Source organism: Hibiscus syriacus, unplaced genomic scaffold, assembly GCF_006381635.1.
Source record: "Hibiscus syriacus cultivar Baekdansim isolate YM2019G1 unplaced genomic scaffold, ASM638163v2 tig00110548_pilon, whole genome shotgun sequence".
Classification (NCBI taxonomy): Eukaryota; Viridiplantae; Streptophyta; class Magnoliopsida; order Malvales; family Malvaceae; genus Hibiscus; species Hibiscus syriacus.
In genome coordinates this window covers 4,357,825-4,426,126 of record NW_024062775.1, presented here as the reverse complement: position 1 = coordinate 4,426,126, position 68,302 = coordinate 4,357,825, and the positions used below count along the sequence as shown (strand labels likewise).

Genomic DNA, 68,302 nt, shown 5'->3' with positions numbered 1-68,302 from the left:
ACAATTGTTGAAATTTTCTAAATGGTCTAATCACAATTTAGTCATTGTAATTTAGGATATTTACAAATTAGTCCTTAAGCTTCAACTATAAAAACCCTGGCTCATTTAGCTTCAAAACCATCCCAAATCATTCTAGCTTTCTCCCAATACTAGAGAATTTAGAGAGTTCCTTGAGAGTTGTTTTCCTCTTTTTATCAAGAGAGAATTATCATTGTTTTCTCCTTGGTAGATCGAGAGAAGTTGTAATTCCTATTTTCTCATAGTGAAATTCTTCTATCGTTGCCCGTGGTTTTTACCCTATTTTATTTAGGGGGTTTCCACGTAAATTTTATGCCTTTTTTATCATCATTTTTATTTTCTCAAATTATTAGTTGTAATTTTTCTCTATCAGATAGCCGTCTTCCGCAACAATTGACATCAGAGCCAGATTAGAGTGTGTAATATCTACTTATTGTCTTTGTGGTTGCCACCAAAAGGTGGATCCTCCAATATAAGAAAGTAAAAAGTTATTACCCATTCTTTGAAGGTTCTAGAGAACTATTCACGATAGTGAAATAGTGGGAGCTATCCGTAATAGAAGTTATGGTAACGAAATTTGATATTGAAAAATTTAATGGGACAAATTTCTCATTGTGGAAATTGAAGATGAAGGTCATCCTGAGGAAAGACGGTTGTCTAGAAACTATCAGTGAAAGGCCAATAGATTTCACAAATGACAACAAATGGATCGAAATGGACTGGAATGCTATGGCAAACTTTCATCTGGCATTAGCAGATGAAGTATTATCAAGCATTGAGGAGAAGAAGACAACTAAGGAGATATGGGATCATCTCACCAAATTGTACAAGGCCACATCGTTGCACAATAAAATTTTCCTTAAGAGGAAATTATACACTCTCCATATGCCAGAATCTACTTCAGTGACGGAGCACTTAAACACGATGAACACTTTATTTTCTCAGCTTACATCCTTAAGATGTAAAATAGGAGAACAAGAACGTGTTGAACTTCTGCTTCAAAGTCTACCGAATTCGTATGATCAACTTATCATCAACTTGACAAACAATAATGTCACCAATATAGTCTTCGATGACGTTGCAACTGATGTTTTACAAGAAGAAAATCGACGCAAGAACAAGGAAGACAGACAAGTAAATCTGTAACAAGCAGAAGTGTTGACAACGATGAGATGAAGATCAACAGAACGTGGCCAAAGTAGTATTCACAAACATGGTAAATCGAAGTCGAAAAGCAAAAAGAATTTAAAGTGCTATAACTGTGGAAAGAAGGTTCACTTGAAGAAGGATTATTGGAGTCTAAATAAAAACTTCAATCCACAAGGCAATACCGCAAACACTTCAGATGATGAAGATGCTCTATGATGTGAAGCGTCAACCACCGTGGAAGGTAGAAAGAGATATGCAGATATATGGATCATTGATTCGGGAGCAACATATCACATGACCTCAAGAAGAGAATGGTTCCATCATTATGAACCTGTCTCAGGAGGATCTGTGTATAGTTGCAATGATCATGCCTTAAAGATCATTGGTGTGAGAACCATCAAATTGAAGATGTATGATGAAACAATTAAAGTTGTTCGAGATGTGCGGCACGTAAAAGGCCTGAAGAAAAATTTATTATCCTACGAATTGTTGGATAATAATGCAAACAAGATTAAAACACGGAAAGGAATCATGAAGGTGTTCCATTGAGCGCTTGTGGTGATGAAAGGCGAAAAGATAACAGCAAACTTGTACATACTGAAGGGAGAGACTTTGCTAGAAGCAGAAGCCTCTATTGCCTCATGTAGTTCAGATTCTGCAATGCTATGGCATCAGAAACTCGGACACATGTCAGAACAAGGAATGAAAGTCCTTGTGGAGTAAAAGCTACTTCCAGGCTTAACAAATGTATCACTTACTTTGTGTGAGCATTGCATAACAAGTAAGCAACACCGGTTGAAATTCAACACGTCAAATTCTAGAGGCAAAAATGTTCTATAATTGGTTCATTCTGACGTATGGCAAGCACCAGTTACATCCCTAGGTGGAGCAAAATACTTTGTCTCATTTATTGATGACTACTCCAGGAGATGTTGGATGTATCATATTAAGAAGAAGTCAGACGTGTTTTCAACTTTCAAAAACTTCAAAGCGCGGGTGAAACTTGATTATGAAAATAAGATCAAGTGTTTCAGAACAAATAATGGAGGAGAATACACAAGTGAAGAATTTGATAACTTTTGCAGGAAAGAAGGCATCAAAAGATAGTTCACAGTGATGAACACTCCTCAACAAAATGGAGTGGCAGAGCGGATGAACAAAACCTTGTTAGAAAGAACAAGAGCAATGTTGTGGAATGTAGGCCTAGAAAAATCATTCTTGGCAGAAGCAGTCAATACCGCCTGTTATTTGGTGAATCGAGCTCCATCAATTGCAAGAGAGCTGAAGACACCAATGGAGATGTGGACTGGTAAACCAGTTGATTATTTAAACCTCCATGTATTTGGAAGTATTGTGTACGTGATGTAAAACTCCCAAGAAATTTCAAAGCTGGATCAAAAATCCAGGAAATGCAAATTCTTGGGGTATGCTGATGGTATAAAGGGGTATCGCTTGTGGGATTCCACTGCCCGTAAAGTGATTATCAGCAGAGATGTTATCTTTGTAGAAGATAAACTATAAAGAAAAGAAGACGATGATAACGCTAAAAAGTCAGAGACTACACAGATATATGTGGAAAATGAGGTTGAACAAGGAGATTCTTCTGAAACAGAACCAGCACATGATGAACAAGAACAAAGAGTTCTGAAGCTCCAACAACTCGTCAATCAGATCGAGTGAGAAGACGTCCCAATTGGCACTCAGATTATGTTATAGAAGGAAATATTGCATACTGCCTTTTAACAAAGGATGGTGAGCCATCAACATACCAGGAGCCAATAAACAGCTCAGATGCTTCACTGTGGATGATGGCGATGCAAGAAGAAATCGAAACCCTTCATAAAAATAATACATGGGACCTTGTGCCACTACTACAAGGAAGGAAGCCAATTGGTAACAAATGGGTCTTCAAAATCAAGCGAAATGGTGACGATCAAGTAGAGAGGTATCATGCAAGACTGGTGGTCAAAGGATATGCTAAAAAAGAAGGTATTGATTTCAATGAAATTTTTTCTCCTGTGGTTGGACTAACAACAATTTGAGTAGTCTTGACAATATGTGCTACATTGAACTTACATCTAGAGCAGCTAGTATTAAAACAACTTTTCTTCATGAAAATCTTGAAGAAGAGATTTACATGCTCCAGCCTGAAGGTTTTGAAGAAAAAGAAAAGAAGAACTTGGTTTCCAGGTTGAACAAATCTCTGTACGGTCTAAAGCAGACGCCGAGGTGTTGGTATAAGAGATTTGATTCCTTCATTATGTGCCTTGGATACAACAGACTTAATGCATACCTTTGTGCTTATTTCAAGAGGTTTGATGATAACGATTTTGTTATATTGTTGTTTTATGTGGATGACATGTTGGTTGTAGACCCAACAAAGATCATATTAAAGAATTGAATGCACAACTGGCTAGGGAATTTGAAATGAAGGACTTGAAATCAACAAACAAGATTCTAGGGATGCAAATTCACCGAGATAGAAGTAATAGGAAGATTTGGCTTTCACAAAAGAATTACTTGAAGAAGCTCTTGTCACGATTCAACATGCAAGATTGCAAGTCAATTTCTACCCCTATTCCTATTAACTTCAAATTATCCTCTAGTATGAGTCCTAGAAGTGAAGAAGAGAGGATGGAGATGTCTCGAGTACTCTATGCATCGGCAGTGAGAAGTTTAATGTTCACTATGATATGCACAAGACCAGACATTGCACAAGCAGTGTGAGTGGTTAGTTGGTACATGACAAATTTAGACAAAGAGCATTGGAATACAGTAAAGAGGATCCTGAGATACATCAAAGGGACCTCAAATGTTGCATTATGTTACGAAGGATCAAACTTACTTATCAATGGGTATGTCGATTCTGACTATGCAGAGGATTTGAATAAAAACAAATCTACTACAAGATATATGTTCAAAGTTGCTGGTGGAGCTGTAAGCTGGGTTTCAAAATTGCAGTCAGTTGTGGCTACATCCACAACAGAAGCAAAATATGTAGCAGCTACACAAGCCAGTAAAGAAGCAATTTGGTTCAAGATGCTATTGGAGAAACTTGGGCACAATCAAGAGCATGTCTCTTTGTTTTGTGACAGTCAAAGTTCCTTGCATTTAGCAAGGAATCCATCATTTCATTCAAGGACAAAGCACATACGAGTTCAGTACTATTTCATTCGTGAAAAGGTGGAAGAATGGACGGTAGATATGCAGAAGATCCATAACAAAGACAACATAGCAGATTTCATGACGAAGACGATCAATGTTGATAAATTTACTTGGTGTCGATCCTCTTGTGGTCTGTCAGAAACGTAAGCAACATGATGGTACAAGGTAGAAAGAATGGTGTGAAGATATGATTGTTCCAATCAAATATTCAAGTGGGAGATTGTTAAAAGTCAGCACCGAAAATAGTGCATTAATGCACAAATCGGTGCAATGGTCAAAAGGAGCACACAATTGTTGAAATTTGCTAAATGGTATAATCATAATTTAGTCATTGTAATTTAGGGTATTTACAAATTAGTCCTTAAACTATAAATACCCTAGCTCATTTAGCTTCAAAATCATCTTAAATCATTCTAGTTTTCTCCTAATACTAGAAAATTTAGAGAGTTTTTTTAGAGTTGTTTTCGCCTTTTTATCAAGAGAGAATTATTATTGTTTTCTCATTGGTAGATCGAGAGAAGTTGTAATTCCTATTTTTCTCATAGTGAAATTCTTCTACCGTTGCCCGTGATTTTTACCCTATATTATTTAGGGGTTTCCACGTAAATTTTGTTATTTTTTTATCTTCATTTTTATTTTCTCAAATTATTAGTTGTAATTTTACTCTATCCGATAACCGTCTTCTGCAACATGTAAGGCATTTGAGAACATCTACATGACATCAGGGAAGAAGAGCAGTTAAAAAACATAGAAGTAGGAAAATTTACAGTCATGCTGGATGAGCTAAGCGATTGTTCTGTGATAGAAACAGAAGCACTTGCAATTCCTTCAGTTTGGGGAGGATGCATTGATTCATTTAACATGAATTTTATAGATTCTTTTTGCAATGGATTCAACGGAAAGCAGGGCAAACAGGCCATTTCTGGCAACTTAGCAGCTGCTGGAAAATTGGCGACATAAGCAGGAAACTTCATTGCATGATTATTTAAGCACAAGTCAGTCATAAAAGAAGCCACTTTAATGCACAGAGAGAGAGGACAATTCAAAAGCTTGGTTTCTTACCTCTTTCAAAGGTAAATTTTCAACACCGAGTTCAACACTTGAATTTAAAGCAGCAATTTTCATAGACAAGAACTACAAGTACATTAAATTACAACGCTGATAAGTTTAACAGAGAGATGTACAAAAATATTCAAGGTTAACAAAATCGACATGCATATCTATCGTACCTCGACTTGTCTTTGGAGAGATTGAACATAGTTGATTATTTCATCAAGCATTCCGGCTTTGCCTGTGATTTTATTGCAACCAGGGACTCAATCTTGCAAGCATTTCATCTTGTTACTAATTTCCCCCCTTCTGGCCTGTAAATTACAAACACAGATAAAAGGCCACACCAGTTAAACTACTAGTAATTTTCCTCCGCAATTACAACTCGAATTTCGAAGAAGTTTTCTTACCCTTTCTGCCAACCTGTGACTGTCTGTAGCCTGGCCACGACGTGCCCTTACATGAATGTAATCCGGCTTCTGAACCTCAGATGCCTTGGAGTTTTCCTTTGAAGAATTCCTGGAAATTTCAGTACTGCATTTTGTTTTCACCTCAGATTCCCCTTCCTCTTTACCTCTAATCTTCTTATCTTTGCTTTTATGGTCTGCAACAGCCTGTACATATAGAGTCAAATGCATTAATGACACCATATATTGAACTGCTTTGATCTAGTAATTCATAGCACTTACTAAATCTCTACCACAATTCATTCATTAATCAAAAGAAAATCTTGGCATCACAAAGAAACAATCCTCAGCTTTTCTCTTGTTAAAGCTAACTCTTCCACTGCCAGTGGTGGATGCCATTTTCTCCAAAATCACATCCTCTCTTTCATTTCATAACTTCAGTTTTGAGCGTTGTCATCTGACAGCTAGAAGTCCGAGAAATACAGTAATATGCAGCAGCCTCAGGCGGCACCAAATCCAGTTTTTCACTGTTACCAAACTCCGGTCCAGATACTGGCAAGTTCACAAATTCCTGAAAATCACAGTACCCAGAAAAACTACTGGCCTTTCAGTTCAACCATTTGTCCACTACCCAAATTGCTTCCAATCAGACCCTGCAACTGAGGCACTGCACTTGCACACAGTTCAACAGGATTGTTCTTTTGGACCACATAGTATTGCTGTTGCCATTTCAACCTTGCTGCATCTCTCGCGAGCACTGTCATGTTCATCCCGTCATAACTACAGCTTTCCAGGGACTCCAACCTATGTAACATCTCTGGTCAATCGCCAAGGAGGAGAAATGGGATTCTTTTTGCTTAGTTTCGAAACAAGAAGCTACTATGGTGAAGACGAATTTGCAAGGATATATATAAATATATTTATAAAGGAAAAGCATTTGGATAGAAGTAAGGCAAAGAATCGCAAAAGAATGTAAGCCATTAACGAGAGCTTGTGGCTAATGGGACCCAGTGACATAAACTCCATGTGTGAATGTCAGTTTATAACAGAAAACGAGAGGCTTCAAAACATGGTCGGGAGTTTCGGGTTCGAGTTATGGTTGCATTTTCAAGGTCTGGTGAAGGTGATTCAAATGAATTTGTGGTTTTTGGAGGCTTCCACTTGCAGATTAAAATTTTAATTTTGGTGAGTTTTCATCGTCGAAAATACTTTAGTTCTAAACAAACAATCAAATCAAGTTGTTTGATGAAACTTCGAGTTTGCTATTTTTTTTAAAAAATGAATAAATTATACCAATTTTATAAAATATGCTTAATTTTTAATTTCCTTAAATGGTATTTTAGCTGTGAAAGTTTCATTATCTTTTGATATCAAGATAAATTTATTTTTGTTTAACTTAATTGTAAATTTTACAATAGTAATGTATATTATCTTAATTTATTTTTCTATCATAAAAATTATATGACCCCAAATTGTGTTTCTAAAGATAGATTCCAAGAGGAAAGCATCTATTCCCCCAAGTGCCACCAGTTCTAGTAGATATGAAATCAGTACTTGTGGAAGAGGACTACCCAAAACAATGTTAAGGTATTAATATTAATATAATTTAAAATGTTTTAAAATTTATTAGTTTAATGATCCATTTAAAACTTAGGGTAAATTATACTAGTAACCATCAAACTATAGTTGATTTTCATTTTGACCACTATTTTTGAATTTTTGTTAATCAGGTTATCCAACTATTTAAACACATTCAATCAGACCACTTATTTATAACATTTAACGGAAGTGTTGACAGTTAATAAAATTGATATAATTTTATCCTCAATATTTATAAATTTAATTCAATTTAATAAATTTAATTTCTAATTAGGTAGTGACACATGTCACTACGTGGTAGGAGGATATTTTCTAATTTCAGTTTATTTAATTTAATATTTTACCCTCTAATTAGGTAAAGGGAAATGAGAGTTGATGAAGGAAATGTTGCTGGAGATATTCGAAGTTGAGACAAATGGGTTGGTCTCCCTGCGCCTGAACCGCTGGGCCTGGAGTAACAATTGGTGATATTTTACAACAAATTTTATATATTCATAGCTACTGATGATAGAAAAAAAGAAAGTCAAATTACTATTATGGAGTCTCGAACAAAGAGATTAGGCAAAGGTGTAAGCAATTTGATGCATGAATGAGGTTTATGCCACCTCATGTGGTTGGCGTATGCATGCATGTTAACGTGTAGGGAGTCCTGCGTTTGGTGTGAGTGGGTTGTTAGGCTGTTATAGCATATGTCAGCATTGTATAGCTTTACTCTAGAAGAGTCTAGAGGTGTGAGTGCAATCCTATATTGTAGCTTTCTTTCTAATAAAAGTACCCTTTGAAGTATAATTTTAGAGAAAAGTCAACATGGTATCATTGGGTTTTTAAGGGTCCTGAGTTTCTTTATTTTTCCTTCTTCGTATGTGCTCTCTCTCTCTGGTAATGCCGGTTTCTGGTGGCTCTCGGTCGTCCGGTCTCACTGGTGATAATATGTTTACCAATAAGAGAGTGAGTGTGACTCTCGATGAATCTAATTATCTTCTGTGGAAGCAGCAGATCCTTCTCAATGTTCGGAGTCATTAGTTGGAAAAACTTCTTAATGGCGATGTCCAACCTCCTCCAGTGATGGTGGCTCTTGATGATGGCTTGGTTGTGGAGAGTGATGTGTATTAAGTTTTTTGTACCCAAGACAGTGCCCTTACTTCATGGCTCTTGTCTACCGCCAGTGATGGTGGCTCTTGTTTTATGAATTGTAAGTTTAAATAAGTCCTTATATTTTTTTTTAAAAAAATTAATATTTCAATCATTGTTTATATCTAATTTTGGCTCTGCCCTGTGCTAAGATATAAGCATTTTAGTTGAAGCACTGAATGTTCAGATTAGAGTTTAAATAGCGTTCGCGGTCACGTTTTCGGTCGCGTCGCGTTTATCGCGATTGCGAAAATAACGGATGTCATCGCGTTCACTGCAGGTGTCGCGGTCGTGAATTTTTTTAAATTTTGCACAACTTATCTTAAAACATAATAAAAATAATTATAATTATAAATAATCATTTTTAAAATATTTTCTAAGCAAAATTAACATATATATATAATATAATTTAACCAAATAGAAGACTTTAAAAATCCGATGATAGGATAAGATAATTAATTAACGATGACATTATGAATACATTATTATTTAAAACAAATAATACTATCAACATATGAAAAATCTAATAAATTAAAATGGATAAAAAATAAGCTTTGCTATAACTATGAGATAAGAAATTATTTACCATTTTATCAAAGAGTTATCATTCATTGAAAAACTTAAGAATAATGTATATATATATATATATATATATATATATATATCTCAAATGTAAGCAAAAAGAACAACACATATCTTATGCGATAATTAAAGTAAGAAAACAATCTTCATTAAAGCAAAAGCATAAAAGTACGATGTATAACAATTAAAACAACACATACCTCATGTAACATAACTATGTTAAGATGTACAATACTTAAAACAACACAAACCTCGTGCAAGCAACCTAACTATGTCAAGATGTTTAACAATCTTCATTATGGATGTCTCTCTTCTAATCTAAAACCAATCAAACAACGTAAATTAAAATCCAAAAAATGCTAACTAATTAAATGTCATAGAAACATAGATTCTTTTGGTAGGTCAAACATACCTTAGAAATGGGGTGGTAGCAGTTTCACCAATTAGTGGAATAACGAGGAAGATCAGATCCTTCACCTTCACTTTGAGAGTGATCTCCACTTGATCTATGTGGTCTTTGTCCAAAAATATATCCAAAAAATGTAACAATTTCACCTTGATTTTCAAATAATTGAGATGGAGGATATACTTGAGGAGGAGGATACATGTGAGGTGGAGGTGGGTGATACATTAGTGGCGGAGGGTACATTTGAGGTTGATATGGCACACCATAATTAGGAAATTGTGGATAAAAACCATGTGGAGGTTGAAAATATGAAGATTGTCTCTGTGGATAAAAACCATGAGTGCTAGTAGATGAATTACTATACCAGGTTACTAGGAGTCGATCTTCTACCGGAAGAAGAACCTTCAGAAGTATGTTTTCTGGTGTCTTTCCCTTTCCCTTTTGATCGAGCTCTTGGTTCATTTCTTTCTCTACTAGATGAAGCACAGAAATGTCCACGACCTGTATAAACATATTCTTCTCCATACCAATCAGAAGATCTAAATTCAACTCCATCACCGCTCTGTCTATCATCGTCATCAATTGGACTTAAACCACCCCCATCGGGCCCATCACCACTTTGACTTGGTGTTGCACTAGAGCTTGAATGAGATAAATTTTGTTGTTGAGATTGATCATCAACATTCATTTCATCATCTGAGGTATCCACAGGCAACACACCAGCATTTTCACCATCTAATAATGGATTCTCTTTCTCTTGAAGCCATTCTGATAGTGAATCAACATCTTCAAAGATATTATCAATGCTGATAGGATTGTAACTAGCGTTTATATCATCAATTCTCATTCTTTTTTGATGCCTCATTTTAAGTCTCATATTATAATAGGTAAATACTAGTTTCTCAAGTTTTTTGTACTTCAACCTGTTTCTTGCTTTGGTGTGAATATAGCTGAATGTGATCCAATTTCGTTCACAATTTGATGCAGAAGTTGTTTGACTAAGCACTTTAATTGCTAATCGTTGTAATTCAGGAGTACATGTGCCATATATCATCCACCACTCAGCTGCAAAATATTATTTAAATTTCAATCTAACATCAAAATGTACAAATATAATTAAATAATATAAAATAAATAATATAATTAACTATTTACATGGATTCATTTGATTCCAAGCTCTTTGTGCCTGTGGAGTACCAAATGTCTCGTGTTTACTTCGAAATAGTAACAACTGCATAAATAAAAGTTTAAGTTAAAATGAGAAAAATATTTCAATTTCAAATTATTTAACTAAGTTACAAATAAGAGTACTTGAATGAATCTAACCTGATTAACCATTCTGATTTGATTATCAATAGAAGGTTCTAATCTTTCAATCACTGATCTTGTTCATTCTAATGTTTCTGCTAATACATTCTCATAATGCTCCACCCCAAATTAAAATTGAGGATTGAGAAAATAACCTAATCATAATTTATGCTCAAATGATAATAATGTAAATTATAAAACTTAAAATAAAAAATAAAAATAACTCTTAATTATATGATATAGTTTATCTTACCAGCTGAATGCAAGTCGGAATACATAAAATTCCATCTATTATCAATAATTTTTTCATACTCGATGGAATATCGACAATTTTCCTTAATTGCTCGTTTAGCTCTATCAATGGCCTCATAAATAAAACCAATTGTTGGTTTTTCATCACCGTCAACAAGTCTTAGCACTTTGACTAGGGGTTTGTAAACTTTTATGATATCAACGGCTTTTTTCCAAAAATCTTTTCCCAAAACAATTTTTTTGGCTTCATAAGCAGGCCCTGATTTCTGTTGTCCCCATTTTGATTCTCTGAATTCCTAAATTTTAATAAGAAAAAAATCAGTAACATAATTTAACTTATTTAAAAATTAGAACTAATAAAATCATTAAATATTGTTATATTTGAGTAATCAGTAACTGCATTAACTAATTATAAAATACTAACCTTTGACTTAAACATCTCTCTCAAACCTTGTTTTTGCATTGTTATCTCCTCAAGCTGTATGAAATAAGTAGCGAATCGAGTAAGAGCAGGGCAAAGAATTTGCTTACCGTGTGTATACTTCTTCATCAAATCAACGGTTCAAATGCGATTATATATGAAGCATGTCACTTTCTTCGCTTCCTCTAACACTTTTGCTACATTAGACTTTTTTCCAATATCCTCAAGACATAAATCTAAGCAGTGAGTTGCACATGAGGTCCAATAAAGATGGTTTCTTTTCAACATTAATCTTTTCCCAGCGGCTTTCATTGCTGCCTCATTGTCGGTCACTATTTGGATAATATATTCTTCCCCAATTTCTTCAACAACTTTGTCTAACAAATTATAGTAGAATTCAACATATCTACTACGAACGCTCGAGACATCCACAGATTTCCAAAATATAGTTCCTTTACTACAATAAACAAGGAAGTTGATGATGTGCATTTGATTTAAACTATTGGTCCAACCATCACACATCAGAGTTGCACCCAGTTGTTTCCAATGCGTCTTCAGTTCATTTACCCATTCACGAACTTGTTCATACTCCGATGTCAAATACACATATGAAATCTCATAAGGTGTTGGGAGCTTTACACCTTTTCCAACTTCTATTGCTACTTGAATTAAGTTATACAACCAAGGCGAGCTTGCTAATCGAAAAGGAAGGCGATCGTATATTATAAATTTTGAGACCGCTTCACCCATCTTTTTTATGCAATGTCTTTAAAATAGACTCGCTAACCTTTGGTTGTCTTGAGATTTTGCTCTTAACCAATTTAGGTATAGTTCCCCTTAAACTAAATTCAGATCTTTCTTTACGATATCTTCCACGTGATCCAAGAGAAAAAGATCGCCCTTCTTCATAAATGTTATCCCAACCACCTGTACTTCGTCTGAATTCTTCTCTTCTATGCCATTCGTGTTGTGATTGGATACTTTCTTGAGTGGCTTGTCTCATAGCAGAAACATCATCTTCGAATTCATCCTATTTTCCCTTAATTGTGATAAGAATTCATTTGTTCTCATTTTTTTGTCCATTTTCTTTTCCTTGGCTTCTTTAAGTAATTTCATCATGCTTTCTCTAATGATACTTGTAATCAAATAAATATAATTCACACTATTAATAATGTATAATATTTATTATTAATATTTAAAAAATAATTATAAAGTATCTTTTTTCTAAAGAAATTATAAAGTATAACTATCACATATTCACAAACCAGTGACATTAGGACATGGTGTGACTTCACCAGTTTTATGAGCATTATGCTCTTTAAACCGTGCTATTCCTCCTTTCATAACTTTGCCACAAAGTTTACATACAACATTTCCTTTCGTATTTGGAACTGGATCTCCAAAGTGCCAACCTATATCTCTACTCGGTGCACCTTCTAATCCTTCAGTCAGAAACTTTTCAATACGTGGTGGCATGCTTCACTTTCAATAAAAACTGAAATTAATATATACGTAAAGTTAAACAAAAATATAATTTTCCTAGCTTGTAAACAAAAATATAAGTTAAACTGAAATTAAATAAAATATATGACAATATTAGAAATTTAGAAGGTTTAGAACCTAGCTTGTAAAACAAATTTTCATAAGTGGTGCATGAAATAATTTTACCTATTTTCCTTTTTTTAATATAACTCACACTCATTGAATGTAGTTAGCTGTTTCATTTAATTTCAAAACTATATAATAAAATTAGAAATAAAATATTTGAAGTGTGACAGAGAATTTTTGCTTACAAAAGTAAAGTAGTAATTACTGTGACATCTAATTTGTCAGATAATCAATGAGAAAATAAGAAATAAGAAATTATTTACTGTGGCTCCAGTTCACAGGTAGTAGTAACACGTAGGGATGGACATGGTCAGGTTAGGTTGGGTCGGGTTATTGGTCCACCTGACCCGATCCGAGAAGAAGGAGATCTCTACCCGTGACCCGACCCGACGAAATTTGATTTTTCACCCGACCCGACCTGACTCGATTTATTTTTTTATTTATTAAAACCCACAAATTTTTTAATTTAAAATATAAAAAACACTTAAAATAATAGTTAGAAGCAACACCCTAATATCACTTGGTCGGCCCCGATGACTCTGCCATAAAAAAGTTGTCACTTGCCCTCTACACTTTGAAAACCAGACCCAACAACAGCCCCAAAGACCCCGTTTGCTCGCATGCGTTCCACGTGGATTGCATTGACGTTTGGTAAATAAAAAGGAGTTAAAAGCTTGAAAAACATTAAAATGAGTTAAACAAATTGCTAAAATAATCGTTGGAACTGAAAAAGTATTTAGTGACAGTTAAGAAATCACACTAGCCTCATTAAATAAACAATTTAAAATGCAGATCAAGTATAAATAAGATAACCCTATCTCATTTATTAAACAAACAAAAAAGTGAAGACAATCCACTAGTTTCAGGCCACACCCTAATATCATGCTTGCCTATTATATTCACCTCCCTCGGGAACCATGAAAGTTGCCGACAAGCTTAGTTTTGTTTTGATGGTTCCTTCATCTTTTTCTTTTATATTTTGAATTGATAGAAAATGCTACGCATTACGGGGAAAGCAAAAAAGTAAAAATAATAATAATTATGCATTAACTATTCAGGTCGAATCGGGTAGGATTATTATAATCCTAAACCCGACTCTGAATATTTTAATATAAAACTCAACCCGACCCTGATTTTTTTTAAAAAAATCCAAACCGATCGGGTCGTGTCAGGTTCGGGTTTCATGTTCATCTCTAGTAACACGGTGGTAGAGTGCACGTATGATCCAGTGAACATATAAAAATTCTGATGAATTTTTTAATATATGTGGATTTTTATAATATAGTTCTCAAATTTGGATTATTAAAACCGTTATTTGTATTCAATATGAAAAAATCGAATATTCAAATTTTTGGATCGTATATCTAAATCTAAATATAAACTTTAATTTAACAAAAAATAATTTTAAATTTAAGAATTTGTGATTTTAAACAATTTATTATATATCTATATTATATATATATTTATCAAAATATGCTTGAACAAAATAAAAAAAATCTTAATATGTCATTTCAAAGCTTAAAAAAATAAATAATTTAAAAGGTTAAAGAGAAGAAGAAATAACTCACTAGATTCAATTAATCAATCTGCAAGCATTAAGATATTCCAATTTTAAGGCCGATTGGGTAGTGGTTAGGCGTTGACCATTTCAATTTATAGGTTGACTGGCTAGTGACTGGGGCATTGGGTATTTTAATTTTTTAGTTGGGGACGGGCTTTTTGGCTCTTTGTAAATTTTTTTAAGGGTCTATTTTTATTAGATATTTGGATGATTCCTGTCTAATCAAATGTGTAAAAAAAATTACATATTATCATTATTATCAAGAAAAACAAATCAAATATCCAAGTATCCAACTTCCAAGAGATGTCCCGAGAAGTTTCTCAGCTATTCCCACTCCCAGTTCCCAGTTCCCACTTCTCTCAAAACCATCTTCTTCGTTTCTTCTCATTCCCATTGCCCAGTTAATTTTTTTTCAGTTTTTACCCCACCTATTTTAGTCTTGCATGTTCGAAATCGAAACCTCAAATCCTCTAGTAAAGATTTCATCTTCAATCTTCTTAAACTAAGCAGCAAAAATATACCTTCTTAAATGGAAGCGAGATGCTTGATGCATTGATCTACTCCTTCACCGACGGCGAAGCTCAACGGACACAAGACTTCCTACTGACTGGCCTTTGTTTTTCCGGCTCTTCCCCTTCTCTATTGGTTTTTGGTAAGATGTGTATTGTGTGGGTATTTGAGTTCACGGTTGATTAAATAACCTATTTTGTTTTGTCCCACTCTCTGGTTGTAACTTGTAAGTAATTTTTCTTTCTTTTCAGTTTTCAGTTCACTTTTCACTATACTTGTGGGCTCACAAGTTGCAGGGAATATATTCCCTTCATTTTCTTTTTTGTTTTCTATACGATGAGTTGATGATTGCAGTGCATTTTGATTTTTGTATTTTGCTTGAAATCACAGTTGAATATCAATGATTGCGTCCCTTTATCAGCGTAATCGTCTGTTTCCCGTTAAATTTCGGATGCAATCCATCGCGATCGGTGTGAATCCATGACCCACTGCAAAAACCATAAATAGCGATTTCGGACAGTGGCGCGACCGCAATATCGCGGCCACTATAGCGTTTTCGGAACGCTATTTGATACCCTGGTTCATATTGTGGATCCAGGAGTATGTAATACTTCTAATCCATTGGTTTAAGTGCCAAGTTTCCAAGCCGTAGACCCAGGTGTTTGTGGTGTTCCAAACACTTTGGTTGAGGAAGCGGGTGTGCATGACCAGCAAAATAGTGCTCCTAATGCACTAAGTGCTACGTCAGGTGGTCCTAGCATTGACATTTCCTCTTGACATGATCGTGGTGAAATTGTTTTTGATCTGGGACCTAGTGCTCGGTTTGATGGTTCTCTTGATGATGATACAAGAATGATGCTTAACACTCACAATATGATGACTTGCAGTAAACATGAAATTTTCAAACCGAAAATTTTTCATGCGAAGAAAGCAACTCCTGATGAGTGTGAACCAGTGACGATTGGACAGGCCCTAGCATCACCCAAATGGAAGGAAGTTGTTTTTTTTGTTGAATATGAGGCATTTCTTAAGAATAAAACCTAGACTTTGGAACCTCTACCTAGTGAAAAGAAAACAATTGGATGTAAATGGTTGTTTCAAGTGAAAAAGAATCCTCATGGCCCGGTAACTCGATACAAGGCGAGGCTTGTTGTTAAGGGTTTTTCTCATGTTCTAGGGTAAGATTTCAGGATACTTTTAGCCCTGTTGTAAAATCTACCACAGTGAACATTGTGTTATCTTTGGTCTTTCAAAACAATTGGAAGCTTCGACAAGTTGAATGCTTTTTTGAATGGTGAACTTGTTGAGGAAGTGTTTATGGAGTGATGAGTGTTCATAATCGTTAATCTTTGCTCGTTAATTCTTCGGTTTTGAGGAATTATTACTGCTAAATTGGTTGTGTTATGTTTGTTTTCGTGCAAGTCCTTAATTTCCAGAATTTGTGACAAAACGGGCGCATTCTGCATTTTTTTATTATTTGGTCACGGTTGGAGACATGGGCACGACTCTAGGCATGACGCGGTCTGACGTGGTAGTTTCTAGAAGGTCAAATCAGCGACGGTTTCTAGAATACTTCCTTTGCACGTCTTCTGGAAGATTGACGACTAGAGTTGTATTAGGAGACTAGTTTAGGTTTGAATTTAAATTTAAAACAATTATCTTTTAGGATTATTTTATTTATTTTCTTTGTTTATCTCTTAGGCTTTGGGAGGCTATAAAACAATTATCTTTACATTGTTCTTTTCTCTCTAGTTTTATTAAAGTTTTCTCTTTTTACTTTTCAAGTTTTTCCCTTTTTTCTTTTATTTTCAAGCTTTGTTTTCAAAATGCTAAGTATGACTTTTGTCATGCTTAGCTAAACTTTTTAAAAGCCGAGAGCTGTCGCGATGATTCAATTCTAACGGGAGAATCCCTTAATATCTTCGGAATATCTCTCTTAATCTCTACGCTTATTTTTCAAAATCAAAACAGTTTTCAAAATCAAAGATTGACTTTTGTCAAGAGGTTGTTGCGATTAAATGTGTGGGAGGAAGATTCGGCTTATAGAAAGCAATTCGACTTCCTGGGAACACACTTGGCGAGATAGTTTCGCCAAGAGGGAATTGACATCGGAATTGACGGTTATAGAAGCAACAATCCTAGTCGGACGCTACAAACTTAAACGATAATTTATCTACGGCAATTGATAGAGTCACGGGGATAACCCTTGTAGACAAAGTAACCGACGTGAATCTCGAAGAGAAAATCTTATTCGATGATCTAAAGGAAATTGAATCAAAGCGAAGCTTGAGGCGATTTTTACCATATTTATTCACTATCTTCATCATCCTATTTTTACTTTAATTGCTTTAATTTATTTACTCGTTTTTACTATTTAAATCTCATATTGCAAACCCCCCCATTTTACTATTTTCCGCCTGGTTAAAAACCATTCAAACATAAATTTGTGATTTTCTAAGTCCTTGAGGATTCAACCCTTATTTCTCTATACTACGTATTTCCTTATTTATTAATTGAGAAAAAGGAATTTATTTTGACACCGAAACGACAGTTATCAAATTGGCACCGTTGTTGGGAACTTCACCAAAGTTACAAATGTTTGTTTGCTTTTGATTTATGACCAGGACTAATCCAGGCACATTAGTGGAGTACGACCCGGAGATCGAAACTAAAGCTAGGATACTCCACGCACAGACACTTTGGGAAAGAAAGAGACAACAAACAAATCCAGAAGAAGAATCAAATTCAGGTAATACAAATCCTATGGCCGAACTTACTATTCGGGAGTTTGCCGCGGCACCTACTGAACAAGTGCCTTTGAGCATTGATTTTTCCCAAGGCGAAACTCCGTACCAATTGAAAACTGGCTTTATTCATCTCCTCCCTACATTCTGCGGATTGCCGAACGAGGATCCACACAAACATCTCATGGAATTTCATATGGTCTGTAGCAACATGAGACCACAGGGAGTAACCGAGGACCAAATAAAACTTAGAGCTTTTCCTTTTTCCGTAGCCGATTCGGCTAAAGAGTGGTTATTTTATCTTCCTCCTAATTCTATTACTACATGGGCTAATATGACTCATCTTTTTCTTGACAGGTTTTTCCCTGCGACAAAAGTAAGTGAACTACGAAGAAGAATACTTGGAATCAAGCAGCTTGATGGAAAGTCACTTTACGACTACTGAGAGCGGTTTAAGAAGTTATGTTCTAGTTGCCCACAACACGGGTTAACTGAACAAACACTCCTTCAACACTTTTATGAAGGATTATCTCCCCTGGAAATGAAGATGATCGACGCTGCCAGCGGTGGAGCCTTAGTGAATATGACTCCACTGAGGCAAGGCACTTAATATCGACGATGGCTGTAAACTCCCAACAGTTTTGCACAAATAATGAACATTCTCGAAGGGTTCATGAGATAAGTTCATATTCCTTAGAAAATAAAATAGACAAGTTAACTGAAGTCGTAAACTCTCTTGTTGCAGGAAAGATAGGAAAAAACCAATTATGTGGAATATGTGCATTACCTGATCATCCGACAGACGGTTATCCACTGATTCAAGATGACGCAGCATCTCAAGTCAATGCAATCGGAGATTTTTCGGGACCTCCCTAAAGAGCTTATAATCCCTACAACAATACATACAACCCAGGATGGACGGATCATCCGAATTTCAGCTATGTTTAGAACTCAAGACCAAATCAAGGCTGTCAAGCGAGACCACCTCCACCACAACAACAGCCGTAAAAGAAATCACTAGAATCGATTGCCGAGAGGTTAGCACTATCCTAGGAAAAATTCCAGAATCATACTGAAGCCCACTTACAAGAGATATACAAGCAGATGAGCCAACTGGCTCAAACCGTAGGTCACTTGGAATCACGAGGTAAACTTCAATCTTAAACTGAAGTAAACCAGAGGGGGAACGTCAGCGCCATCACTCTTCAGAGCGGTACAATAGTGGCACCACCTGTTCCATCAAACGAAGCAACCCAAAAGGAGAAAAAGAATGATGATTCAGGGTCCCAAAAAGAGAATAACGAAGAACAAATAGACAACCCGACGCCATCCCCCTACGACATGCCACCGCCTTTTCCATCAAGGTTAGTTAAAAAGGACAAAAAAGCTGAGAAAAAGGAAATATTAGACGTACTATAGAAGGTGGAAGTTAACATACCTCTCCTTGAGGTTATTCAGAAGGTTCCAAGGTATGCCCGATTTTTAAAGGATCTCTGCACAACTAAAAGAAAGCTTGCCGGAGTCAAGAAAGTGAACTTAGGAGCGAACGTCTCAGCCGTTTTCCAACGAAAGTTACCACCTAAATTAAAGGACCAAGGTATGTTCGCAATCCCTTGTAAAATTGGTAAGGTTAAGATAAAATGAGCAATGTGTGATCTTGGTGCATCAATTAATGTAATGCCTTCTGTTTATAAAATGGTTACTAATGATCCTTTGAAGGATACAAAGATTTTGATACAACTTGCCGACAGGTCGGTAATCTATCCAGAAGGACTTTTAGAGAATGTATCGGTGGAGGTAAGCGACTTGATATTTCCCGTTGATTTTTATATAATCGACATGGAGAATGATCGCACGAGCACATCATCCGATATCCTTTTGGGGTGCCCTTTCCTAAGCACTACACGTGAGAAGCGGAATTTTAACTATGGAATTCGACGGTGAGGTCGTTAAATTTGACGTATATAAGACAATGCGATATCCTAATAAAGTGGAAAGTTTAAATTCTGTCGATTTAATTGATCCTTTGGCTGATGAATTTTAAGGACTAATTTTTCCTTTGATATATGCAGGGAGCTGGAGGATCATGATGAAAATATGAGTTCCGATCATACCGAGTTGAATTTGATTTCTTCTAAGCCCAAAGTCTTGCCTTCTGTTTTGCAGGCACCCGAAGTTGAACTGAAACCATTGCCTGATCATTTGAAATACGCCTTCCTCGGAGAAAATAACACTCTACCAGTAATCATATCAAAAATGTTATCCGATGAGGAGGAAAAGAACTTAATCACTGTTTGACGCCAATACAAGGAGGCCATAGGATGGATCATCGCTGATATAAAAGGGTTGAGTCCATCCAATTGCATGCATAAAATTAAAACCGAAGAAGACACAAAACCAACATGTGAAGGTCAACGCCGACTAAATCCACCAATGATGGAAGTGGTAAAAAAGGAGATACAAAAACTCCTAGATGCATATATTATTTATCCAATTTCGGATAGCAAATGGGTAAGTCTGATACACGTAGTTCCTAAAAAATAGGAGTTACTGTGGTCGAAAATTATGACGGAGAACTTGTACCAACACGAGTTCAGAATGGATGGAGAGTCTGCATCGATTATAGGAAGTTGAATTCTTTAACTCGAAAAGATCATTTTCCTCTTCCATACACAGATCAGATGATAGAACGATTAGCCGGTAAATCTCACTATTGTTGTCTTGATAGATTTTCAGGTTTCTTCCAGATTCCAGTAGCACCAGAAGATCAAGAAAAGATGACGTTTACATGTCCCTTCGGCACCTTCGCTTACCAACGCATGCCTTTCGGACTCTGCAATGCACTTGCCATATTCCAAAGATGTATGATTAGTATTTTTTATGATTTGTTTGAGAAAGGTATTGAAGTATTCATGGATGACTTCACTGTTTACTGTAATTCATTTGATGAGTGTCTATTAAACTTGAAAAATGTGTTGCATCGATGCCTAGAATTTAACCTTGTTTTGAATTATGAAAAATGTCACTTTATGGTTGATAAAGGTTTAATTCTATGACATAATGTTTCATCTAAAGGAATTGCGGTAGATAAGGCAAAAACTGATATAATATGTTCACTTCCTTACCCCACTTACCCTATTATGGTGAGGGAAATTCGTTCTTTCCTTGGTCATGCAGGTTTTACCGTAGATTCATTAAAGACTTCTCTAAGGTGGTGCAACCATTGTGTGAGCTCTTACAGAAGGATAAAATCTTCAATTTCGACCAACAATGCCAAGATCATTCGACATATTAAACGAAAAGTTGGTTTCGGCACCCATAGTCCAACCACCAAATTGGGACTTTCCCTTTGAAGTTATGTGTGATGCTTCGGATGGAATTGTTGGAGTTGTGCTTGAACAAAAGATCGGGAAAGAGCATCACGTTATCACTTATGCGTCCCGTACCTTAGATTCCGCACAACGGAATTATTCCACTACCGAAAAAGAATTATTCACTATTATTTTTGCATTAGATAAATTTAGATCATATTTTCTTGGCACTAAAGTTATTGTTTTCTCTGATCATGCAGTATTAAAGTACTTGCTCAGCAAAAAAAAGGCGAAACCACGACTAATTTATTGGATCTTACTCCTCCAAGAATTCGATTTGGAAATCAAGGACAAGAAAAGATGTGAGAACTTAGTGGCTGATCACTTAAGTCGTCTTCCAATCACTACAGTTGATCCTCCCATTCGTGAAGAATTCCCAGAGGAAAGCTTGATGATGGCCCAGAAGTTAATACCTTGGTTTGCAGATATAATTAATTACTTAGCTACAGGTAAATTGTCATCTGATTTAACGAGAGTCGAAGTAAACTGCATCAAGAGAGAATCTCGCTTCTTCATTTGGGATGACCCATATCTCTGGAAACATTGTTCAGGCCAGGTAATTCGACGGTGTGTTCCGAAAAGCGAGGTAAGCTTAATTTTGAATTTTTGTCATTCATATTCGTGTGGTGGACACTTTGGACCGAAGTGAACCGCTCATAAAATTTTGGAATGCGGATTCTTTTGGCCTCATATTTTCCGTGATGCTTACTTGTTTTGCAAATCTTGTGATAATTTTCAACGTGCAGGTAATTTGAGTTGAAGAAATGAAATGCCCCTTAATCCTATACATATATGCAAAATATTTGATGTTTGGGGACTTGATTATATGGGTCCATTTGTTTCTTCTTTTGAAAACTGTTATATAATCCTTGTGGTTGATTATATTTCGAAGTGGGTAGAAGCTAAAGCCACTCGAAACAACGATGCTAAAACTACTGTTCAATTTCTAAAGAATTGTATTTTTTCCAGGTTTGGCATACCGAGAGTGATAATAAGCGACCGCGGCACACACTTCATCAACCGGGTGATTGATGTTCTTATGAAAAAGCATGGAGTGAATCATAGAATTGCCACGACATATCATCCGCAAACGAACGGACAAGCGGAAGTTTCAAACCGAGAAATAAAGATGATTCTTGAGAAAATAGTTAAGCCAAATCGCAAGGATTGGAGCTTGAAATTAATTGACGCTTTATGGGCTTATCGGACCGCATATAAAGAACCTATCGGCATTGTCGAAACGATTTTTAAAACGTGTGAGATTTTGGAAACCACACCAATTTTTAATTATTCTCTTTACGATTGAATTTTAATTAAAAACAATGTGATTTTAGAAAACCTCTCGTTTCGAAAATTTGGGAATTCATTCACGATAAAAATACGGGTTCGAAGAGTCGCCACCAATCTTTGATTAGGGTGTGATTGGGCACCCAAAAATGTTTTGCCATTTTAAATAAAAATAATAATTTTAATTAAAACAACAAATTTAGGTCTGCGTTACCAGAAAATGAGTTCGGGAGTCGGTTACGCGTGGGGAAGGATTAGCACCCCCACAACGCCCTAAATCGGTACCTCATCGATTAATTAATGTCTTTGCAATGAAATTTACAAATTCGAGTTTAATTTAGTTTATGATCCTCAACAAAATAACAACACATGTATTTTACAATATTTAAAATCACCAAAATAGATTAAATTAAAATTACCTAACCTTTAGAAAGATAAAGAATATTCGATTATTTAAAAATATCGAGACCAGATCTTAAATAGTTATAACAACCTTTTCTCGATAAATTTAAATAGCCGAACATTTCTTTATCTTCCGTTCCCAAATTTTAAAGTGATAAATCAATTTATTAGATGTTATTGATGGGATACACTTTTAATTTAAAATCGTTAGAAGCGGACCTCTAATAGTTAAGACAACCCACTTAAAATGAATTTAAATTAAAGGGGTATTACCCTTAATCCAATTATGTCAATAGGATCAAGTTATGCACATGAGGATGTTATACGTAACAGGAACGATGTATATACATTTGTGTCATATGAAAAACAATGATGATAAATGGCAAGGAACACTTGTACACTATAAGGCACATGCATTTGGCATGAAGTAATTATACATAGATACATTTACTTGCAGTGCACTACACGTAATTTGGAAAGTAAAGAACATAAAAATGCACATGAAGTTAACACATATCATACAAAATTTAATTAATAAAATTATGCACCATCCTACTCATTAAATAAATGATATAAAGAATATAAAAGTAAATGCAAGTATACATATAATATAATAAAGATATGTTAAAATTGATCATGTTTGTGGTTGATTAAATATAATATGTACTCCAATAATTTTAAAAGAAGTAGATACTAATCCCTACTGCTAGCATATTTAATAATTCATATAAAATAAGACATGAACCACACTTACAAAGCACTAGGGTAGAACCAACTCCCAAACATGATAAACACGTGCCAGACCCAAAACCAAGAATTCAAAGTTAATGGAATTTCAAAGGTAATTATTACATTCACCACACTTGTATTCACCTAAGGCTAAACACTGCCGTTTTATAACTAAAATTAACCTAAAAACTAAACATCATATATACTAAAAAAATGAACCTATTCCAGCATTGTTTTCTCCCTTTCTCTCCATCTATTTTCTTCTTCATTCGCTGTAAACACCAGATAAGGAATCAGCCGCCGCTCCATCGCTACTCAACCTCGGTGACCACCTCTCAAGACTAAGGTAACACTCTCTTCCCTCTTTAATTCTAACCTCTGTCAAAAACCGAGAATTCTCTTGAATCTTGTCGTTTCACTTCTTAAAGCCCAATAAATTACCCCGAAACTAACATGCAAATCTCGAAAAACAGACCAAGGGTTTTGGTTTTCTTATACTACCCTCATCGATGAAGAAACTAACGTCTTACACTATGTCTGGATCTCTTCCCCTAACAACGAGACCTTCAACGGCATGGATGTAAGCCGTGAAGCCCTCGACCTCGATAACCACCCAATGACCAGGTAAACTCACCTCTTATTCTCTCCTTAAACTTTGAGTTTCATATTTATTTCACAAATTATTTAAACAAATAAAAACATGACTGTAAATAATAATGAAGAAAACAAAACCTTGTCTGAATTGGGTTTTCTTTGCACTGATTTAATTCTTTGAAAAGGATAGGCCCTGTGTTTTTATTGATCTTCGAGTGGGAGGAAAAACCTCATTACACACTGTATTTGTTTTGAATAAGGTAGCCCTCGTTCCTCTTTTACAAACTGTTTCACTCTTTTAAAAAAAACGAGAGCCCTCTTCGAATCGTTTCCCCCTCCGTTGTTAGATGGATTTTTCCGATCGAGAGCCCCCTGAGATTTTTTTTTTTTTCGATAATAGTTGCCTCCCCCCTTTCTGCTCATATAATTGCCCCCATATTTATGGTTGCTTTGAATTCACCATTTTCCTTTGTCGTTGCATGTTGATTTTCTTCATTTTGGTGAGACTTTGATTGGAGCAGGTTAAGTGAAATCCCGAAATTTTCGGGATTAAATTGCTTTCTTTTCTTTTGACTTTGGTTGCTGCTTGAACGTTCAGTGGATGATTACAGGTTCCACGTGAGATGAATATGGCATGATTGGCGGTAGCTCATACGTATGGATAAGAGCAGCAATGAAGCACACATGCATCTCTGGTGGCTAGCGGGTCGATTCTGGATTCGGGTCTTGTAATTTGAGTTTGTAAATTGGGTCTGCAAATGTAAAATAATAAATATTAATAATAATAATAACAATATAATTAATATTTATAATATTTTTAAGCCCGGTCAAAAACGGGTGTCTACAGCTGCCCCTCTTTGCGCATTCTTGTGTTAACAAGAATAGGACAAAGACGAAAAAAGACAATGAGTTTTTGACCAGTTCCATCTTCGTGCTTTAAAACTTGATGAGGGATTTGCTCCCTCTTCTTTGAACAATCTTCGACCACTGGGTTTGCTCCCTTTTGCTTCAGGGAGTATAAAACTCAAACAATCTTCATAAAACAAGTCTGTTCTCTATTCCTTCAGAGAGTATAGGACTAAATCTTCAACAAATGTGTCCGCTCCCCATTCCTTCAGAGAGTATAGGACTCAATCTTCAATCAAACGTGTCCGCTCCCTATTTTTTCAGAGAGTATATGACTTGAACAACCTTCAACAAACGTGTCTGCTCCCTATTCCTTCAGAGAGTATAAGACTCAAATAATTTTCAACATTCGTGTCTGCTCCCTATTTCTTCAGAGAGTATTAGACTCGAACAATTTTCAATATTCATGTCTGCTCCCTATTGCTTAAGAGAGTATGAGACTTGAACAATCTTCAACAATCGTGTCTGCTCTCTATTTGTTCAGAGAGTATAAGACTCGAACAATCTTCATTTGCTTCACTACTTCCTTGTGAAGACTTAAGTTTGATTTGCTTTGAAGGTCAATCCTGAAAATCAAACATTAGCAGTCATTAATGTATGCTTCAGAACATTATACTCACAAATTCAAAGTTCAAGAAAATTTCTAAAATTCGTCTTCATCGTGAAAACTTGTCCGAGAGCCCTTAGATATGTGAATCCACTTTGGCTAATCACTGTCATCATTCTTTCGAGATCACAAAACTAGTCATGCTTCAATGTCTTCAATTTTCCACTATCATTAGGAAACCTGTAGACATTTTAAATCATCATGTAATGTTATGATCCTATTCATGCCTAAAATGTATGCAATTATGAAATTCAACGTATTTTCTTCTTCGAATGAACCACATCTCCTTTGATTTCAATGAAACTCGGTTTCGTTTAGGGCATAGAGCACTTGACCAGTTCACCCCAGTTGACACTCTCAATATCATAACTTTCGTCTTGACAGGACTTTGACTTCTTTCTTTCTTGAAACCTGCCAGTACCCCTGACCACCCTTCTTGATAAATGACAATCTTTGGGTCCTCCATTAATGGCAGTAATTCTCTATGAACCCCAAGGTTTCTGCTTCTCATAATCATATAAACATACATGTTAAAACCAATGTCAACTTCAGAAGACCTGCATTTTCCAAAACCTTTTGCATAATGATACAAAATAATCTCATGTACCACAAGTTAAGCTATATGTTTTAACTTTTTCAAAATTAGATGTTTGTAAAATAGGAGTTGAAAAGGAAAAATATCTCTTTATTTATGTAAATGCAGAGAATTTTTAGGCAACTACATGGCAAACTCTGAATCGGAAAAAGAACAAAAGGATAGGCGTCTTCACATATCAATAACACAAATGCTTTTGAATTGGCACGCCGTTAGAGTGACTCGAGTGTAGCTTCTGTCAAAAGGATCTCCAAAATTGTGATGACACCTAAGAGTGCCAGCTCTTTCTGAGCCCCCAAATCTCCTATTACTGGAGACCATAAACCAGTATTGAATCTCATGTGCATTCAATTTCTCCCTGATTGTTTTCATTGAGACTCATTAATCTTCAGTCTCACTCCTGATCTTCAACTGTCATTGTCGTTACCCATGTCAGAAGCTCTTTCTACTTCCAAAATAATTCAGATCCTCCTCCATGCACGAACTCTGAATTTAAAACTCAAGCCGCCCTTTACGGGTTTTCAACTTGAGATCTCTTTTGGCTTCAAGATGCTTTTCTCGAGTTTTCATCTTGAACCCTCCCTTTTTTTTTCTTTTTCCATTTTTTTTAAGCAAAATACTTCTTAACCGCGTCAGAGTTCACTGGATAAGGTAATTCAGACCCATCCATCTCAGTTAAGACTATAGCTCCTCCGGAAAAGGCTTTCTTGACAACATAGGGTCCTTCCCACTTGGGCATCCATTTCCCTCGAAAATCTTTTTGAGTGGGCAATATCCTCCTGAGCACCAGATCTCCTTCGTGTATTTCTCGAGGGCAAACTTTCTTATCATGTGCTCGTATCATCCGCTTTTGGTACATCTGACCGTGACAAATAGCTTTCAATCTCTTTTCTTCAATCAAATTCAATTGGTCATATCTGGCCTGCACCCATTCTGCCTCACTTAGCTTCAACTCTGATAAAACCCGGAGCGAGGGAATCTCTACTTCAATAGGGAGGACAGCTTCCATCCCATAAACTAGAGAAAACGGAGTTGCCCCAGTTGACGTCCGTACAGATGTCCGATAGGCAAACAGAGCAAATGGCAACTTCTCATGCCAATCTTTATAAGTTTCAGTCATCTTCTCTATAAGTCTCTTAATGTTCTTATTAGCCGCCTCCACTGCCCCATTCATCTTTGGGCGATAAACCGTGGAATTATGATGCTTTATTTTGAATTGCTCACATACAGATTTCATCATCTTGTTGTTTAAGTTCAATGCATTGTCGGAGATAATCCTTTCCGGTGAGCCATATCTACAGATGATTTCCTTCTTCAAGAACTTACATATCGTTGACTGGGTAACACTGGCATAGGAAGCTGCTTCTACCCATTTGGTGAAGTAATCTATCGCTACCAGAATGAAGCGATGGCCATTTGATGCTCTCGGAAAAATTTGCCCAATAACATCCATGCCCCACATAGAAAATGGCCACGGAGCTGTCATCACATGCAACGGATGAGGAGGGGTGTGCATTCTATCCCCATAAATCTGGCATTTGTGACACTTTCGGGCATAATTGATGCAATCAGTCTCCATAGTCGACCAATAATACCCAAATCTCATAATCTGTTTGGCCATTACATGCCCATTAGCATGGGTGCCACATATCCCTTCATGTACTTCTTCAAGGATCATTTTAGCTTCTTTAGTATCCACACACCTTAATAAGACCCGGTCCATGCTTTTCTTATATAGGGTCTCACCATTAAGCACATACCCTGCTGCCATTCTTCTAATGGTCCTTTTGTCATTCTCAGTTGCTTGTTCAGGGTAACTTTGATATCGTATATATTGGGAGATATCATAGTACCAAGGTCTTCCATCCTCTTCTTCTTCAATGTTTAAACAGTGGGCGGGATACTCATAAGCCTTCATCTCAATAGGCATCATATTGGAATGCTCGTTCCTCTTAAAGGTCGCTGCCAAAGTAGCCAAGGCGTCCGCCATTTGATTTTCTTCTCTGGGGAGATAATTAAAAGTCACTTCTTCGAATTCTTCAATAAGTCTTAGAACTAATTTACGATATTCCACCAATTTTGAATCTTTCGTTTCCCATTCTCCTCGGAGCTGGTAAATTACCAAAGCTGAATCCCCATATACCTTCAACATTTTTGCTTTGAGTTCAATAGCTGCTCTAAGACCCATAACACAAGCCTCATATTCAGCCATATTGTTTGTACAATCAAAATTGAGTCGACTGGTAAAAGGATAATGTTCTTCATTTGGTGAGACCAAGACTGCCCCAATCCCATGCCCCAAGGCGTTTGAAGCACCATCAAAGTTCATCTTCCAGTATTTACTGGTGAGCGCAACTGTTTCTTCCTCCGAGATAGCCATTAAATCCTCATCTGGAAAATCGAAGTTCAATGGTTCATATTCCTCTGAAGCCCTACTTGCAATAAATTCTGCTATGGCGCTCCCTTTAACTGCTTTCTGGCTTACATACTGGATGTCAAATTCGGACAACAAGATTTGCCAACGAGCTAATCTCCCAGACAATGCAGGCACACCCATTAGATATTTCAAGGGGTCCAGCTTGGATATGAGCCAAGTAGTATGATACAACATATACTGTCTAAGTCTTCTGGTAGCCCACACTAAAGCGCAACACAACTTTTCAATTGGTGGGTATATGGCCTCACACTCAGTGAACTTCTTATTGAGATAATAGATAGCCCTCTCCCTCTTCTCAGTTTGATCATGTTGCCCCAACACACAACCCATTGAATTGTCATAAACTGACAAATAAAGAATTAAAGGCTTGCCTGAGATAGGTGGCACTAGGATTGGAGTATTCGAAAGATATCTCTTTACCGCCTCAAAAGCCTCTTGACAATCCTCACTCCATTCTCCTGAATCATTCTTACGAAGAAGGCGGAATATAGGATCACATTTTTCGGTCAGCTGTGAGATAAACCGAGCGATGTAATTTAATCTCCCTAAAAATCCTCGAACCTCTTTCTGTGTTCTTGGGGCTGGCAAATCTTGAATGGCTTTTACTTTATCGGGATCTATTTCAATTCCCTTTCGGCTCACTACGAATCCCAATAGCTTTCCCGATGTCACCCCAAAAGTACACTTATTTGGGTTAAGTTTGAGTTGGCACTTCTTTAACCTTTGGAAGAGCTTCCTCAAATTCTCGATATGTTCCTCCTCTGTCTTGGCTTTGACAATCATATCATCGACATATACTTCAATTTCTTTATGCATCATGTCATGAAACAATGTCACCATAGCCCTCTGATAGGTTGCCCCTGCATTCTTCAATCCAAACGGCATAACTTTATAACAGAACGTCCCCCACATAGTGACAAACGTTGTTTTTTCCATATCTTCAGGGTGCATTTTAATTTGATTGTAGCCAGAGAAACCATCCATAAATGAGAATAAGGAGTTTCCGGCAGTATTGTCCACCAATGTGTCTATGTGCGGCAAAGGAAAATTGTCTTTCGGACTAGCTCTATTAAGATCTCTATAGTCGACACACATTCGAACTTTCCCATCCTTCTTTGGTACCGGAACAATATTTGCTACCCACTCAGGATATTTGGCCACTGTAAGAAACCCGGCATCAAATTGTTTCTTCACTTCTTCTTTAATTTTGAGCAGCATCTCAGGTCTCATTCTTCTCAGCTTCTGTTGTACAGGCTTACAATCAGGCTTTATTGGCAGTTTATAGACCACCAATTCTGTATCCAAACCTGGCATATCTTCGTACGACCAAGCAAATACATCCTTGAAAATTTGAAGTAATTCTATCAAACTCTGTCTTCCTTCAATAGACAAGGTAGTGCCAATCTTAACTTCTTTTCTATCCTCATCCGTTCCCAAATTCAAAATCTCAGTATGCTCTTCGTGAGGCAGAATCTGTTTATCCTCCTGTTCTACTATCCTTAGCAATTCAGAAGGTAATTCACATCCCTCATCATCATCACACCCTTCGACTTCCCCTTGACATATGGGCATCTCGAAATCAATCTCCGGGTCAGAGTCATTAGCATTTGTATCATTGATATCTGAGCTCCTGAAAGGATAACGGAAGAGAAGATATATACATATATGCATACGGGAGAATCTTTTCCCATATAAATAAATAGAAAGAAATATATATGTATACAACCAAGAATGATATGCATGAAAAATGTTTGTCATTTGGGAATCAAAACACATCTTTTATTGAAAGCAAGTAAAAACACACAACTTAACCCTTTACATCAAATCACCTATTGTCCTAGGGTATGAACAATAGTGAAGAGTTCTAGTGTATTACTCTGCAAAAGATTTGTAAACTACAGGCAGTTCCTCCGCAGTCCAGTTGTTCAACATAAATCCCGGTGGCGCAGGGTAAATGCCCGTAGCTCTCATTTCTTTGAATTCCTCATCGGTTATGACATTAATGCCCAAGTCTTCCAAGGCATCCTCAACTATCACTTTACTGCTTTCCAAAGTCCCTTGAAACATATATCCTCCTGATACGAAAATGCTACTCAATGGCGGGAATGTCATGGGCTCCCAGATTGGGTGCTCACCAGTCAATCTTGCCTTCCTCAATTCCTGACTCTTCTTGATGCTTCTCAATTTTTCTTTTAAAGTCGGCTGATACCCTAAACCGAACCTATCTCTTTTAGTTATAGGGTAGATTGGACTCACCAGTCCTTGCAATTGACGTCCAAGCCCTTTGCCAGCTCTCGCTCCCCTTCCAAGAGTTAGTTTAAGCCCCATTTTGGTGCAGTTTGACAATCTAGGCTTCGGGATCTTCTTTCCTTCCGCCACGAACGTGGCATTGACATATTCTAAAGATCTCAAAGAACATTCAACAGCTTTTTCTTCCACTTCAATGTATGGAGCCGTAGTCGAAACTGAAGCGATAATGTCTTCTTCAGCATGAATGCATATAAGCCTCCCATCAATTGCAAATTTTATTCTCTGGTGCAAAGTTGATGGAACCGCACCGGCCTGATGAATCCAGGGCCTTCCCAACAAGCAGTTGTATGTAGGCATGATGTCCATCACTAGAAACTCCACTTCATATATCGTAGGACCAATAGTCAGAGGAATATCAATCTTGCCTAGAACTTCTCTTTTTGTTCCATCAAAAGCTCGAACCACACTTTGACAGTTTCTCATCAGGGTACTATCAACTGGCAGTTTTTTCAAGGTCACCAAGGGCATCACATTTAGTGCTGAACCATTATCTATCAGTACTCTGGATAAAACATGCCCTTTGCACTTAACTGTAATGTGCAAAGCCTTATGATTGCCAATCATCCCTGAAGGGATCTCGTCCTCAGAAAAATATAAAAAATTATCGGCCTGTATGTTGGCAACTAGTCGGTCCAGTTTTTCTGTGGGTATCTCCTTCGGGACAAAGGTTTGGTTCAAAACTTTTAACAAGGCGTTACGATGAGCCTCTGAACTCAGAAGAAGTGATAGGACAGAAATACGGGCAGGCAGCTTATGCAGTTGCTCAACAATACTATATTCACTATGTTTCAAAAATTTTAAAAATTCCACTGCTTCATTCTCCGTTACTGGCTCATTGACGACGAGCTCATCTTCTTTTATCTGCACTTCAATACCTTTTCCTTTCTCGACAGCAACCTTCTTCTCAGACTCTTTGTGATAACATCTACCACTCCTGGTCATATGTCCCACTTCGTCTACTTCTTCTTGTTGCTTTGCTACCTCTCCTATTTGACAAGTATATCTCCAGGGCACCTGTTTATTATCTTTGTACGGGAACGGAGAGGGAGGTGTAATAATCACTTTTGGAGCTACCTTCTCAGCCACTCGATTCTTGGGAGTAATGACGAGGGGATAACTAGAACCATAGACCCTTTTGGATGATCCCTCAGAGGCGTAAACTTCTGCCTCTTCTTTCTCAGCCACTTCTCTGAAGAACTCGATTTCTTTACTATCCATCATTTCTTGCACCAGCTCTAAGAAATCAGGACACTGTTGTATATTGTGTCCTGTGCAGTTATGGTAATGGCACATCTCTTCATTGTTGAACTGTTCACATGGCAGATTGGCCTTTAATAGTCCTACTTTGACCATTTGGCACCATACCCAAAACATGGGTGACATCACCTCACTAACATTCTTTATAGTCATTCTTCCTTTCCCTTCAGTAACTGCGTTAATCCCAGCTCCTGCATGGTTTGGCAAGGGATTCTGGGCTATGTTTGGTTGTTCGCTGTCACCAAAATTGATGACATTTCTTCTTCTCAGAGCTTGGACGACTTTTTTGAACGCAGGACAATTTTCAATAGAATGTCCTGAAACCCCCGCATGGTATTCACATTTAGCATTAGCATCATACCATTTGGGATAAGGGGGTTGTATGGGGTCCACATGATAAGGTGAGACTACATGTCGATCGTATAATTCGTGGAATAACTCCTTATAAGTCATAGGAATCGGATCAAATTGAGGCCTCTCTCTCCTTGGATCCCTTACCCCTTGTCTATTGTCCATTTGTGGTGGTGTCACCGTACCTTGAGGTCGAGACACTGTGATGTTATGGGAATCATACTGCCTTGCATTGCTGACTTCGTTTTCCTTCTTCCTCATCGGTGGTTTCTTGTTGGACTCTCCTCCCTCGAGCTTCCCACTTTTAATTGCCATTTCAATCATTTCTCCCGCCGTAACTATATCAACAAAACTTCGAGAAGGATTACCAATAAAGTGTGAGAAGAAGGGAGCCTTCAAGGTATTAACAAAAAGTAGGTTCGTTTCCTCCTCTACCAACGGTGGGTGGACTTGTACTGCTACTTCCCTCCATCTTTGAGCATATTGTCTAAAACTTTCATTATGCTTCTTTTCCATTGCTTGCAACCATTCTGTTAGGCCTGACATCCTTTACATGTTTATACTGGTCAAGAAATAATTTGGCCAAATCTTTCCAGGACTTAACATCAACCCTTCTTAGTTGATTATACCACCGCAGTGCTGAACCTACTAAGCTTTCCTGGAAACAGTGAATCAATAGCTGGTCGTGCCCTACATAACCAGTCATTTTCCTGCAAAACATTGTGATATGGGCAGAAGGGCATTGGGTACCGTCGTATTTCTCGAAGTCGGGAGTTTTGAACTTGGGAGGTAGGACCAGATCAGGAACTAAACTTAGTTCCTTAGCATCGAGACCATACAAGCTGGTGTCTTCTTTCATAGCTTGTACTTCATTTGCTAGCTGCTTATACTGCTCCTGCAACAACTTGTTTTCCTTCTTCTCTGCTTCCTCATCAAGGTCCGGGACCTGGTGATATGGACTTTCTTCGGGATGCGAGCAAGATCCAGGTTGCGGATTAACAGCAATGCCAATAGGATTTATGTGTACTTTAGTAGGGACTGACGTTCCTTGGATATTTGGAGACTGCGCTGGGGTAAACCCTGGAGGATAAAGTGGTTCTTCAATTATTTGCTCAGGGGCCTTTCCATGTTCTGAATTTCTCCCTCCCAGCATACTTGTCAACTTAGACAACATATCCTCTTGAGCCTTAAGCATATCTTCTTGCATTTTCCTTAGATCATCTTGTAACTGCAGTTGAGTTTTTTCAATTTGAGCGATTTTATCATCCATGGCCTTCCTTGTGTTATAGTGATGCTTAGAATTTCCCAGTATTTCTTTGTTACATAGTTCCTTTTGTTAATGTTTACATCTTATTTAATGAATATGAAGTATATGATTATGAATGAATAAAGTGCGATGTAAGAAAAATAAAGATGCATTGCAAAAAACAATAAAATGATGCATATGCAAAATGCAGGGTGTTGATCCTGGAGCGATTCCTTAGAACAACTCTTTATATTAGAGACGACGTTCAAGTACAAGGTTAAAACATATCACAGATAAATCTGTACTGTTTCCCCTATCTGTTGCACATGGGCTAGCAATTCCAAGATCTTCTCGTTTTCTTCCGCCTCAGGATCCAATTCTCCGCCTATAGCAGTAGCTTCTTGAGATAGATCGACCAAATACTGTGCGATCCCCCGAGCATGCCCCAGGTAACAAGCGATGAGGTCTTCTCCTCGTTTGGCTCTCGCCTGAGCTCGCTCCCATCGAACACGCCACTGGACATCCCCTTCATAAGGAACTATCGATAATTCACTTGATTGCCTTTGGAACTCCTGAACCATGGCTTCGAGCTCTCTCACTCTTCTTTTCAGACTTTCGACTTCTCCACGACTCGAGCTACCTTCCCGACTCTTGTATCGTCGTACCGCAGCCTCCATACTCGAGATCTTCCCCTTCAGCTTCTCGCTATAAGCTTGACCTTCTTGTAATTGATGCTCTAAACAACTTTTTTCTTTCGACAAAATCCTTACCTGGTGTCTGCTTTGCTTGAGCTCTTCCTGACTCTCCCCGGCTGCCCTTTTCAAGCTTGCCACTTCATGTCTCCACTCAACCGATAACTTGCTTGAACTAGAAGATGTCTGATCTTTCACCATTCGCTGGTAATTTGATTGAAGATCATCAAAATCTAACCGAAGTTGCTTCTCTACTTTTTCAGCTCGGTCCACTTTACTTTTTTGAATATCGATCTCCAACCCCTTCTGAAACACCTCATCTTCTAGCTTTTGCAGAGTAGTTCTCCATTGTCTCCTTTCCGCCTCAAAATCGCTCTTAGCTAGCTCTAATGGAGATGGCACTATCCTCAAATGCTCTTTCACGGGTTGAATGTTTTCAGGATTTGCCATCGGAATATTATCGTTTACTCGATTGCTTCTCCACTGCTCGTACTCTTGTGATAGTTCGAGACCATAGGTGAAAAGATTCATACGATGAGTCTGCTTCCAAGCTTCGGCAACCCCTCTGACTTTGCTCTTGTATTGGTCTCCCTTGAATGCAAAATCTGATCCTGACAAGTCCCGCGTAGCCGGAATGAACTGCCTTGACCCATATTGTCTGGAAACCAGCAGAGGTGCATACCCAACAGAGCCCCATATACCCGGTAAAGGTACCCAATCTCGCTCTCCACACTTGTAAAGTATATCTGAAGTGACATTCCAAGAAGCTCGCCATAAAACATCACCGTCTCGGATATCCCTGAAGATGACCATCCACTTTTCTTCGGTAAAACCTCTAGGCCAATCTTTTGAAAGGAAATCTTTCAAAGGTGAAAACCCGTCCAAAAACACTCGACCCGGTGCCCTTTCGACGTGTTTGAAATGACTGAGGATCCAAACTAGCAATAGGGGTGCACATCCTATAAAGCGTCCTTCTCCCTCTCGCCTGCAAGAACTCAAAGAACGAAACGTCTCTGCTAGAATAGCGGGAATAGGATCCACATGCTTGTCTAATCTTTCGAACAGGTCAACAACAGATACATCTACGTATCCTAACACCTTTGGGAAGATAACGAGCCCATAAATCCCTAAAGCAAGTAAATCAAGCTTCTTTCTCTGATCGGGATGCCGATTGATTACTTCATTCAAAGCGGACCAAGGAAAACATTCACTGTCTCCTTTCTTCTTAATATTTTTTACAACCCAATCCTCGCTCATTCCAGTGATCAATAGCAATTTCTTTTTGAACGAAGGAGTGACTGGGGGCTTGGTATAGACTCTGTCAACTTGAGCTCTCGGACACCGGATCAAAGCTCGATATTCTTCTATTGTTGGCGTCAAATCCACTCTTCCAAACGTGAAACAACTGTAACCGGGATTCCAGAACTGCGCCAGGGCCCTAAACAGATTTCGATCGATCAAAACATCGAGAAGGTAATGTATATCACCATACAACTGATAAAACATCTCTTGGTCGGCTGTTTCACATCCTTCCCAAATCTCTTTAAGCTCGTTCAAATCATTCTGACGCACATTGATGTGAGTGTAACTAAACATCTCCGACACATAATCAAGCTTTAAACTGTCTCCATTGGACAACTGGGATTGCATCGACCATCTCAAAACATCTGCATTGTCATCAACCTCTTTTTGAACCTTTCGTTCCATATTCTGGCCTTCTAATGGACATCGATCCCAAATCAACACCATGAAATGGATAGTGCAATGCAAAACAAAAGGAATAAAACATAGACAAAAGAAAACCAGTTAGTAAACATTAGTCAATTAATCACGGATAATAATTTGTTAAAGAATTCTACCCTCACATGCTGACTACCCAGTCATTCTTTATCGTTTCCAACCCAACAAGATATCTACCCCTTATGCTTTATCTGAACATTAAAACCCTAACCGCATGATACCTAATTCAACCTAACCACATGATCTCTAGTTCGCATGCATTTGCTCAGAAAACGCAATTAAATGACTCAAAAAGCTTTTCCTCGTGTACCCTCCTCACGGGACTCCTAAGGTTCGGGTCAGGCTCGACCTAAGTTTGGGCTCTATGTTCACTATATGCTGGGTTAGGTTCTAAAGTATTAGGTTCTCGAATTATCCTTGCCGGTGCCCCTTTGGGCTGCCGAACCCTCAATCCTGGCCCATCACAGGCTTTAGTAGATCGAGTTCAATTTCGAGGGAACACACCTCCTTATGTCCATGCGGAGGTGAATACCATCACGAGGACCATAAGGCGTGAGCTCCAGGAGCGATCCACTATCCCATGCGGAGGTGAAAACCACACGAGGGAGTAGTCTCTCACTCCTACTTAAATAGGACAGAGCGGGGTTTTAGCTCATGTTATGCAAATGCAGCTGTGCAATGTGTGAGGAAAAGCAAAAATAAAACAACACATATTCACTTAAACACTCAAAAGATCAAACTTCTTTAAACACGTAATTAATCTGAAACCATTAACAAACAGATCAGTACAACTATTTATTGGTTAATCAAATTCTGAACAAACACATTAAAACCAAATAGGGGATCAAAAACCAAATTAAAAAGAATTTCTAACTTTCATTTGCAAAGATAATTAATTAACCGACTATAGGCCTGACTCTCTAAAAAAAGTCCCCAGCAGAGTCGCCAAGCTGTCGAAACGATTTTTAAAACGTGTGAGATTTTGGAAACCACACCAATTTTTAATTATTCTCTTTACGATTGAATTTTAATTAAAAACAATGTGATTTTAGAAAACCTCTCGTTTCGAAAATTTGGGAATTCATTCACGATAAAAATACGGGTTCGAAGAGTCGCCACCAATCTTTGATTAGGGTGTGATTGGGCACCCAAAAATGTTTTGCCATTTTAAATAAAAATAATAATTTTAATTAAAACAACAAATTTAGGTCTGCGTTACCAGAAAATGAGTTCGGGAGTCGGTTACGCGTGGGGAAGGATTAGCACCCCCACAACGCCCTAAATCGGTACCTCATCGATTAATTAATGTCTTTGCAATGAAATTTACAAATTCGAGTTTAATTTAGTTTATGATCCTCAACAAAATAACAACACATGTATTTTACAATATTTAAAATCACCAAAATAGATTAAATTAAAATTACCTAACCTTTAGAAAGATAAAGAATATTCGATTATTTAAAAATATCGAGACCAGATCTTAAATAGTTATAACAACCTTTTCTCGATAAATTTAAATAGCCGAACATTTCTTTATCTTCCGTTCCCAAATTTTAAAGTGATAAATCAATTTATTAGATGTTATTGATGGGATACACTTTTAATTTAAAATCGTTAGAAGCGGACCTCTAATAGTTAAGACAACCCACTTAAAATGAATTTAAATTAAAGGGGTATTACCCTTAATCCAATTATGTCAATAGGATCAAGTTATGCACATGAGGATGTTATACGTAACAGGAACGATGTATATACATTTGTGTCATATGAAAAACAATGATGATAAATGGCAAGGAACACTTGTACACTATAAGGCACATGCATTTGGCATGAAGTAATTATACATAGATACATTTACTTGCAGTGCACTACACGTAATTTGGAAAGTAAAGAACATAAAAATGCACATGAAGTTAACACATATCATACAAAATTTAATTAATAAAATTATGCACCATCCTACTCATTAAATAAATGATATAAAGAATATAAAAGTAAATGCAAGTATACATATAATATAATAAAGATATGTTAAAATTGATCATGTTTGTGGTTGATTAAATATAATATGTACTCCAATAATTTTAAAAGAAGTAGATACTAATCCCTACTGCTAGCATATTTAATAATTCATATAAAATAAGACATGAACCACACTTACAAAGCACTAGGGTAGAACCAACTCCCAAACATGATAAACACGTGCCAGACCCAAAACCAAGAATTCAAAGTTAATGGAATTTCAAAGGTAATTATTACATTCACCACACTTGTATTCACCTAAGGCTAAACACTGCCGTTTTATAACTAAAATTAACCTAAAAACTAAACATCATATATACTAAAAAAATGAACCTATTCCAGCATTGTTTTCTCCCTTTCTCTCCATCTATTTTCTTCTTCATTCGCTGTAAACACCAGATAAGGAATCAGCCGCCGCTCCATCGCTACTCAACCTCGGTGACCACCTCTCAAGACTAAGGTAACACTCTCTTCCCTCTTTAATTCTAACCTCTGTCAAAAACCGAGAATTCTCTTGAATCTTGTCGTTTCACTTCTTAAAGCCCAATAAATTACCCCGAAACTAACATGCAAATCTCGAAAAACAGACCAAGGGTTTTGGTTTTCTTATACTACCCTCATCGATGAAGAAACTAACGTCTTACACTATGTCTGGATCTCTTCCCCTAACAACGAGACCTTCAACGGCATGGATGGAAGCCGTGAAGCCCTCGACCTCGATAACCACCCAATGACCAGGTAAACTCACCTCTTATTCTCTCCTTAAACTTTGAGTTTCATATTTATTTCACAAATTATTTAAACAAATAAAAACATGACTGTAAATAATAATGAAGAAAACAAAACCTTGTCTGAATTGGGTTTTCTTTGCACTGATTTAATTCTTTGAAAAGGATAGGCCCTGTGTTTTTATTGATCTTCGAGTGGGAGGAAAAACCTCATTACACACTGTATTTGTTTTGAATAAGGTAGCCCTCGTTCCTCTTTTACAAACTGTTTCACTCTTTTAAAAAAAACGAGAGCCCTCTTCGAATCGTTTCCCCCTCCGTTGTTAGATGGATTTTTCCGATCGAGAGCCCCCTGAGATTTTTTTTTTTTTCGATAATAGTTGCCTCCCCCCTTTCTGCTCATATAATTGCCCCCATATTTATGGTTGCTTTGAATTCACCATTTTCCTTTGTCGTTGCATGTTGATTTTCTTCATTTTGGTGAGACTTTGATTGGAGCAGGTTAAGTGAAATCCCGAAATTTTCGGGATTAAATTGCTTTCTTTTCTTTTGACTTTGGTTGCTGCTTGAACGTTCAGTGGATGATTACAGGTTCCACGTGAGATGAATATGGCATGATTGGCGGTAGCTCATACGTATGGATAAGAGCAGCAATGAAGCACACATGCATCTCTGGTGGCTAGCGGGTCGATTCTGGATTCGGGTCTTGTAATTTGAGTTTGTAAATTGGGTCTGCAAATGTAAAATAATAAATATTAATAATAATAATAACAATATAATTAATATTTATAATATTTTTAAGCCCGGTCAAAAACGGGTGTCTACAGGCATGTCGCCATATCACCTTGTGTTTGGTAAGCCGTGCCATTTACCTGTCGAGATAGAACACAAGGCATATTGGGCCGTAAAACAGTGCAATATTGAGTTAGAAGCGGTTGGCGAAACACGAAAGCTACATATATAAGAGCTTGAGGAAATCCGGAGAGATGCTTACGATAACGCCAAGATATATAAGGACAAAACTAAAGAATTTCATGATCGAAAGATTGTTTCTAAATCTTTTTCTATCGGACAAAAAGTTCTTCTTTTTAACTCAAAATTGAAACTTTTTGCAGGTAAACTTCGATCAAAATGGAATTGACCTTATACGGTAACTGGAATATTTCCTCATAGTACAGTCGAAATTGAAGACAATTCGGGCACTCGGTTTAAAGTAAATGGACACAGGATTAAACTGTATTATGCGAATAGCGAAATTTGCTTGGTTGAAGATCTCAACTTAGAAGAACTTGTAGTCTGAACCAGGTCGTCGAGCTAACGACGTTAAACAAAAGCGTTTCATGGGGGGCAACTCATTGTTTTTAATTCCATTACATTTTTATTTTTATTTTTTTGTTTTATTTTTAATTTCGATCGAGCATGTTTTATTTTATTTTATTTTATTTTTATTTTCCAGGAATCAATTTTTTTTTATTCAAACTTGAACGACGAAGATTTACAAAATTATGATTCGAACAGTGCTAATTTTGGAGACTACTGAGCAGTGAACAGTCGAACAAAGCAGAAAAAAATAATGGCCCAGCCGTGCGCACCGTTTAATTAAACGGCGCACGTTAGCAAAACTGACATGAAATCCTGGGAGTACTTTATTCCTTCTCTTGCACTTTAGTTTTCGTTTTGAGGCAAAACGCTTTAAGTGAGGGGGAGTAGAGTGTTGGATTGAATTTCACCTTGCTTATCTTTATGTTTCGATGCTAGTATGTGTTGATTGGATTTGTCAGAAATTTCATTGAATATTTTTGTCTTGTTGAATATTTTTTGGAATGATATGCTTGTTTGGGAACACATAATTGTTTAGGTTAGGATGTTCTTGATAGTGAATAGCATGAATTGTGATAAGTTTGTGTTTTTGTGATATTCCATGATTTTATTGGTTGAAATGTGATTAGCTCAATGCATGAAATAATTTGGTAAGATTTGAGCCTTTACGAGCATATCATTTTCGCTCTCGTTTTGTTGGATTGAGTGTGTCGAATTTGACATTGGTATTCTAGAACCTGCATGTTACATACTGTCGAGATTACACATGAACATGATGCTTAAAGATGATTTGGGCACTTTATGATTAACCATTCCGTTTCCCCACTAAATTGCCTACCCATACATTTTCCCCTTAGTTAACCACTTTTGAGCCTATTCCCACTTCTTTGTTTTCACCATGTTCCTAAACCCAAGCCTTTTTATTTTATCCATCTTTTCTACTTTTTTCAGGGCAAGTGAATAATTTTACCTTTGTATTCTCCATAAAAAAATGTTGAATGAAAAAGAAAAAAGAAAAAAAAAAGAAGTTGTTCGAAAGAAAAAGAGAGAGAAACAAACATGAAAAAATGGAAAACAAAACAACAAAAGTGTGAAAAATGCATTTTGATAAGAAATTTGTTGTTTGATATGTCGTCTTTTTATCTTGTTGTGCTTAATGTTTTGATGGAGTTGAGATTATTATTTGTTAGTTCATTGCCTTGAATTTTTAGCCTTTTCCCCACCTTTACCTAAGCCCCGTTACAACCAATAAAAGACCATTTGATTTATGCATTTTGTTCTTATTAGTAGTGGAGATTTGATTTACTTGCAGGCTTATGGTAATACCGTGTAAATTCTGACATTGAGCGTTACTTTACCCCAAACACATTGAGTGATTTGAGTGAATCCCGGTAAGGTGTTGAGTTATGAGCATTGAGATTAATGAATGAATGGATATTACAATTGCACTTGACTTGTTCCAATTGGTGATGTTCAATTCATTGATTTCTTGACTTGAATAGTTATTGTGGTCTCTACCTTGCTTCCTCGAATGTAAAACTTGACAAACAACAGTAAATGAAATTTTTGACTAGTTTGATTAATCATACTTGAGGACAAACATGAGAAAAGTGAGGGGGAATTTGATGAGTGTTCAAAATTTTTAATCTTTGCTCGTTAATTCTTCGATTTTGAGGAATTATTACTGCTAAATTGGTTGTGTTATGTTTGTTTTCGTGCAGGTCCTTACTTTCCAGAATTAGTGACAAAACGGGTGCATTCTGCATTTTTTTATTATTTGGTCACGGCTTGAGACATGGGCACAACTCTGGGCATAACGCGGTCTGACGTGGTAGTTTCTAGAAGGTCCAATCAGCGACGGTTTCTAGAAGACTTACTCCGTACGCCTTCTGGAAGATTGACGAGCAGAGTTGTATTAGGAGACTAGTTTAAGTTTGAATTTAAATTTAAAATAATTATCTTTTAGGAGTATTTTATTTATTTTCTTTGTTTATCTCTTAGGATTTGAGAGGCTATAAATACCCACTTGGGTAAGCCTAAACTCATCACTCAAATTACATTCTTCTTTTCTCTCTAGTTTTATTAAAGTTTTCTCTTTTTACTTTTCAAGTTTTTCCCTTTTTTCTTTTATTTTCAAGCTTTGTTTTCAAAATGCTAAGTATGACTTTTGTCATGCTTAGCTAAACTTTTCAAAAGCTGAGAGCTGTCGCGATGATTCAATTCTAACGGGAGAATTGAAACGGTCCCTTAATATCTTTGGAATATCTCTCTCAATCTCTGCGCTTATTTTTCAAAATCAAAACAGTTTTCAAAATCAAAGATTGACTTTGGTCAAGAGGTTGTTGTGATTAAATGTGTAGGAGGAAGATTCGGCTTATAGAAAGCAATTCGACTTCCTGGGAACACACTTGGCAAGATAGTTTCACCAAGAGGGAATTGAGATCGGAATTGACGGTTATAGAAGTAATAATCCGAGTCGGACACTACAAACTTAAACGGTAATTGATCTACGACAATTGATGTCGTTAGAATCAATTATTGAAGTCGAAATCAAAGATTGCCTTGAGTGTTCGGTATACAAGATAGAGTCACGGGGATAGCCCTTGTAGACAAAGTAACCGACGTGAATCCCGAAGAGAAAATCTTATTCGATGATCTAAAGGAAATTAAATCAAAGCGAAGCTTGAGGCTATTTTTACCATATTTATTCACTATCTTCATCATCCTATTTTTACTTTAATTGCTTTAATTTATTTACTCGTTTTTACTATTTAAATCTCATATTACAACCCCCCCCCCATTTTACTATTTTTCGCTTGGTTAAAAACCATTCAAACATAAATTTGTGATTTTCTAAGTCCCTGAGGATTCGACCCTTATTTCTCTATACTACGTATTTCCTTATTTATTAATTGAGAAAAAGGAATTTATTTTGACACTGAAACGCCAGTTGTCATGGAGCAACCCCTAGGGTTTGAACAATAGTCTATTGACGGAGTTCAGTTGGTGTGTAAATTGAAAAAAGGCTCTTTATGGGTTGAATCAAATTCTTCGGAATTGATACTCTAAACTTCAGTCTTTTTTGTTTCGCATTGGTTTTGTCAGGACACAGGCTGATGCATCATTGTTTATTCGACGTGATGGTGGTCATAATGTGTTTGTTCTTGTATATGCTGATGATATTGTTGTCACTGGTAGTAGTAGTGACTTAGTTGAGGATGTTGTTCAGATGATGGGTTTGGAATTTTCATTGAAAGATCTTAGTATGTTGAACTTCTTCTTCGATCTTGAGGTTGAACGATGTGAAAGTGCTTGTTCTTAATTCAACGCAAATATGTTAGGGAGCTGTTAGAAAGAGCGGAAATGGTTGATGCTCAATCAGCTCCTACTCTGATGGTCTCTTCATCTAAACTTACTCATGATGCTGGACGTCCGTTTGATGATCCTCAATGTTATCGGAGTGTGGCTAGTGGTTTGCTATATCTTAGTCACACTCGACCAAATATTTTATATAGTGTTGGTGTTGCTCAATATATGCCTCAATCGTGTGAGTTACATGTTAGAATTCAAATCTAATTTTACTACTTATGCTGGCAAGGCATGAATAATTCTTGAACATTATGGAAATTAATGTTGGCAAAAGAAAAGAAATTAAAGAGGCAACAAGATGGTATAGTTGCATGAAGTTTGAAATTGTCAAAGTTGGCAACACACTTGGCAAAAGGTGGCAAAAGCTAAAAGATTCTTGATTAATGAAGCATGATCTTGAATTACTTAAGAACTAAGCATGGAAAATAAACATGTGACCATTGATGATGGAACAGAATTTCATTAAGACAAGGAACTCCATGAAGAATTTGGAAATGCCTAGATCTTTCATTAAGGAGGTTAATTACCCTTATAAATATATGTCTTTAGCATTAATATAAATGTATGCAAAGTGAATGAGAGAAGGAATATGAGAAAAGGCTTACAAAAGCCAAAATGAGAAATAGCTTAGCAAAGCTATTAGAGAATGAAAAAGCTTAGCAAAGCAAGGACGAGAAATAGCTTAGTAAAGCTATGAGAGAAAATGTGAAGCTTAGCGAAGCTTAGAATATTGAGGTTGTGTTTGTAAACTAGCCACAACTAGTGTTGTAGTGTCATAGTATTGTAATATTGAGGTAGTGTCGTTGTAACGTATTTTGCCTCGTATTAATAATAGTTCGAGTGTTATAAATTACCGAGTGCCCATCTACTCTTCCAACAAGTGGTATCAGAGCTTGGTTCGAGTTTAACGTGGTGGAGAAGATGGCCAACATGATTCAACCTCAAATCCTGAGATTGACAAAGACGAATTATGACAATTGGAGCATTCAAATGAAGGCGTCACTAAGCTCCCAAGATTGTTGGGATATCATCGAGGATGGTTACACCGAGTATGAAAATGCAGCAGCAGAAGTAATCCTAACCAATGAAGAAAAGAAAGTATTGAAGGAATCCCGAAAAAAAGATAAAAGAGCATTGTTCTTTATTTTTCAAGGAGTAGACGAATCTACCTTTGAAAAAATTTCTGATGCGAAGACTGCAAAACAAGCATGGGAGATTTTACAAAAATCTCTACAAGGTGCCGAAAAAGCAAAGACGAATACATAGCCGCAGCAGCGCGCACTTGCCAAGAATCTAGTCTCCCATAGCCGAAGCAAGCATATCGATATAAAGTATCACTTTATACGAGAGCAGGGGAAGAATAAAATTGTGGAGCTAATTTCCTGCTGAACTGAAGATCAACTAGCAGATATTTTCACAAAGCCATTGAGAGAAGATATATTCAACCGACTCAAAGAAAAGCTCAGAATGAAAAATCAGATTTGAGGGGGAGTGTTAGAATTCAAATCTAATTTTACTACTTATGCTGGCAGGGCATGGATAATTCTTGAACATTATGGAAATCAATGTTGGCAAAAGAAAAGAAATTAAAGAGGCAACAAGATGGTATAGTTGCATGAAGTTTGAAATTGTCAAAGTTGGCAACACACTTGGCAAAAGGTGGCAAAACCTAGAAGATTCTTGATTAATGAAGCATGATCTTGAATTACTTAAGAACTAATCATGGAAAATAAACATGTGACAATTGATGATGGAAGGGAATTTCATTAAGACAATGAACTTCATGTGGCAATACAAGAAGAATTTGGAAATGCCTAGATCTTTCATTAAGGAGGTTAATTACCCTTATAAATATATGTATTTAGCATTAATATAAATGTATGCAAAGTGAATGAGAGAAGTAATATGAGAAAAGACTTAGAAAAGCCAAAAGGAGAAATAGCTTAGCAAAGCTATTAGAGAATGAAAAAGCTTAGCAAAGCAAGGACGAGAAATAACTTAGCAAAGCTATGAGAGAAAAGGTGAAGCTTAGCGAAGCTTAGAATATTGAGCTTGTGTTTGTAAACTAGCCACAGCTAGTGTTATAGTGTCGTAGTATTGTAATATTGAGGTAGCGTCGTTGTAACGTATTTTGTTTCGTATAAATAAAAGTTCGAGTGTTATAAATTACCGAGTGTTATAAATTACCGAGTGCCCATCTACGCTTCCAAAATTACATTGGTTGGTTGTAAAGCGTATTTTGCGATATTTGAGTGGTACTTTAGACTATGGATTGGTGTTTCGTGCTTCTATAAGTCAAGTTATGGTTCATGCCTTTTCGGATGCAGATTGGGCGAGTAATACCGATGATAGGAGGTTGATATATGGGTTTTGTGTGTATTTTGGGAACAATCTTATTTCTTGGTGCTCTAAGAAACAAATGCAAGTGTCATGTTCCACAACGGAGGCAGAGTATCGTGGGAGAGTTGGTCTCGAAAATCGTGTGGATACGTGATCTACTTGGTGACATGAGAGTGGAATGTTCGGAAATTTCAATTGTTTGGAGTGAGAATACGAGTGCCATAGCGATGAGTGCCAATCCGGTTTTCTATGCTCATTCTAAGCAAATTGAATTAGATGTTTATTTTGTTTGGGAAAATGTTAGAAATAAATCAGTGTCAATTTTGTACCCGATCAATATTAAGTGGTTGATGGTTTCACCAAGTCCTTATCGAAGTCATATTTCCCAATTTTTCGACAGAACATTAATGTGGTTGATCGTGTTGTTTTGGGAACGAACACAGTGGGGTGAATGTTGTATGAATGAGGTTTATGGTACCTCATGTAGTTGGTGTATGCATGAATGTTAACGTGTAAGGAGTCATGCATTTGGTGTGAGTGGGTTGTTAGGCTATTATAGCGTACGTCTGCAATGTATAGCTGTACTCTAGAAGAGTCTAGAGGTATGAGTGCAGTCCTATATATCGTAGCTTTCTTTTTAATAACAATACCTTTAGGCTGTATTTGATTTAAGAAATGTAAGATTACCAGTAGAAATAAAATATTATTAGTGGAAATAAAAGATTACCAGTGAATAGTATTACTGAGAATGTTGTATTTTGTGTTTAGTTGAGTTAGCAGGAACATAAGATTACCGTGTTTGATTAAAGGAATAAAAGATTATTAGAATAAAAGATTATTGAAATGTATATTTGACCAAATTGTCCTTATTATATATTTGTTTTTTAAAAAGTTGAAAAATATTTATATATTTTCTTTAAAAAATTTAAATTCATAAAATTTATATTTTTTTACAAAATTGAAAATATAAAAATGTTTAATGAAAGTGTAAAATTTTATTTTAACCCCTAAACTTCATATAAAATTTTAATTATAGATTTTTTTTGTAAATCTAAAATAGTTTAAGGATAAATTTGTAATTTAACATTCGTAGAATTTTTATTATTCAATGACAGAATAATGATATTTTTGAAAGAATTTTTTTAAGGACATTTTAATCCAAAACGCCGGTAATCCAACAATACCTAAGGAAAGAGAGATAATGACATTCCCGATAATATACCCAAAAAATCCACTATTGGTAATGTAAGATTCCCGGGAATGGTGTTTTGGACTAAAATGCCCTTAAAAAAAATTTCTTTCAAAAAATATCCTTATTCTGTCATTGAATAATAAAAATTCTACGAATGTTAAATTATAAATTTATCCTTTACTATTTTAGATTTACAAAAAAAATCTATAATTAAAATTTTATATGAAGTTCAGGAGTTAAAATAAAATTTTACCATTTCATTAAACCTTTTTATATTTTCAATTTTGAAAAAATATTATATAAATTTTATGAATTTAATTTTTTTTAAAGAAAATATATAAATATTTTTCAACTTGTTAAAAAAACAAATATATAATAAGGACAATTTAGTCAAATATACATTCCAATAATCTTTTATTCCTTTAACCAAACATGATAATCTTACATTTCTGCTAAACCAACCAAACACAAAATACAACATTCCCAGTAATCCTATTCCCTGATTATCTTTTAATCCTACTGGTAATATTACATTCCTTGAACCAAACACACCCTTAGAAGTATAATTGTAGAGAAAAGTCAACACAATTTAACCACTAAGCCAAACTATATATTTTAGCTCGTATTACAACATGTTTTATATATTCTTAAATATCGTTAATAGCAAAAATAATTGGAAGAAAAATTTGAAATAAAAATAATTTTTTAATTTTTTAAAAATTATTTTTAATTATATACACAATCATTAACTTGATTATTTTTAACTTAATTAATATTTTTTATTAAAAATATAAATTTTAAATTAATTTAATTTTTAATAAATTTAAGATGTGAATCTACTAAAACTATTATCATTTTTTTATCATTATTGAGACGGTATGTGGATGTTTCAACTCTCAAGTAGTATGCATGAATATTGTTTCTACTCCCGATTGTAAGAATAGATAGCTTGCTTATCGTTTATATGTAATATTAATATTTTTTTGTTTTTTTAGTTATATATATATATATATATAAATATTCGAATGTAGAGTTAAATAGTTCTCATATTTATTGTGCTACAAGCAGATAAACTAAGGGAAGCAACTCAAACAAAAAAAATTATAGATTATTATGAAAAAATCAATTATAAAATTATAAAAAGTAAAAATTATAATTTTATTTTTATTTTTAATTCTTGTATTCAATTATTTTTACCATTAACGATATTTAAGAATATATAAAACAAGTTGTAATATGTGTTAAGGTATATAATTTGGCTTAGTGGTTAAATTATTTACATCTTTGCATAGTATACTTAGTTTGAGTCCCCACCATAGCATTTTGACTTCTCTTTTTTCTACAATCAGTATCTAAAGAATACATAACATTTGTTGTGCAATACCACCAATTTATATTTAGGTGTTGGAGGGCAAAATCCTCCATCCACGTGGTGACATGTGTCACACCTAATTAAAAATTAAATTTATGACCAAATTGATAGAATGTATAAATATTGAGGATTAAATATGTAATTATACCAATTTTATTAATTATCGCATCAGCATTCCATTAAATGTTAACGACAAGTGGTATGATTGAATGCATTTAAATAGTTAGATTACCTAATTGACAAAAATTCAAAATGGTAAACAAAATGAAAATGGGCTATAGTTAGATAATCCCTAGTATAGTTTATCCTAAAATTTAATTCATAGGTTTACTAATTGAGAATTTGGCTCATGGTTTGGAGACTTAGAGCAATTAACCCTGAACAAACAAAGTAAAACACATAACAGAATCCCCAGAAGAAGGGATAGCTCAATGAACGTTTGAAGGAAGTCGGGATCAATTTCGAAGTTAGCACATTTAACAAAGAGAAGAGGAGAGCAAAAGCACTCGTAGGAGGGGTTAATAATTTTTTACTTATTTATAAAAATATATAGTTGGTAGGAAATATATAAATGGAGAATGAATGCATTGGCACACCACACCCCACATATTAACATAACAAGAAAAGGAAAGTGAACTCAACTTTCAAGCATCTCTTTCTTTCCATTACTGCTCCTAAAGAATGGGGAAAATGGTAAAAGTTAAATAAAAGAAAGCCAAATCTCATATTACAGTTAATTTTCTATTTCAAGTTTTTACATAACCAGAAGTGCAGCATATAAACAAATCTCCACCCCCAACCAGCCTTTTCTTCTCATCTAAGAAAGAAACTCACGTCACTGATACATGACAGCTAGCAGCTTCATTTTCTATGCTTAAATTACAGCTTTTAAGAAAGAGTTTCAACTTTTTAATATATACCATGCATTTAGGTAGGGTTGACAGAATCGTTTTAAACCAAAACAAAATTATCTCACCTAATTGATCCATTTGACTTAATTTCTCATACAATTTTTATTTGGATAAACAATATCACATATCATTTAGCTTCAGTTTTAAGCACTGTATCGTTTTTATTATTGAACTTTCGATATCTTCAATTATAGCATTGGATTTTGATATATTGCTTTGGTGCGATTATTGATACCTAAAATGTCGTCACTCTATGCATTGAAGTTTATGATTGTATTGATTTTGTTACTGAACTTTATTTTATCACTAAAATTCAGTGATATCCGATACAATTTACCCATTTTATTTTGTCCCATAACTGATGGTAGGGTAGGGCTCAAGAGACCAAGGGTTAGGGTATGTTGGGAGTAGCTTCGCCAACTTCACGTGGGTATGTCTCCACTAGATTTGACCATGAAGGCTCCTCACTAACTTATGCAGAACAGATATTAATCACTCAAAACCCCACCATTGTTGGCCACTGTCCCTTGCCAACTCATTGAAGTAACCTACCAACAGGGGCGGGGCTATAGGGTGTACAACATGAGCGATCGAACAGGCCCCAAAATAGTAAGAGCCTCAAAAAAAAATTAGATTTATTATAATAAAAATTTCATTTTTTTTGTTTAACTTCACTTTACGATAAATGAGTTCATTTTCATGACCTCCCTATCTCACATCGTTAGGATTTGAGTTAGTAATATCACCAATCTCTCTATATATACTGTATTCAAACTTTACAATTTTTAGTAAGGAATTTGCAAGGACCCCGGAATAGCAAGGGTCTCTTTTTAAAAATTTGCACAAAGCCTCTAACATCTTAGCCCCGGCCTTGCCTACCAATGATAGAAAACTTGCCCCCCAAGTTCTTTTTAATTCTGTTTTATGTTCAATATTCAGGTTATGATTGCAATTAGGGTATGTTTGTTTGGTTGTAATTGGTTTTCTGAAAAATGAATTACTGGAATTTGAATTATTGGAAAATGAATTACTGGAATTTGAAATCTGGACAATGAATTACATTTCTTGAAAACGTTTTCCGGAAAATATTTTCTGTAAAATGAATTACATTTTTCTGAAAAACATATGGAAAACGTTTTATTATGTTTAGAAGATGTTATTTAAACATTTTTCCACTAGTTGATGAGTTTTTTAAAAATTATTTATTACAAATATTAAATACAATAAATAATATTATTTATCATAAAACTTAATATTATTATTTTAAAATATTAAAATAATTTATTTATTATTAAATTTTATTTTTATAATTTTATTAATAAAAATATTAATATTGTTATATTTTAGTGAAATAAAAATATTATAAATTATATTAATTATTTATTAAAGTAATAGTGTTATATTATATTTTAAAATATTAATTAGTATATTTTAAATATCTTTATTAAAATATTATTAGATTAGTATATTAATATTAAATATATAAATAATATTATTCATTATTAAATATATAAAAAACATTATATATTTATTAAAATAAAAATATAATATCTTATATTATTATAATATAATTGATTATTTTATTATAATATTAAAAATATAATATTATATTATTATAAATATTAATAAATATATTTTAAATATTTTAATAATTAATATTTTGATGAAAATGATATTAAAATATTTTATTTAATTCATAAAATAAAATTATTTTGAGTATTTATTCTTTGAAGTGAAAAGTTCAGAAAATGACTTACGAAAAATCAGACCGTAAGTAATTTTCCAGAAAACACAAAAGAAATTTTGTTGACCAGAAAAATGTTTTACGTTGACCAACTAATTTTCCTCCAACTAAACATTGTAAAACATTTTTCGAAAAACAAATTACATAAAACAAACACAGGATTAAAACTAATTCCGTAATTCATTTTACGACAAACAAACAGACCCTTACGGACCTTAGCTCTTAGTGGACCCAAATTCAAAAGTGTCCATCAATTATATTGAACTTTAAAGAGAGGAAAGCATGCACTCTGGATATGTACTTTTCATCTCATCTATCGAAAGTTTTAATGTATAGCTATCCATTATCTATGCTTCAGTTTCATCCACTAAACATTGAGAAATTAAACGTACTTTCAAGGTTGAGAATTTTTTGTTCTTGGAACAAATGCTTAAAATCAAGATTTTGAGAGCAAAATTTGCAATATAATATATATATTATTGAAAATATATTTATTTACTTGCATGGATTTGGATTTAAACCTGAACTAATTCATCAAATTTAAAATGTCCTATTTTAATTTTCTTCAAGTTTATAAAATAGTTTTAATTTACATTGAAAACAAACTTGTTACTATTTTTTAATTTTCATATATGTTCATTCTTACCTTTTCAGAGATATTTTCAAAAATATTAATAAAAAATATTTTTCTTCTATGTTTCTTTTTAAAAAGGTAAAAAGAAATATAACCTCTCTTTTTTGAATCGCGTACCTAAATTTATCGAAAAGTGTTCGGTGCCCCATCTCCATGGTTGGCACTGTAGTTTTGCCGATATCGCTTTTATGAAGTCCTAATCTCCACTAGTTAGACGGTATTATGAAGTCATCTCTTACTGGATTTCTCTTTTGCGAGGCAACATGGAACTCTTCCTTTTCGCCAATATACTTACTACCCGTTCATCCCGCGAACAGCATTCTGCGCATCTCTCTAGAAAGACAATCTAACAAGCCCAAATTTCAACCCGTATTTTTTGCCTCACTGGCATAAACGAGTCCATCACTAACTCATATTTTCGAAAGAGAAAAAAAAAAGTATCAGAGCCGTTATACGGAGAAGAATGAGATGGATAGGTGAAGAGAAAATAACAGCACATACCACATGGCCATAAGGAGTCACAAAATATTAATCTGATGTCTCTGAGAAAAGCATATAAAGATTGCAAAAATCAGGATCAACACTCAAAGATGTAACTTGTAAGCATGTGCTAATAAAACCGTCTTGTAACATTTAATTATTTACTACTCGTGAAGAGCAGGAAACTAACTATTCATATATAACACCTCTAAACTTCTGATTATGTGAGCCAATATGAAATGATACTCCACTCAAGCATTGATCACCGGTTAATTAAAAACATAAGTTACCAACTCACGATGACAGTACATAATTCGATAACCAATATTAAGAGCATTTGAATGTTAAAACTACCTACTTCGCCAACCAGAAGCGGATTTTGGAATGAGTGTGATAGCATTCGAGGCAGCTTCTAACCTACATCATGGTTATGATTCATTTGTTAATATGAACCAAAATGCAAAAGTGAACAAACAAGGGCATCATGTACATGTTTTTTTAGACAAGCAAAGGAGGAAAGGATAGAGAAAGGACTTAGAAATCTCTTCAACTGCCTTCATAATTTCTGATGAACTTGTTTCCACCACTTGACCTCCAAAAATCATCTCATCCAGGATAGTATGTACCTGCAAAGAGTTATGAAAGATTTGCATAAATGAAGATACTACCAGGACTGCGTCTACGAGGAACATAAATGACCAAGCAAAAGCAAGGTAGATATAAATCAGAATCTTATCATAAGATGGCAGTCTAGGGAACTTTAAATCATTTTTGAGTGCACAAATAGGAAATTAAAATGATGTCACAGGAAGTGACTATTGAGTTATACTAAAACTGGTCCTTGGTTAGCAGCGCATACAGGCAATAATGTTTATCTTTACTAGAAACTTTAAATTGAATACAACAGGAACTATATGTACTGCTATCAAGTCAAAATAGTAAGGAACATAGGCAAGGCTAACTTCAAAAGTTACTCTTGGCAAGCTCCATGAGGGTTGACTCAAAAAGCCACGACACTTGGGCAAAACAAATTCCAAAGTTACTCTACGCAAGCTGCGTGGGAATTGACCTTTTTGACACCACAAGAAGGCTTTCCCTATTATCAACTAAAGTTTGGAACCCAAAGCATACCCCATAAATGTTTTGCAACAATATCATTTCCAGTAAAATTAGCTGTGCCGTCCTCTTGTACTTCAAAGAACCAAACTATAAATAAAAATGAACTTTATGTTTGGCACTAAATAGATGCAGTTATTAGCGATGAGAGATACAACCTTGCTGTAATTGAACACAATGTCAAGCTCGCAAACATTCTGGAAGCATTTGTCCAACGTTTCCACAAAAACTGAAGGCATCATATCTAAAGTAAGTAAAATTATCAAATATTTAAAATAAATATCAATAAGTATTGTTTATAGCTTTCTAGTTTGCAAGTAAATGCATGACAAACCTGCTAAATTGTTCTGATCAGAAAAGGAATGCAATTTAGAGACAACAATAATCCATTGAATCAGTTTAAAAACAATAACGTCTAACATTGTTCATACGAATAAAATGGTTATAAACAGGTCAGTACCTACAAAATGCATGAAATCAAACCTTTCCACTTAAAAGACACCTGAGGTAAATACAACTAAGTTGGCTGACAAAACAACAGCTATCACTGATTCCAAAACACATGAAAATCAATTTTCATTTTTCACTAAATGCTCGACTAACAAAATCTTTTTAATAAAAAGGCGCTTACAAAACAAATTCAACTTCAAATCATCACAAAGACCATAAAAATGGATGTATAACTAAGAAGAACTACATTTTATAGATTGATTAGTCCCTTATAGGTAAATTCTAAAATAAAATTTCGCGGATACCTTGTATCAAGTCAAGCACGGCTAGCTCATTTTCAGAACTATCAAATACAAAGACAAAGTAAAGAGTGGCAAAGTGCTTGTAGACAAGACGACTGTCCTGCAAGTGAGAATTATGAAACAATTAAACAAGTCTCGTAGTAAAGCTATTGCAGTTATTGACAAGATTCACACAAAAGTTCTAATCAAGAGGAGAATGTAAATGGAAACCGATAGGTGTCAAGCCTTACAAGAACAAGAGAAAAATTAGAAAATAAAAGAAATTACCGGACCAAAAATTGATTCTGCATCTATGAAATTGCTTACGTTCTCAGCTCTACTGCACAGGACTGTTAAAAGATAAAAATCAAAACTGAAAGGAGAAGAAAGAACGAAAGACATAAAAGAAATGTAAGTACTAATTCAAGAAAAATCCATTAGGCCGAATACCGAAAGAGATTACAAAAAATGAAAACGAGGTTCAAAAGACCCAAAACAGAGCAATTCAGACTAATCACAAGCTAAAGAAAGAGTAATTTGAGAGATAGAAACCAGCAAAAATGCCGCGTATAAGCTCCTGCTGCTTCTCCACCGGCTGATTTGAACGAAATTCGGAGCCACGTCGATTATTGCGAAGGTATTTGGATTAGTTAACAATATCGCGAACTTCAATTTTGAAATAAAAAAGAGAAACAGAACTTCACCAGGTATTCGTAAAACTTTGCTAGTCGAGTCTTCCCTTGAGTGTTCATCACCATCACAGCTTTTATCATCTTTGCTAGCTTTTCTCACTCTAGCCAAACAGTTTTCCGGATCTGTTAAAAGTGTTCAAATCTGTGTATATAATCAGAAAAAAAATATGAACTTGATGAATGGACAACAATGTCCTCGACGAATTAGTAGAAACAAAATCAAGCCAATGGGGTTAAATTGAGAATATGGGCACTATGGTTAAATTAGGACATCATTATAATAATAAGAGAAACCTATATAAATAGTCATTGAACGTTTAAGTATTTATATTTTTAATCACTAAAACTTCAAAACTTATAATATAATCATTGAACTTTTAGTTATTTTTATTACAACTATTATGATTAATTAACGTTAAAAATATCAATATGATACGATAAAGTAATCTTTTATAAAAATATTTTATACTTTTAAGATTAATTAGTAATTATCGGCCTCCTTTTATATGCATTATTATCGTCCAACATTCTTTTTATTGATATATTATCATTAAACACAAAATTTATCATATTGAAGAATTTCATTATTTTTTATGTTGTTATAGAATGATACGGTGAACGTGGAACTAGTGGAATTTTCAAATAGACATATTGATGTGGTTTTGGAGAAGTAAGGTGAGCGCTTTAGATACATTGGGTTCTATGGAGCATGGGATCGTGGGAGAAAGTGGGAAAGTTGGGCTCTGCTCTATCGAATTAAAAAATATTGGGATTGTTGCAGAACTTTGTCTGTTTGAGCGGTTTTGCTATTTCTTGGGTTGTTATTAGTTTGTTATCTTTTGGCCCATTTAGTCTAATGAAGTCAAACTTAAAAGTGTTGACTCATGAGATTAAATATTGGTCTATTTAAATCATTGAAAAATGTGGGCTTAGAATCATCTAAGAAAAGCCTACATTCTCCTTTTTCTTTTGCTTCATATTCCTCCTCTGATCCTCTTTCGTATCTTCTTCTTCTTGTGGTTTTGCAGCAGGTGCAAAGGGTTGATTGAAGTTTTGTGTGATTTCTCTATGTGGTCAAATCCTTGTTGGTATTCATACTCGTAATCTTGGTTGTGATTCAATGATTTGTCTCTACTACTATTTAATTACAATATGGTATCAAATGTTACTCGATCTTAGTGCCTGTGGGAAATTAAGGTTTTTTTTTGCCTTTCTTACTGGGTTTTTCCGGTAGCTATGGATGATTCATGTGTTCCGATGAAGGTTTCTTTTGGAGAATGGAGTGGTGCTGCCGGTGTTAATCGATTGACAGAATCCCCTTTTGTTCATAAACAAATTAGTGTGTGTCTTGATGATACTAACTTTCTTCTTTGGAAGCAACATGTGATTCTTATGGTCCATGGTCATGAGCTTGATCATCTGTTGGATATGGGGACTCCGATTCCCTCGCAGACGGTGGTTGATAATTGTGGTGAGATTGTGGTGAACCCCGTGTATCGCCTTAATAAGAAATTAGATAGTTCGATGTCTTCGTGGATTCTTTAAACCATAAGTCCCTCGATACTTTCGCAGTTGGTGGGAGTAGAGACTTCAACAAAGATCTAGAGTATTGTTCATAAGATGTATTCAAAGTTGACTACCACCAAGGTCATGAGCTTACATGGGCGGCTTTATTCTCTTAGGAATGGTGATTCTTCAGTTCATGAGTTTTCCACACAGATCAAGGAAATTTGTGACTTACTTTTGTTGAACTATGTTTTATAATATTTTGATATAACAAATGAAGGAAAAATGTTTTTGGACTTGATTGAATTTGTTCAAAGTTTTCAAAAATAATTCAAAGTCCATTAAACTAGAATTTGAGCACAAAACATGATTTCTGGGTACATAGTACCGATACTGTTCTTACAGTATTGATACTAGAACAATACATATATTGTTCATGTGGTACCGATACCAAAGGTATAAGAAGTATCAATACTCTCTAGGTAGTATCGATACTACCAGTTATTTTCCAAATTGCTCAAATTCCATAATGCAAAATAGGTACCGATACCCAAGGGGGTACCTGTAACATCCCAATTATCGGGTCAATGACCAAATTGTAAGAATTCAAAAGCTAGTGGTTTAATTAGAATAGTTTGAAAAATTCAAGGATTTATTGTGGAATTTTAGTTAAGACTTTATATTAAAATTTGATTATAGGAGGGGCAATATGGTTTTTTCTCAATGAAATATTTTTTTTATCTCATTTCTTAAGGGATAAGCACGTGGATAAAGGGAGAAAAGTATGAAACCATTTCTTGTATTCTTCCTCGTGCCCGTGAACTTCACTTCAAAGGTAAGTTTATGTAAGATGTTGGTTCCTTCAATTTTTGGGTTGGTGTTGAAAGTTTGGGTGTTATATAAGCTTAAGGAAAACTTGTAGGGGATTAAAACTAAAAGAGGAGTGAATTAGTAATGAATTGTTGATGTGGTTGAGTTTTTGGACTTATATTGTTAAATTTGACTTGTCAATGATCTAATGAAGGAGACAGGAAGTTTAGAATGAATTAAGAATATGATTGAAAATATGGTATGATTTTTAGATGTAAGTGTTCTAGTGAGATTTTGCATGTTTGAGAGTAGTAAATAGAGTAAAGTTGGTTTTAATTAAGGAAGTTTAGTTTAATGGCATAAAAGGAGAAAAATTAGGAGATTTAAGTAAGTTTTGGTTAAATTTTGATTTCGAGATGGCAATTCTAGGCATGGGGTATCGATACTGGAAGAACAATACCGATACTTTAAGGCAAAATCAATTCAAGTTCGAAGAGCGGTATCGGTACTGTTTGAGGAATGTATCGATACTGAAAGGGGGTATCGATACCAAGGGTATAATATCGATACCATTATCAAGTTAAAATTCCAGAATGCCGAAATAGTATCGATACCGAATGGGGGTATCGATACCATAGAAGGGAAGTATCGGTACTGTAGTGGGAGTATTGATACCATTGATCATGAAATGATAAATTAAGTGTTTCTTTCATTATGAATGGTTATAAGCGATTTGAATTGTGATATTTATTCTCAATTGTTCTTGTGTAGACGTTGATCAAAGTTGAATTCCGGACATTTTGAAGTTATAGATTATCGATATAAAGTGATAAGGATTTCGTGTAGGATTGCAGTAAGGCAAAGATGAGTGCAACTTATTTATTTTGTATTAAAATTGAGGGTGGCTTGCGATAAGCCAACCTCAGTGTTTTCAATTGAAAACATTTCAATTTATTTTATGTTATATATATTTTTTACAATGTTTTATTCAATTTATATTATTTAATATGTGTTTGATGATTATGTGTACATGATTATGAAAACTTAACATGTGAACATGTGTATATGAAAATACTCAAAGTGAAAATGCCTATGTGAACAAGATCTACTTCGAATAATGAATGACAAATAATTATGTGGTTAAAATCCCAATATATATGCATGAGGATTAGAGGTATAGTTGACATGCCAAGTGTCGAGGGTTCTATGTGGTCATTTGGGACAAGACTATGTGGTCCTTTGGGACAAAACCTATGTGGTCCTTCGGGACAAATATGTGGCACTTCGGTGCAAATTATACGAGCTGTGGTGATAGCATTAGTGCACAACCTCAATGTACTCAAATACCTAGAGTTCTCAGTAGTATACATTGGGCATTGAATACAAAGTTATATAAAACGAATAATGTATAAAAAGTATACATTCTTGTTATAGAAAACAATTTGAATTCTTATGATATCTTTCTATAAAATAAATAAAGATTTTTTTAAAGTATATTTTACTCGTAATATCCTCACTAAGTCATCAACTTAGCGTGTGATTTCTTCACGTGTAGGTTTGAAGAAAGTGGAAGGTTAAAGCTAGTCGATGATAGCATACTCCCATGAAGATCAGATCAAGACAAACTAAATATAGGTTTTGTAAAATGTAAATTGTTGGCATGTACTACACGTTTAATTTGAAATACCCTGATCTATTTTTGTAAACCCATACTATTGCATTTATGTAAATTATTAAAGGTTTTATTTAAGTATGAATGTGAGTTTTATCATTTAATTTAAATTAAAGGGTTCTACATTTTTATTATGAATAATAGTTTAAATTGTCCTTATTTGTTAATAATCTATGATTTTAAAAGTTAATGTGACACCTTATATTCTTATCTGAGTCGGGTACAGGTTAGGGGTGTTACATTTAATGGTATCAGAGCTATGGTTTAATTGGTTTTAAGTTCGAAATGAAGTCATTTTTTTACAAAGTGTATATGTCAACTATAAGTTAAGTCTTTCTGGTCTGATAAGGTAACTAGTATACTATCCTTACTAATTAAATAGTTATTTGATCTTATTATATGTCAGATTTTGAGGGCTCCCGAAGTGATGTGGGAGACATGAATGAATGCAGTAGTAACTCACATGTCCCGAGCAGGTAGAGTGAGAATAGGCACATCAAGGAGTGTCTGTACAAGATCAGGGGATCTTTTCCAGACGTTGGATGCGATTATGACACGTTTCCAACCGTTGGCTGCCTCAGCTCCTAAGATGAATGTTGCTAAGGTGTTTAGAAGTTTAGGAGAGCTTGAGTTTAAAGGAGAAGCTGAGGAAGGTTCCATTGCTACTGTTCTGTAGCTTAACGATCTTAAGATAATGTTAGAGAATCTCCATTGTTCTGAAATGGAGAAGTTGGATGGGGTAGTTTCGTTACTGCAAGGTCAAGCAAGAATTTGGTGGTCTAATATGACGATGAGAGTTACAAGGGATCATGTGACATGGTCGTTCTTCTTGGAAGAGTTTAAGAATAAATACATCGGAGATCAGTTCATTCGTCAGGTAAAGCAAGAATTCATGAGCTTAAAGCAAGGGAATCACACTGTGTACGAGTTAGAGTGCGAATTCAATAAGCTAAGAAAATTTACAGTGGAGTTGGTTCCTACAGAAAAAGACTCATATGATTGGTTTGTGGAAGGTTTATGCCCTCGCTTGAAAGAGTTGTTGTTGACACTAAACCTCTCCTCATTTCAAGAAGTAGTGAATCGAGAAAAAGCTCTGTAGCAAGCTCAAAATGAGAGATTTGTGAAGCTAATGACGTAATGGAATAAGAGAGTTGGAGCCTTGTCTAGTGCCTTACAATCAAAGTTTGAGTTTTCGACCTTAGATTAGGTCAGAATCCGCAGTATCCTCAGGTAGAGGATCAAATCCTGGAAGAGCCAGACAGACTTACTCAATGGAGTCAGGAGTGGATAAGCCAAATCAATGTCAGCACCGTGGGAATCTCATAGTGGCATGTGCATAAGAGTCTCTGGAGCTTGTTTTAAGTGCGGAAAGACATGACACTTTATTCGGGAATGCCAATTGATGACGGAAGAGTCAACCCAAAAAAAAGATCCACTGATGCACTTATGAGAGGTATAGGTTGAGGTAGAGGAATGAATCAGTCCGAGTCGAACGCTCAACCTGAAGTGTGCTCCACTGCTCGAGTGTACAATATTAAGACCAGTGAAGATTGTGATGATCCTGAAATCATTGCAGGTACTTTTCAGATATCTAGTAAATATGTTTTAGTTCTGATTGATACATGATCAAATTATTCTTATATTAGTAGTAAACTGGTGAAAGACTTGAGAATTCCGTTAGAATCTATTCGTAGTAAAGTGATCGTGACAAATCCATTAGGACATAGTGCTCGGGTGACACAAATCTGTCGAGGGTGTCCTATATGGATTCAGGGAATTGAATTTCCTGTTAATCTAATGGAATTACCCTTTGATGAGTTTGATGTTATCCTAGGAATGGATTGGCTTTATCATTATCACGCCAATGTGGATTGTCGACTTAAGCGTGTTGTGTTGAGAAGTCTCGATGGGTCATAAGTTAATATGGTCAGCGAGAGAATCAATCATTTAACTAATTTGATATCAATGATGTCGGCTCAGAAGTTAATGCTACAAGGATATCAAGTTTATATCCCTAATATGATCGATACGAGGGCAAAAGAAAGAAAGTTTGAAGATATTCCGACAATTCAAGAGTTTCCATAAGTATTTCCAAAAGAATTACCTAGATTACCTCCAGATAGGGAGGTTGAATTTCAGATTGAAGTGATGACATGATCAACATCAATTTCAATGGCTCCTTATAGGATGGCTCCAAATTCAATTACAAGAGCTTTTAGTTAAATGATTTATCAGATCCAGTGTGTCACCTTGGGGTGCTCCAGTATTATTTGTAAAGAAGAAAGATGGTTCAATGCGTCTTTGTATTGATTATCGACAGTTTAACAAGGTTACCATAAAGAACAAGTATCATCTTCCAAGGATCGACAATTTATTTGATCAACTCAAGGGAGTTGTAGTGTTTTCTAAAATCGATTTACGCTCTGGTTATCATCAGTTTAAGATACAAGGAAAAGATGTTTCAAAAACTGCGTTTAGGACTTGGTATGATCATTACGAATTTGTAGTAATGTCATTCGGGTTAATTAACACGCCTGCAACGTTTATGGACCTTATGAACAAAGTTTTCCAACCGTATCTTGATCAGTTCGTGGTCGTTTTTATTGATGACATTTTAGTGTATTAGAAGACAACGAAGGAGTATGATGCCCATATTAGTGTGATTCTTCAAACATTACAAGACAATAAGCTTTATGTTAAGTTTTCTAAGTGCGAGTTTTGGTTAAATGAAGTGTCATTCCTTGGACATGTGGTTTCTGCAGAGGGAATTCGAGTGGATCCTCATAAATTAAAAGTTGTTCTAGAGTGGAAAATTTTGAAGAATGTGTCAAAAGTTTAGAGTTTCCTGGGTCTTGTAGGTTATTATCGAAGGTTTGTTAAGAACTTTTCGATGATATCTCTACCTTTGACCAAGTTATTAAGAAAAGACGTCTCTTTTAATTGGACCCCTGATTGTCAGAAGAGTTTTGAAGCATTGAAGAAAGTTTTGACGGAAGCTTTGGTGTTAGTGCAATCGGAATCAAACAAGGATTTTACGATTTTTAGCGACATTTACCATAATGGTTTGGGATGTGTATTAATGCAAGATGGAAAGGTAGTTGCCAATGCTTCAAGACAACTTAATCCTCATGAGAAGAACTATCTGACGCATGATCTTTAATTGGTAGCAATGGTTTTTGCATTGAAAATTTGGTGTCACTATTTATATGGTGAGCGTTGTTATATTTTCACCGAATACAAAAGTTTAAAGTATTTGTTGACTCAAAAAGAACTTAATTTGAGAGATAGAAGATGGATTAATTACTCAAGGACTATGATGGGATTATAGATTACTATCCCGGAAAAGCCAATGTAGTAGCTGATGCTCTTAGTCAGAAGACTTTTGCTTCTTTACGTAGATTATATGCCCGAATCGTGTTAAAGAATAATGGTGCACTGATGGTTGAGTTAAAGTTAAAATCGTTAATACTAGAGTAGATTCAAGAGTTATAAAAGAAGGATGAGAAATGTTTAACCTGGTTTGAGCAAATAGAAAAGGGTGAACTTAAGAACTTTGAAGTAAAGTTGAATAAGTGTTTATACTTCAAAAATTGAGTTTGTGTTCCCTATGTTGACGAGTTGAAAAGAGATATAATGTATGAAGCACATTGTAGTCCCTTAACTATGCACCCAAGAGGGAACAAGATGTATCACGATTTGAAAGAATGTTTTTTGTGGCCAGGCATGAAAAGAGGTATTACATATTTTGTTTCAAAGTGTCTTATTTGTCAACAAGTAAAAACTATACATCAAGTGCCTTCAGGATTATTGCAACCGATCTCGATTTCTCAGTGGAAGTGAGATAGGGTTACGATGAACTTTGTATCAGGAATAAAAAAGATTCAATTTGGGTAATTATGGATCACCTCACAAAGACTGCGTATTTCATTCTTGTGTGAACAAATTACTCAATGGAAAAACATGCTGAATTATATCTCAAGGAGATAGTTCGACTGCATGGAGTACCAGTTTCAATAATAACTGATAGAGATCCAATATTTACTTCATGATTTTGGAAATCTTTGCAAAGAACGTTGGGTACTCGATTGAACTTTAGTACTGATTTTCATCCTCAAACCGATGGCAAATCGAAACAAACGATTAAGATTCTGGAAGATATGTTGAGAACGTGAGTGATGGATTTTCATGAATCATGGGAAAAGTATTTTCCGTTGGTGGAATTTGCATATAATAATAGTTATCAATCAAGCATTAAAATGGCACCATATGAGGCATTGTATGGAAGGAAGTGTAGAACGCCACTTAATTGGTACGAATAAAAAGATCGGGAAGTTCATGGCACATATTTGATTAAAAAGTTGAAGAAAAAGTTCAGGTAATCCAACATAATCTTAAAGTGGCATCAGACAAACAAAGATCATACGCGGATTTGAAGATGAAAGAAATTGAATTTCAAGTTGGTGACAAGGTTTTCCTAAAAGTGTCACTTTTGAAGAAAGTACTTCATTTTGGGCATAAAGGAAAACTCAGTCCTAGGTTCATTGGACCCTATGAAGTTCTGAAAAGAGTTGGACCAGTGGCATATCAGTTAGATTTGCCATCAGAGATGAAAAATATCCACAGTGTCTTCCATGTGTCTATGCTTCGGCGATATCGATTAGATCCTGCGCACATCATAACTCCAAATGAGATAGAAGATCAATCTGACCTGACCTATGAGGAAGAACCGGTACAAATTCTTACGTATGAAATCAAGCAGATAAGGAACAAGACAATTCCGCTAGTTAAAGTTCTTTAGAGAAATCATTAGGTAGAAGAAGCTACTTTGGAATGTGAAGAAGATATGAGGAAGCAATATCCCCACCTCTTTATGTAATAAAAATTCAGGGTTGAATTTTCTTAAGGGGGAGATTTGTAATATCCCAATTATCGGGTCAGTGACCAAAATATAAGAATTCAAAACCTAGTGGTTTTATTAGAATAGTTTGAAAAATTCAAGGATTTATTATGGAATTTTAGTTAAGACTTTATATTAAAATTTTATTATAGGAGGGGCAGTATGGTCTTTTCTCAATGAAATATTTTTATCTCTTTTCTTAAGGGATAAGTATGTGGATAAAGGGAGAAAAGTATGGAACCATTTATTGTCTTCTTCTTCGTTCCCGTGAGCTTCACTTCAAAGGTAAGTTTATGTAAGTTGTTTGTTCCTTCAATTTTTGGGTTGGTGTTGAAAGCTTGGGTGTTTTATAAGCTTAAGAAAAACTTGTAGAGGATTAAAACTAAAAGAAGAGTGAATTAGTAATGAATTTGCAAAATGGGTTTTGAAATGCATTGTTGATGTGGTTGAGTTTTTGGACTTATATTGTTAAATTTGACTTGTCAATGGTCTAATGGAGGAGATAGGAAGTTTAGAATGGATTAAGAACATGATTAAAAATATGATATTATTTTTATATGTAAGTGTTTAGTGAGATTTTGTATGTTTGGGAGTAGTAAATAGAGTAAAGTTGGTTTTAATTAAGGAAGTTTAGTTTAAAGGCATAAAAGGAGATAAAAGTATGATATTTAAGTAAGTTTTGGTTAAATTTTGATTTGGAGATGGTAATTCTGGGCATGGGCTATCGATATTGGAAGAACAATACCGATACTTAAAGGAAAAATCAGTTCCAATTCGAAGAGCAGTATCGGTACTGTTTGAAGAAGGTATCAATACTGAAAGGGGATATCGATACCAATGGTATAATATCGATACCGTTATCAAATTAAAATTCCAGAATGCCGAAATGGTATCGGTACCGAAGGTGGGTATCGATACCATAGAAGGGAAGTATCAGTATTGTAGTGGGAGTACCGATACTATTGATCATGAAATGATAAATTAAGTGTTTCTTTCCGCTTAAGTTATTATGAATGGTTATAAGAGATTTGAATTGCGATATTTATTTTCGATTGTTCTTTTGTAGACGTTGATCAAAGTCGAATTCCGAACATTTTGAAGTTATAGATTATTGATCTAAAGTGATAAGGATTTCGTGTAGGATTGCAGTGAGGCAAATGTGAGTGTAACTTATTTATTTTGTATTAAAATTGGGGGTGGCTTGTGATAAGCCAACCTCAGTGTTTTCGATCGAAAACATTTCAATTTATTTTATGTTATATATATTTTTACAATGTTTTATTCAATTTATATTATTTAAGCTATGTTTGATGATTATGTGTACATGATTATGAAAACTTGACATGTGAACATGTGTATATGAAAATACTTAATATGAAAATACCTATGTGAACAAGATCTACTTCAAATTATGAATGACAAATAATTATGTGATTAAAAGCCCAAGGTATATGTATGAGGATTAGAGGTATAGTTGGCATGCCAAGAGTCGAGGGTTCTATGTGGTCATTCGGGACAAACCTATGTGGTTCTTCAGGATAAAACTATGTGGTCATTCGGGACAAAACCTATGTGGTCTTTTGGGACAAATATGTGGCACTTCGGTGCAAATTATACGAACTGAGGTGACAGTATTAGTGCACAACCTCAATGTACTCAAATACCTAGAGTTCTCAATATTATACATTGGACATTGGATACAAAGTTATATAAAACGAATAATGTATAAAAAGTATACATTCTTGTTATAGAAAACAATTTGAATTCTTATGCTATATTTCTATGAAATAAATAAAGATTTTATTTTTAAAGTATATTTCGCTCGTAATTACCTCACTAAGTCATTGACTTAGCGTGTGTTTTCTTCACGCGTAGGTTTGAAGAAAGCGAAAGGTTGAAGCTAGTCGAGGATAACATACTCCCATGAAGATCAGATCATATCAAGACAAATTAAATATAGGTTTTGTAAAATGTAAATTGTTGGCATGTACTACACGTTTAATTTGAAATGCTATGATCTATTTTTGTAAACTCATACTTTTGTATTTATGTAAATTATTAAAGGCTTTATTTAGGTTTGAATGTGAGTTTTATTATTTAATTTAAATTAAAGGGTTATATCTTTTTACTATGAATAATAGTTTAAATTGTCCTTATTTGTTAATAATCTATTATTTGAATAGTTAATGCGACACATCGGATTCGTATCCAAGTCGAGTACGAGTTAGGGGTGTTACAGTACCAATACTACTTTACACAGTATTATCGATACCATGAAGCATAATATCGATATTGGTCAAGCCCAATGGTTTTTAACAGCTAGTTTATTTAAATATTACAAAGGTAGTATCGATACTCTTTACAGGATTACCGATACTCATGTCTTGGGCAGTTTTGTTTTACAAAAAATTAATCCCCAACGGCTGGAAACGGGCACAAACTTATTCCAACATATAAAACAAGTTGAGGACACTTGAAGAATGTTACAACACCTATCCAATAAATTAAGATCTAGAGAAAAGCTCTTTAACTCTTATTTTTCTTTTTCTCTTGTACATAAGTGTTTTTGAGCTCATTGTAAATCTTTTTTACTGTTTTCTTATGAGAGTTTTACCACTGATAATTTTCACCTTCCTTTTGAGAGTTTTTTCTTGTTTACATCTTTTAACCTTGTAAAAGGGATTGGTTATAGCTTATCATTTGAAAAGCTAGAGAGTTGTAAATGCTATCTCTTTATCATGGATGCATAACTTTTGTGCTCTTGGATGCATACGCTCGTTTGAAGGATCCTATAAAGTTACCTGTTAGCATTAGCATGACCATACATGATCGTGATGGGCAAAACAATTATGATAAGGGTCATCGTGATAGTGATCGAGACCATCAAATTACATTTTCTAGTGATAATCATGGGAAGAGGCAGTCTAGTAATAAGTATAAAGGGCAACCAAGACATCAATCTCACTTGTGTGGTAAACTTGAACATTTAGTAGACCGGTGATGGCATCAGTTCGATCAAAACTTCAAGGGGGCTGCCTCGCAGCGTTTTCAACTCAATGATGATATGCAGGCTAATGTATATAAATATTCCTCTAATGATTCGTCCTATGATCTTTTTGTGAGTTCTTCTGCATGTTTTGAAGTTGCTATTGATTTTGGCAACGATGATATTGCTCAAGTCAATGCTCTCATTGAGAAATGAGTCTTGAATGTTTCAAATAAATGGTTCCCTGAATCTGGTGCTACGCATCATGTTTCAAATGTTTCATCTATTGCAGCTAGGCCATATCTGGGCTCAAGTAAAGTATTTCTTAGTGATGGGCCATCATTGCAAATATCACACATTGATAATGTTCTTCTTGCCACTGATGATTGTAATTTAAAGCTCAATCATATATTACATGTGCCTCAAATTACTCGAAATTTGTTATATGCATCTAGATTTACACATGTCAATCATGTTTACTTGGAATTTCACTCCGATAAATATTTTGTGAATGATGAACAAACTGGTGTTGTTCAGCTAAAAGGTAAACTTGAGTATGGCTTATATTGTTTTGAACTTCTTGGTCAGTCTCATGGCACTCTACATAATGTTACTACTCCATCCACTGAAATAATGCTTTCTGAGCATGACAAAAACTACTGGTTGTGGCATCATCGCTTGGGAAATCATGTATCTAGTACTATTACTGTCTTGTTTACTAGCATAAAACCTATTGATATTGTTAATTCCTATTCTGCACGTCATTTAGGGAAAAATCATAAGCTTCCATTTAGTAGTTCCTCTATTGTGTATAATTCTCCTTTTTAATTGGTTGAAAATGATATGTAGGGTCCTACACCCATTAAATTTGGAGGATGAAAATATTATGTTTCTTTTATTGACATGTATATTTATTGCGAAATAAGAGTTTTACAAGATTTTAACATTTTTCATGCTCTAGTGAAAAATCAGTTTAACACTAATATAATAGCTCTTTAAACTGATGGTGGTAGAGAGTTTCCTGCTTTTGAAGGTTCTCTTGCAACTACTGAGATAAAGCATCGTGTTACCTGCCCTTGAACCTCGTAACAAAATAGTGTAATTGAGCGTAAACATCGTCATATAATTGACATTTCCTTAACCTTGCTTGCCCAGTCCTCGGTCCTGTTTAAATATTGGTCATTTTTGTGCTTACTATTTTGTACTTAATTAATAGGTTGCCTTCGAAGGTGTTTGGTGGGATTCACCTTTTCAAAAGTTGTATGAGAAGGTACCTAATTATCAGTTCCTTAAGGTGTTTAGCAGTCAATGTTATACGTGCTTAAAAGCCTATAATCAATCTAAA

At 35.2% G+C, this 68,302-nt stretch overlaps 2 protein-coding genes, 1 long non-coding RNA gene and 1 pseudogene across 4 annotated transcripts; 1 reads left to right on the top strand and 3 right to left on the bottom strand.

Annotated features, from left to right (window-relative positions):
- Positions 1 to 4,992: 4,992 nt before the first annotated feature.
- On the bottom strand, positions 4,993 to 6,649 carry LOC120130624 (annotated as a pseudogene).
- Positions 6,650 to 9,537: 2,888 nt separating this feature from the next.
- LOC120130623 lies at positions 9,538 to 12,238 on the bottom strand. Its single transcript, XM_039147830.1, has 5 exons — positions 11,660 to 12,238; positions 11,492 to 11,545; positions 11,069 to 11,363; positions 9,872 to 10,572; positions 9,538 to 9,828 (listed from the first exon to the last, which is right to left on the bottom strand). The coding sequence occupies exons 1-5, from the start codon at positions 12,236 to 12,238 to the stop codon at positions 9,538 to 9,540; spliced, it is 1,920 nt and encodes a 639-aa protein (XP_039003761.1).
- Positions 12,239 to 52,588: 40,350 nt separating this feature from the next.
- On the bottom strand, positions 52,589 to 55,220 carry LOC120130780 (AP-3 complex subunit sigma). Of its 2 annotated transcripts, none has more exons than XM_039147939.1 (7): positions 55,099 to 55,220; positions 54,947 to 54,989; positions 54,683 to 54,744; positions 54,419 to 54,515; positions 53,822 to 53,892; positions 53,038 to 53,173; positions 52,589 to 52,964 (listed from the first exon to the last, which is right to left on the bottom strand). In XM_039147939.1, the coding sequence occupies exons 1-7, from the start codon at positions 55,165 to 55,167 to the stop codon at positions 52,960 to 52,962; spliced, it is 483 nt and encodes a 160-aa protein (XP_039003870.1). In that variant the 5' UTR covers positions 55,168 to 55,220; the 3' UTR covers positions 52,589 to 52,959. The 2 variants fall into 2 exon arrangements, with proteins under 2 accessions (XP_039003870.1, XP_039003869.1); XM_039147938.1 differs by having other exon boundaries at positions 53,082 to 53,173; positions 55,099 to 55,215.
- On the top strand, positions 53,749 to 66,904 carry LOC120130781. Its single transcript, XR_005516865.1, has 3 exons — positions 53,749 to 53,952; positions 66,196 to 66,203; positions 66,895 to 66,904. It is a non-coding gene; the product is annotated as an uncharacterized LOC120130781 (long non-coding RNA).
- Positions 66,905 to 68,302: the final 1,398 nt, after the last annotated feature.

Coding starts and splice junctions, on each gene's coding strand:
- LOC120130623 (XM_039147830.1), bottom strand. CDS start 12,238: ATGGGTGAAGCGGTCTCAAAATTTATAATATACGATCGCCTTCCTTTT. Junction 11,364..11,491: donor GAGAGATGTTTAAGTCAAAG/GTTAGTATTTTA, acceptor ATTAAAATTTAG/GAATTCAGAGAATCAAAATG. Junction 10,573..11,068: donor TTCCGACTTGCATTCAGCTG/GTAAGATAAACT, acceptor AATATTTTGCAG/CTGAGTGGTGGATGATATAT.
- LOC120130780 (XM_039147938.1), bottom strand. CDS start 55,167: ATGATAAAAGCTGTGATGGTGATGAACACTCAAGGGAAGACTCGACTA. Junction 54,745..54,946: donor TATACGCGGCATTTTTGCTG/GTTTCTATCTCT, acceptor ATCTTTTAACAG/TCCTGTGCAGTAGAGCTGAG. Junction 52,965..53,081: donor GCAGTTGAAGAGATTTCTAA/GTCCTTTCTCTA, acceptor ACCATGATGTAG/GTTAGAAGCTGCCTCGAATG.